The sequence below is a fragment of the Schistocerca piceifrons genome, chromosome 5 (genome assembly GCF_021461385.2).
Source record: "Schistocerca piceifrons isolate TAMUIC-IGC-003096 chromosome 5, iqSchPice1.1, whole genome shotgun sequence".
In the NCBI taxonomy this organism is placed as follows: domain Eukaryota; kingdom Metazoa; phylum Arthropoda; class Insecta; order Orthoptera; family Acrididae; genus Schistocerca; species Schistocerca piceifrons.
In genome coordinates, this window is record NC_060142.1 from 341,549,439 (window position 1) to 341,621,527 (window position 72,089).

The window sequence follows — 72,089 nt, forward strand, 5'->3', positions numbered from 1 at the left end:
AATTATTCTACACCAACGTGTCAAAACAAGGGTATTTCGTTGGCTATCTCCTGAGCACAATGCATTTACCACAGAGCTTCATGCAGTCATGAAGGCACCGGAGTAGATGAGGCGTCTTCGGAGTAAAAGCTTTCTGATCTTCATTGATTCCCTTAGCACTCTACAATCACTGCAGCGAATGTACAAAGCAGAGAAAATTATCCAGGTAACACAAGACCAAATAAGTAAACTTTAATTTATGTCTATGGTCACAAACATTTTGTTAACAGATTACCGATTTCGGTCTATAATGACCATCATCACATCTGTTTCATAAAATCAAAGTCCTAATGTACTGCAGCCATAGTGGTATCGTCAAATGGTAAATGCAAAACCAGCATCATCAAATACATATAAATAATATCATATGCACGAGTCATGTTGTCAGTAGCACTAATCCGTAAATAAAAAGTTTGTGACCAAAGACGTAAATTAAAGGAAACTTATTGTATATACGGGTCACTATTTTACTCGCGACAATGTCGCAGCTTGTGAAACAAGACCAAATGTTCCCATGCGAGGTATGTTCGCCCTCGAAAAAAATCATAAATACCTTTCTGCTCAAACTAAAATTTACTTTTACAAGAGAATTTTTAAACTATTTTTCTAGATAGAGGCCACCACTGTTCAGACATTTGCCATTGCGAGAAGGAAACGTTTCTACGCACTCTTCGTAGAAGCATGCCGCCAGGGAAGATAACTGCTGAACACCGTTTCTTGCGTGTTAATCCCTGTCAACGTGCTTTCCCCAAGTTCACGCTTCAACGCCAAGAAAAAGATGCAGCTGATGCAAGATCGGGCCTGTATGGCGGGTGGCCAAACTGCTCCCAACTGAAATTCTGATTAAGGTTTTGAGTATGGAGAATGGGGACGTATGATTTCATGAAGCAACACAATGCCTTGAATGATCATTGCACATCTTTTGTGTTGAATTGCTCGCCGAAGTTTTATCAATGTATCATAGCCTTGATGGTTCATCTCTGGGAAGGATCTCAACAAGCAGATAGCCCTGTCTGTCCCAGAAAACTATGCAGCTGATTTTTTGTGCTGAGACTGTTGCTTTTAATTTTCGTTTTTAGGGACTCGTGAGTGCTTCTCCTCCATCGGCTCTTGTTTCGATTGTAGAGTGACATGGGCTGCGCAAGTTTCATCACCGATCACAATTCTGTTTACGAAATTATCTCCCTCATCACTGAACGGGGAACAAATTTCAAAGCACTGCCAAGTCGCCTCGCTTTGTGATATCCTTAAGCACTTTCGGAACCATACGTGAATACAAATCGCGGTAATTTAAGCGGTTTCCGCCGTAATACAGTTTTTGAAATTTGTGGAAACTCATCACAAAGCATACCACTTTTTTCACGAATTTTCTCTTTCACTTTCTCAACCAAACCATCACTGACAATAGACGGCCGCCCGCTCCGTGACTCGTAGTGAACATTGGTTCTGTCGTCTGTGAGTTTTATTACCTATATTCTCACTGTTCCACCAGTCATTACATTTTCACCATAAATGAGGAATATCTGCAGGATAACATACTTTGCGTTCTAAAACAGTACTGCAGGACGCACATCACAGTGAGCGGACTCAGAGATTGTCTTAAACATTTTGAACCATCACTAAAGATGGAAAAACAACACTATCCGACTGTAATGGCGTCAGTGAAAAGACTGAATCAGAGATGCGAGTACGAATCCGCGAAACTGCGATTCTACTGCTGCGGTGGCGGTAGAACGAAATGCTACTTAACTTACAGACATGGCTCGTATCAAACAGCTGGGGAAGTGGTTGTCATTCAGTTGGGTACAATGGCACGTGGGAATCTGGGGAAACGAGCAAGCAGACATCGTAGCCATGGTGACGTGAAGCAATGTGTGATTCTCCTAAAGATTGTGATTTCGCCGTAGAGTAGGAAAGCAACGTAACTATCGGAGGAGTGGTTGGCAGTGAAGTCAACAATCCAATTTGGAACACTCCAGCTGGATGAAATGAACCTGATCGGTCACCTAAAATGTCACTCTCTCATAGGTACACTACTTCATACTCTGACGAGGTGAACCCTCACCTTCGACACTCCAAACCCCCCCCCCCCCCCCCAACCATCGTCTTTCCCTGTCTGGGATGCATGTGGCGAGAGGATGCCACATACCATACTTGAACTGAGTAATCTTCATGTCGTGATGAGATGCAGAGATAAATTTAGAATGGGATCTGTCCTCTTAGCTGATGACGAGACACCTGTGGTTAAGATTTTAAAATATTGAGGATTGTCCGGACTCCAGCCCAAGCCTTTACGCTGGAGATTTCAGTGAGTTACAGAGTGCCTGACTCGTTCTTTTTGTTCCCGTGATCAGCCACTCACAGCTATATGCGACACGAATTTAAATCTTTCCACTGTTGATCGTATAGATCTTTTAATTAAATTTTCCTCGAGACATTTAACTCTAATCTTCATCTACGATAATGGTGGAAGCTGAAGAAATTAATTAAAATTTGTGCCACGACCAGACCTCAAACCCAGACGTTCTTCAGCTTCTATCATTATCTTTCCACAGTTGTTTTCTTTGTACTCTAAGTTTTAGCTCTGACAAAGTATGTGATGTTTGCATTTCTATGTATGTGGCATGTAGTGTATCGTTTAGCTCTGACAAAGTATGTGATGTTTGCATTTCTATGTATGTGGCATGTAGTGTATCGATGTGTGTATTTCTAATTGAGGCTAAAATAATAATGTTCCGAGATATTTATCTGCTCTCTTGACATGCATATTAATACGAGGCTTAAGGACCTTGCTGCCTTGCTTCCACGCGAACACATTATCAATATTAGCCACCATAGCTCAGCCCTGAATGACAGTACATCTCGTAGGCTTTGAAATTACATTTAAGATGTACTATCGATACGACTCTGTCAACTCTTTCTCTGGCGTTATATATAACCAAAATCCAGTAAGCGATTCATCCTTAGCAGCCGGGTAGCCCTGTCATGATATAGGAGTACAGTTCATGACCTGCATTGTGCCCTCTAGATTGATGTGACAAGCACAGGTTAATAACCAACACTGCGGATGATATACGATCGGCAAATAACCTTGTTTATACTACCTCTTCCTGTAGCAAATTTATGATGTGTTTACAATAATGAACCTGATAACGATGAATGTCGTTCTAGTGATACAACAAACATATTTGTTTCCTGAGGTGAACATCATGCACCCCCTAGCACTGCTGTAGCCCGTTAGAGATGCTTGACAAAAGCCTGTGACAATGTCGAAGAGCAGAGGAGAAATGACAGGACGCTGCAATCACTATCATCGCTTTCACATCCGGTATATTATTTACGAACAGAATTGTAATCATGTGAATAATGGTGAAACCGAGAACTTCCACAAACTTAGAAATCCCCGAGAAAGAAAATATATACTCTGAGGTGTTCCCAGTTTCATTTCTAACACAAATGCAGCGCATTCCTGAAACAGAGGAAGAATAGGAAACATTTGAAGTTGCATGACTTCTAACCGGAGTCAACACAGATGTTTCGAAATGCATTTGTGTTGTACACATACTTCATTTGAATATCCATATTCAGTTTTATATATTGAACAGGAACCGACTAAACCTAAGTTTAACGTCTAAGTCTGGAGTTATCTTAAGCTATCTACCAACGAGGTTTCCATGACACATATAATTTCCTTTCTTGTCGAACACCAGTGCGACCAACATTGAAAGTTACGTGCTCCGTTCCGTAGGCTAATACTCACACGTGATCTCGTTCGCCATATTTTTTATGTACGTAAAAAGGAACATGTACAAATTTTCATTGGGAAAATTCAAATTTCTTGTTTCTCTCAAATTTCGTATTACTCTCCATATACCTCGTCTTTTCAAGCCAGTAATCATCTGAAGATGAAACTTTACTAAATTGTTTAGAATGATATTTGATAGTGGATAAATAGTCCACCCGTGAGTATCAGATGTCATTTAGTGCCACTGATGACGATCTGATCATTTATTAACGTAATATCTCAGTAGGGTATAGAAGTGGATAAATAATGTCTCATAGTCACGACACTTGGCAAAGGATGTACGTAATATGTTACCTGCAGTATTGCCTGAAACAACGTAAGCACGTGAAACTGCTATGCTCCATAATAGCCACTAATCTCACTGACAGTTGAAACCTTAGAACATTTTCTGCCTAGCAACTGCCATATGCAGCGGCATTGAGAGGTTATGACGGAGCCGTCGACATATTCCTAGTATCGCAGAAAGAGTTGTACCGACCTGGAGAATTTACTGATAAATAGCTTCCTCCACCCTGAATTCATGTGTATTTAATTGCAGGTTCTGTTAAACAGATAATGAATTAGACGTTATAAACAGAGGTGGTTCTAGCACATGTGAAACATAGGTGCTGTAACTCACAATATGATAAAAATTGGGAGTTTCATCGAAATAATGAATGAAAACAGTAATTATTATAATTTGTTGTGGACTTCAAGTAAAGCGCAAGAACACAGAGACATGAAATCGTTCGTTCGCTAAAAATTAGTACAGTCTGAAACGTAAATAATATGTCAGAGCCTTGGCAACGGTAAGATAGTGAGTTAGAAGTGAGTTTGTTAAATTCCAATTAGCATGAAACTACTGTGAGACGAAGTGACCGTTTGGATGCACTTGAATAACTTTTATTATGTCTTGACCACACTTTTTCCTTTGAGAACCACCTTACGCGTTTCGACATTCCGTCATTTTCTAAGGCAGTGTCATGTCAATATTACAATATCGTTCATTAGATACAGTGTATCACGTCAACATTCTCAATCACGAGACGAATTAATCAGAGAGGAAAGATAGAATCATGTATGCACCCATTAACTAGATAGAGCACACGTTGAGTTCGAGGTTGGCAATAAATGTACTTGAATCAGAAACGTAAAAAGCCCTACCGTCAATCTCAGATCTCTGTGTACTTCCTTTCATTTGGTTTATTAATGCTGCAGTTGCTCATTGTATTTAGCATCAATGGCATCTATGATTGGTGGGCGGCTGTGATGACTGAAAATCTGTATGCTCTCGTCCTGTTAATGGCAGTGTTCCTCCTTCATAAATGCCTGTGAAGATGCTGGCCATCTTCACTGCCCACTGGCCTCAACTCAACTTGCATTCAATGAGACACCTGACTACATTTAAACAGAGCTCCAAAAGAAGAAATTAATATGGGAACATAATAATTAGCTACAGCAGTCACTGACATCAACATTAATCATATGTGTACTTTCATTTCTAGCTTGGGGTTAATTTAGATTGGTAGGTCATTATTGGAATTTAATTAGGTTACATGGTAACGGTGGCATAACATCATTCCTCTCTAGATCTAAAAATGTGTGAATATGTAATACGGATATACTTGTCATAACGTGACCACATCAAGGAAATTTTCATTTCTGGCATTGCGTCTATGTGCTCATCAAGGCACAGATTGTTGTGTCATTCAAAGAACCACAGATTCACATTAATTCCTGGTGTAAGGGTAAACATTATTTCATGGAACATCATATTCAAAGTAATTACCAGCTCATAGACTTCCATTCCTTCTGTTATATCAGTTTACAATTACTCTGTACTTAAATGCCTCATTCACACTCATATATTTTATAAACTAGCACTGTCACAATATTATCACTCACTCACTGATGGCTTACAAACGGTACAAGACACACTTTTCATTGAATACAGAACAGCTCAACAACATTCACTCTTACTTTATACATATTAATATTCACTATCATTCACACTTTCCGACAACATATATCTGTGGCAAAACACAAAAGGCATATATATCCATCGGAACACAAATAAGTCAAATATATATGTGCAAAGCTTATGAAAACACTTTTTCATTGTTTTCCTATAAATAACAAAAACCATGTACATTTGTCTAACTGTGTCACATAAAAATGGTATAAGAATTATATTAAAGTCTGTGTATATACCAAATCATATAGTATATATGTACATCACAGATCAAACAATTCAAGTGCATCGATATGCATATAACAAGAAAATATTTTCAGTTAACAATTGCTTATGTGTATAACAAAGATCAGGTAAATGTTAGTAAATAGTGACACATGAAAGTAGAGTAAGGGTATGCTAAAGCTTCATACAAGGCTTACACCATCCTCCTAGAGTTCAGTATAATGTAACATTATTGATTCTTGTAAGATTTTACCACAAATATTTAATGATTACTACATTTATGTCTCTGACGATGTTTTTATTAATTTCCCTTGAGGCATATAGTTTTGTTAACATTTTAGTTGGCCTGAGGCTATTCATCCGTTCATGCACTACATTATTACAGCTGAAATGTCTGGTGATACTGGAGCCAACACCTCACTATTACGCATTAGTCTGCAACTAACTTTGTACCAAAGCGTCCACTGACGCCACACCACGTGCACTGTCAATATTGCCACATCAATCTTCTCGTCCACTCTTGTTTCATTTCTGATGAGTCATCTGTTGTCTCCCATTCAGTTCCCACTGTCCTTCTTATGATTTCATATATATTTTGTAATTACTTTCTCACATACTACATAAACTGATTTATTCTGAACCACTCCAGCTATGGACATCAACGGAAACAGTCCATTATTAAAAATATAATGTAAACGGATGCATAAAAAATCGGCTTACTAAGTGGCACCAGCAGAACACACATATGCAAGGTCTGCAAGCTTTCGGAGCCATTGGCGTCTCCTTCTGTCAGAGGGATTGATGAACCCCGAGGCAAGGGAGACTTACGTGACAGGACCCCCTTCCTTCGCCTTCAGTCCTTCTGCCAGAGGAAAAGAGACGCCGGTTCCGAAAGCTTGCAAAAATGGCTCTGAGCACTATGAGACTTAACTTCTGTTGTCATCAGTCCCATAGAACTTAGAACTACTTAAACATAACAAACCTAAGGACATCACATACATCCATGCCCGAGGCAGGATTCGAACCTGCGACCGTAGCGATCGCGCGGTTCAAGACTGTAGCGCCGAGAACCGCTCGTCCACCCCGGCTGGCGAAAGCTTGCAAATTTTAAATCATTTTACATGTGTGTTCCCCTGCAGGCCCTTGGTGAGTATACTTTTTATCTATTCAGTGACATTATACTTTCAAGTATGCATATAGTACTATTTATTTTTCACATTAAAGGCACCAAACAACATACTGGGTGGCGTAAAAGTCACTGGACGCTGATTTAAGCAAAAGATTTAAATTATGCTTCATTACAAATACAAACAGTACTTCCAGTTATTTTTTATGCTCATACAGTTTCCCTTCTTCATTAACACATCTTTGAAGTCTTTTCGGAACGCTGTTGCATACTCTGTGGCATAGTGTGGTGTCTTTGTCTTAATTATGAAATGCGTCGTGTGTGTCGTTTCCAGTTAAGCAATGGTCCGAGACTTTTGAGAATGAACAGACTGCTTGGCGACACCCCATTGGAAAACACGCATAGGCGTGATACCTGGTGAACGTGGACGCAAGTTAATATCTGCCCTTGGACCAATCACTCTTGTTTGTGAAGTTTCACTGAAATAATAGCGGACGGCACTGGTATCATGTGATGGTGCACCGTCGTGTTGAAAGTAAATTTTTTTAAAGTTTTCAGCACACGTCATAAGTCCCGGTGACACATGACTCTGAAGCATACTCAAAAAGCTATCTCCTGTTACTGTTCCTTCAAAAAACTGTCGTCCAAGTACGCCAAATGATGAATCTCCCCCCAACAGTCACAACAAGTTAATTTAGTTGTTGTTCTAACGAAAGATTTTCATTGTCATTATACCAGTATGTGAAGTTATATTTGTTAACTTGCCCGGTTAAGTTAAAATTAGCCTCATCACGAAACACGATTTTCGTGAATAGGTCAGGATCATGTTTCTGTTGGTCAAGCTTCAATTCATAAAATTGAAGAAGTCTGTCTGGATCATCCTCAAGTAACCCACGTCGTAAACGTGGAATGTAAACTTTAAACTTATTTTGGTGTACCATTCTTTGTAGTGACCTTTATGATAAATGCAACTCAGTTGCTAATCGTCTGATTGATTTTCACGGACTTTTGGTCACACCAATACGTGTAATTTGTTTTCCTCTGTTGTGCTGTTATCGGGTGGCCAGATCATGGTGCATCCATAACAAATCCATGTTGTTCAAATCTGTCTCGCATGTTGCACACTGCTTTGTCGAAATGGTGGTTTTGATCTAAAATGTCTTCCTCTTAATGCAGTATCACCACTTTTATAAAGCGAAAATCCTTTCTTGTTTCATTAACATTGAGACAATTCGGAAAACTACAGATGTAAACATGTCTCACAGGTCACGCTTTCAACAATTTACTAGTTTGATTACTGTGTTTGATTTGTTTGTCATTGCACTGTTCATCAACTTAACAAGGCGTCATTACCACCATTTCGTAAAACAAGTTAATAGGTTAAAACTTCCTACTGTACTACGTCTTGTTGTTACTTTTGTTTTCTTTGAACCAACTGTCCAGTGACATTTTCCCCACCCTGTAATTCTTTCATCTTTCTGATTGTTTTGTCTCACAATCTCATACTTACCTCGCTTTGGTGTTACCATTACTTCCACAACTTGGAGTTCCATTACTTCTGTTCATCAATATTGCAGCACTTTCGTTGTACCTAAGAACCAGTCTCAAGTAACATTCATGTCTGAAAGAGCTGTTGATCATCCACAGGTGTACGAAACGTTATCGAAATTAGTTCGCTGTCTGCTAATTCCTTGACGACAGCTGTATTAGGATAGATCTACTACCCAATAATGAAATTTTGTCATTCTACGTAGGGTACACATTACCAAAGTCGTTAAGGCCAACGCCCGCGATAAATGGGAAATCTAGGTTCGAGTCCTGGTCTGGCGAAAATATTCACATGCCACTGTTGGGCACTTGATCTACCCGTAATACAGCTAATATCAGGGAATGAGCAGACGGTAAATTAATTTCGAAAATACTCTGTACAGCTGTGGATCGTCAACAGAATTTGTTCTTTCTAAGATGCATGCAGGTACTACAAGCCTAGTCTGGGTCTTAACGATAACAACATTGGTCCTGATCCCTTGCCTCATTGTTCCCATTGTGGGGATCCAATTAATCTAGCGAGCATTACATGATGAATTTAGTGGAATACGGTATAAGGATGAAGACAGTGTGACATATGGAAGTTCGGGTCGGTCGGAGGGGTGTTCACAGGTTGCCGAAGAGCTGAAGGCAAAACTTTCGATAAGCCGGAAATCTAGGTTCAAGTCCCTGTCCAGCACATATTTTCATACATCACTACTGGTAATAGATCTATAACTAATACAGTTGACGTAAAGGAATACATAGTCAGTGAATGACTTTCGATAAATCTCCTTTTATTTTATTTTGGTATGCGTCTCCCTCAGTAGCTCAGACGTCCATCCTGTTACCAGTATAGTAAAACCGGACTGACGTATATTCATATAAAACAGCGTATCTTCTTAATACCCCTGGCATAGTGCTACCTCGTCTCTGGCTAACTCGAAAATAATCAATCGTTTATTGCTACCGCATAATGGATCAGTAAATCTTCAGTTCTTCCAACACAACACCAACTCGAAACTGGTTTACCCAAAACATCATCATGGCTAAAATATGCAAGTTATTATTGTTTCAAGTTCATCCAATATTTTATCCGATACTTCTTCTCTGACAATGCTCTCTCGTACATGGTGCAAATAGTTAATATTCGCCGAATACGGCGTATCCATCTAACGTGCCATTGACATGTAAACACCATTCGACGGTTTCACAATATAACACTAATAGGAACGGTAAGACAAGTATCGTGGAATCAGGCACATATGAATGATCTTTTCCTTCGAAGAACAAGTCGATATGCTGCTCATTTACGGAGAATGCCAACGAAATTCAGTGAGAGGTAGATACTTATTAGTTGAAAGATATCCTCAACCTATTCACTCTACACGTCGTACATTTAGATATGTGTTTGATAAATTGCGAGCAACTGGTTCTTTAACGCTTGAGAAACGTATCCAGCAAAGGGAACTTACTAACGAGGAAACGGTAATTGGTGCTCTTACCAATGTGGTTGGAGATTATTGCGTTAGTTAGTGTCAAATCGCAAGGCAATTTACCAAGTTACAGAAACAACCTCACCTACAACACAACTGTTCTAGATGACACACCAATACCTTGAAAGTTCGCAAACATATCATAATAGTCTTGAAATATGTCACTTTTCTACCTTGAACTTACGTTAATCACATTACCCCACGGATTGTATTCCCTGTCACCGTCTAATACTTTCTCGTTAGGTTTTTCTTTCCTTAGGGCTTTCGTTAGCGAACCAGCTGAACTTCGCTTTGTTTCAGTCTGCTCTTCTCCTTGGCCCCTCGTCGTACATTAATTTTTAATCGTCTCTTCCTTTTCTTCGCATGCATTCAAAATAAACAATGTGAAACGCAGGACCGCCCTCTCCTAATATATTGCATCCCACATGTTCCGTCTCTTCGTTCTCATATTTGCTGGTCCGCAAGTCTTCCCATTCTTCGTCATCTAAGCATTCCTCTTCACTATCTCACTTATCTCCGTGGTTGAATTAGGAACTACATCAGTCGCAGTATAATGTGTTCGCAAAGTTCCACAATTCTCCTCCTCATCGTGACTGACCCTCTCACCATTCACGTCTCTCATCTATTGCATTTCACTTGCTAATGATATTGCTTCCTGCTCATCATCTGTGACAACAAGACCTAATTCACCAAATCTTCCTTCACCCGCCTCTCCGAACTTTAATTCTTCTTCATCGTTTCGACGCACCACAGTAAATCCTTGATTCAAGTGCATAACGACTCGGTAATATTTTAAAACGACAAATCCTACTGTCACTTTTACTGTCTGGTTAAGTATCACTCCAAAGTTCGCTGAGGACATGTGGTTGGCTGTCAAAGACGACTGTTACTTGTTCTTTAAGGTCCGCCCACCAGCTGTTTATCAATCCATGTATTTTCATTCCGAACATTTTGAATTTTTAGCATTTGTTCTCTCTTCCATGCACGTCTTTATCTATCACCAACATCTGGCACTCTGAGTTCGGCACTCATGTTGCTTTCTTGCCATCCATATTTATATCTACAATGGGGTACGCAATTTGCTCCGTCCTGTTGTTAAATTTCTGTTGTCCTTGTGAAAACCTCCGGATAAACTGATACTTTCTAATTGTGAAGCCGAAGCCCTAGCTACTAGTCAAATTCTGTGATCTCCCCTAGCTTTTTCCAGGGTTCGGTCTGTGTATCTCAGCTGTAACGGCTCCCTGTCCATACTGGTCGCTTCTCCACCCATTATGCCTACGTTAATGTGGCCTATATTGCAGTTCACATCGTCGATGATGACTCTGACAGTTCTGCTTCCTTTTAATCATTCGAGTTTGAGGCCCCGCTCGTCAATTTTAAGTGTCTTGTTCAAGTCTTTTCTATTGGAAGTGGATCTTTACAAGGGGTACCGGTTTCTTCGCTCCTGCACCGCGATCGTACCCAAGCTCCTGAAGTAAGCGGTAGAATGTTTTCACGTCTTGCATATCCCTGCTTGCTATAGTTATCTCTCTTTGTAGGCGATAGGGCTACTTCGTCAGACAAATCCTGCCAACTTTGTCGATTTATGTGGTGTGTCTAGATACTGGTTGCGGCTAACAGTGTGTTTAGAAGAATGAATTGGATCTGATCATCTGGAATCTATGTATGCCTCCAAGACCGGAATTTCTTACTGCACTTAACCCTCTTAAGCCTTCAGCTAATGCTTGTTCAAAAATGTGTACTTAAAATATTCATATGATTTACACTCTCCCACGATCACTCGTATTAGTGTGGCTATTTATTCACGAAAATGCACACAAACAAAATTTAGATTTCATGCCTGTGACCACATCATCGACAGTGCCTCATGAAACAGCTCTGTCCATATTTTTAATCTAAACTATTTGGAGGATGAGGAAATAATGAGTATTTTTGTAATGAAATGAAGTGTTTTAGAATTTCATCTTCGTCAGAATCTTGATATTTTGAGAGTACTGTTGCAGCGAAATTTACTATTAAAGATGAATGTGTTGGCCCATCTCTAAAACTTGAAAGCTTGGCTCTTATGTCTCACAATTCTTCTTCTTCTTCTTCTTCTTCTTCTTCTTCTTCCCTTTACGCTGCTTTGCTCACGTTGATATTACTTTCTTTCCAGTTGCTTTTTCCAGCTGCTGTTCCTATCATTTTCCGTCTTAAGTGCAACCAATGCTTCTGTTTTCCACCAATTGACGAGGGCCTGTGTTTCCTTAAATTGTAAGAAATCGGTGATAACGCAAATTTATCAGAACGATACTAACAGATGAAGAACCATTACATATAGACAACTGTTCTATGACTGTGATCAAAAATTCGACTTGCCCATGTATTACCTTTATTGCATCTTTCTGCCACTTGATTTATTAACAACTTTTACCTGCTCCGTGACTTCACGTTCCTCTGTACTAATTGCTTCAGTACTCATCATGAGGTTTTCAACATGTTGCCGGCCGGGGTCGCCGAGCGGTTCTAGGCGCTACAGTCTGGAACCGCGCGACCGCTACGGTCGCAGGTTCGAAACCTGCCTCGGGGATGGGAGAGTGTGATGTCCGTAGGTTAGTTAGGTTCAAATGATTCAAATGGCTCTGAGCATTATGGGACTTAACTTCTGAGGTCATCAGTCCCCTGGAACTTAGAACTACTTAAACCTAACGAACCTAATGATATCACACACATCCATGCCCGAGGCAGGATTCGAATCTGCGACCGTAGCGCTCGCGCCGTTCCGGACTGTAGCGCCTAGAACCGTTCGGGCTAGTAAGGTTTAAGTAGTTCTCAGTTCTAGGGGACTCATGACCTCAGCAGTTAAGCCCCATAGTGCTCAGAGCCATTTGAACCATTATCAACATGTTTTCTTGAATCTTCGGTAATTTCTTCAGTGTTGTGCGCCAGTGTCTCTAACTTACCATCAAAACCAAGTGCCTGTTAGTTGACTAACTGATCCTGAAATGTTTCACTTCATCTTTAAGTTTCTTGTCAAATTTCTTTAATTACTTAATGTTCTCCCTGCCCTATTTCTCGAACTGATCATCACGCTTTTTTGCCTGCTCGTCATTTTTTCTTATTTCACTCATCGTTCCTGTTTGATATTTCTTTGAACTATTCATCACTCTTCACTTAATGCTGTACTGTACGTGTTTATAGATTTAACGCTGCTGGAGTGTAAGTAGTCAGTTCACGATTTACAACACTCTTTTCCCTGTTTCAAGACTGGTGGTTTGGATGGTTCCATCGTCTGTGAAATTGTTTGTAGGATGTCCCTGCTATTCTGTATGTTAAGCTGTTCCTCTTCTACATTTACTAGACAGTGTGAGTTATTGCCGTTCTGTTAAAATTAAGCTAATGACTGGTGTACTGTTGAATCTCCAACCCACTATCTACTGTTTCTAAATTACCAGACTTTTTCTCCGAATTTCACTCACCCTTGTTAACTCTTCCCCGCCCCGCCTTTTGCTCACGTTACTTTTGGCATACACTTACTAAGTAATCTTGAATATTCCCAGCACTTCAAACAACCTATGAGATATTAACAAAAATCTACATAAGAAAAACAATAAAAAACCGAAAAAATACCAAATATAGACAAATAAACGGCTCCAAAATTTAGCTGACGATCTTCAAATTGGACAAAAACTGACTGATAAAAATATTCTTGATGAAAGAGAGTACATGGGTTCTTTACGTGCCAGCAGTGAATGATATTTTTAATTCTTTCATTCAGTAATTATTAACGCTGCAATGGTAATTCTTTATATACCATGCTGACTGCTAAGGATAAGCCAAACCCTTAAGAGAAACAAAAGATACTATCTGCTAGATCGGGAGGTCGAAAGCAACGAAATCCTGGTCGGACGTCGGCAGCTCTCTGTGTAAGGTTCTAGTCATCGACATTCTCATGTGGATGTCAGAAAGAGATGTACTTGTGACCTCGCCAAGAACCAGTTCGCTCACCATAGAAACACATGATTTAATTACAGGCGTTGGCCGACAGATAACTTAATGAATTTGATTTAAGAGACAGAGCATCTGTTGTCTAGAGATAGCGTTTTTCATTACTAATAAACACGACGTCCGTTTGGGGTTCGAAATCCGCCACAGCTTAAATTTTGATTAATAAACAGCATTGGCGGCCGAAGGTTTCCGGCGTAAGAAATCACCCTCATACCGCCAATGGCCTTTCAAAAGCAGGTGGAATAGCGGACAGAAGTTCAGGCAACTCTCTTGTTCTTGGGGTGGGAAACCGACTCTAATGGCAGCAGAGCTAGCAATGATCAACGGCATGAGGATGCAGAAGGCAATGGAAATCACTGAATTAAAGACACACAACGTATATCCACAGGAGGTGCGATCTGTAATTGAAAACGTGTCATGATGATCGCTCCAGTGGCAAAAGATACCGGATTAGTCACCCATTCGGATCTCCACGAGGGGCTGTCAAGGGAGGTGACCGTGAGAAAAACAGTGAATAGCCAAGAAAATGATATTGTTCTACCAGTCGAGGCTTGGAATGTCAGAAGTTTGAACGTGGTTGAGAATCTAGAAAATCTTAAAAGAGAAATGCAAAGGAAATTTTTTGGAAATTTTTGGTAGGTTTCTATGGGAACAATGTGCTGAAGCCATCGGTAGCTAGGCTTACACACTATTTAATCTAACTTAAATTAACTTACGCTAAAGACAACACACACACCCATGCCAAACGGAGGACTCGAACCTCCCATGGGAGGAGCCGCGCGAACCGTTCAAGGCGGCTCAGACCGCACGGCTACCCCACGCGGCGGATGCAAAGGCTCTTTCTAGACATAGTAGCGGTCAGTTAGGTGAAATGGAAAGAAGACATGGATTCCTGGTCAGACGAGTATAGTATAATACGAGGGTGGTTTTTTAAGTAAGGGCCGTTCGCGCGTATAGTCCCGTAGTTCGCGCGGACGCCGCAACAAGCCTCTGCGCCACTTGCCGGCATCCTTCCCGTTCACACTGATGCAAGTTGCAGCTCTGTAGCTGACGTGTACGCATCGCTGTGCTACTTTATAGTGTTTACGATTATTGAATCGCCCGCCGCTTGTGAGATACGGTCAGTGATACGTTTTTTGACCGCGAGAAGCCTATCAGCTGCAGAAATTCATCGTCAGTTAACAGAAGTTTATGGTTTGAATGCCATGAGTGAAGGTAAAGTACGTCAATGGGTTAGAGAGTTTAAAAATGGCCGTCAAAACGTCCATGACGAAGAACGCTCAGGCCGGCCCTCTGTGATCGCCGATGATTTGGTGGCTGCAGTCGAAACAAAGATTCGTGAGGACAGAAGATTCACAATTTCCACAAGTTTCAAGATCGGTTTTGTACAAATTTGTGTCTGAAAAGCTAAACTTTAAGAAACTGGGTTCTCGGTGGGTACCCAGACTCCTCACAGAGGACCACAAAGGGAAGAGATTTGCCACTTCATTGGACTTTTTGATTCGTTATGAGGAAGAAGGGGATGACATGTTGAGTCAAATTGTCACTGGAGATGAAACATGGGTATCCTATATCACTCCCGAAAGCAAGCGACAATCGATGGAATGGCGACACACAACCTCACCCGTCAAGGTCAATGCCAAACAGACGCTGTCAAAGCGCAAGATTATGGCAACCGTGTTCTGGCACCGGCGTGGTGTTTTGCTGGTGGACTTTATGCCACGAGGAACGACAATCAACTCAGATGCCTAGTGTGCAACACTAAAGGAGCTCCGCAGAGCAATTCAAAACAAAAGGCGCGGCATGCTGACAAAAGGAGTTTTGCTCCTGCATGATAACGCTAGGCCTCACACCTCTCAAAAGATTCGGGATTTGATTGATTCTTTTGGCTGGGAAATTTTGGACCATGCACCATACAGCCCCGACCTTGCTCCTAGCGATTTTCACCTTTTCCGGTACCTGAAACACCATCTTGGCGGGCAGCGCTTCAATGACGACGATGAAGTGAAAGCGGCCGTGAACTCTTGGCTGTCGGAGCAGGCGGCCGAATTCTTTGAAGAGGGAATTAAAAACTTAGTTGTACGGTATGACAAGTGCTTAAATAAACAAGGCAACTATGTAGAAAAATAGGTAAAAGTGTATAGAAGGAGAAAATAAAAGTTTCTTTACAAAAGTATTTGTATCTTTTTTAAAAAAAAAAACGGCCCTTACTTAAAAAACAACCCTCGTATCAACAGCAGCAGCAAATGGTATAACTGGAGTAGGATTCGCTACGAATAGGAAGGTTGGGAGAGGGCGTGTTACTGTGAACAGTTCAGTGATAGGATTGTTCTTATCAGAATCGACAACAAACCAGCATCGACAACGATAGTTGAGGTACACATGCCCGCGTCGCAAGCTGAAGATGAAGAGATAGGGAAAGTATATGAGGATATAGAACGAGTAATTCAGTATGTAAAGGGAGATGAGAATATGATAGTAATGGGGAATTGGAATGCAGTTGTAAGGGAAGATAAGCAGAACTTACTATAGGAGAATATGGACTTGGGACAAGGAATGAGAAAGTTCAGCTAGCAATAGCGAATACTCTGTTCAAGAATCACAAAACCAGGAGGTATAATTGGAAAAGACCGGTTTATACGGAAAGATTTCAGTTAGATTACAGCATGGTCAGACAGAGATTCCGAAATCAATTACGGGATTGTAGGGTGTACCCAGGAGCAGATATAGACTCAAATCACAGTGCAGTAGTGATAAAGAGTGGGCTGAAGTTTAAAGAGATTAGTCAGGAAGAATCAATATGCAAAGAAGTGGGATACGGAAGTACTAAGGAATGACGAGATACGCTTTAAGTTCTCCAAGGCTGTTGTTACAGCAATCAAGAATATCCCATTAGGCAGTAGAGTTGAAGCACAATGGACATCCCTAAGAAGGACAATCACAGAAGCTGGAAAGAAAAACTTACCTACAAAGAAGGTAGCAGCGAACAAGCCATGGGTAACTGAAGAAATACTTAAATTGATGGATGAAAGAATGTTCCGAGAAAATCAGGAATACAGAAATACAAGTTTCTGAGGAATGAAATAAGTGAGAAGTGAAGGGAAGCTAAGACGAAGTGGTTACATGAACAATGTGAAGAAATCGAAAACGAAATAAGTGTTCGAGGGTCTGACTCAGCATACAGGAAAGTTAAAACAACCTTCGGTGAAATTAAATACAAGGATGGAAAATTAAGAGTACAACGGGAATTCCACTGTTAAGGAGAGAGCGGATAGGTGGAAAGAGTACATTGAAGGCCCTTATGGGGGGAAAGATGTGTCTGATGTGATAGAAGAAGAAATGGGAGTCGGTTTAGAGAAGACAGAGAATCGAAAATTACAATCAAAATTTAAGAATGCTTTGGAGCACTTTGGAGGAGCAGCTGTTGAGTTCAAGATTTCTAATAGATGCAATTGAATTAGAAACTTAAAACCCCTACTGCCAGTCAGAAAACTCCGCGTAGATTCTATTATTTTTTTTGTGAACGCTGCAGTTGCTCAAAATATTTAGCTTTACTGGTGCTTGAGAGTGGCGGCTATGGTGGCTGAACATTCTATATAGTTAGGTCTACACAGGAGGTTGCTGTCCCTCATAACCCAGAATCGAGGTCTCTCAGCCGACGGGAGCCCTGGCGAATCTCGGATGGAAGTATGTTTCACAGAGTGCTCAAGCTAGAGGCACAATTATAGCTTCCCTTGTGTGAGCCTTATTCAAGATTTTAAGCGCCAAAGAAAGGACGCTTCTAAGTGTCGACCTATAAGATCCATTCTAATAATCCAACAAACTCAGTTTAATTGTAATGAACGAGTCGTGTGGGATTTTACTGCTGGAGTTCAGAAACAAACGCTCCTGAGCCTGTTTTGCGTCTTAGCAAACCAGGCCTTCCCCACGTACACAGAGCGGCAAAGTGTCTACTACTCTAGCCTTCATTATCCATCATTATTTGCTTTCACAGTCTTTTAGCGAAGTCTGCGTCAAGATCATTACCCTCGTGCCGGCCTGACGACTCTAGGTCCCGTGTTCTTAAACACAAATGAGTTGGATGGCTTTCCGTTTCGCTCCACTTCAGTGATCATATCATTGTTCAGCTTCGGATCTAGCGTTTCTCGGAATACTGGCTTCCAGCAGAGGGCTAGGCTTCACAGAAATGCAATCCCTCATTGTATGCTCACGGCGCATCCTTAGGCGCCAGAGAACTGCCCATGTTAGGAACATTATACTATGGCCTTCCGTCATTTAAGACACAACAAAGATATCGCCCCTCTGGCAGAGTTTATTGCGCAAGCAGCATATTGCTCCGAATTTTTCACCTGCTCTTGTCCGTCTCACGACAGTGTTTGTCCTTTGAATGGGCTTGTGGCCCATTCCAATGGTAGCACGCTGGCAGTCTCCACTGCGAGGCTTGCCTCGGCTCAAGTTTCACTTAACACGACTCCCAACTACATTTGAACAGAGCCCCTGAAGAAGAAGGTAATATGGAGTTATAGCAACTGGATATGTCAGTCACTGATATGAACTTTAATAATACTTTCATTTCTAGCTTGGGATTAATTTACGTTGGCTGGAATTATTAACTTACTGGTGTTCGATTGTGGTATGTGTCGCGTAATTATGGTGGGTTGAAGAAAAATTCGCATACCACCATCTCGGGGTCAATTATGCGGTACAGGCATCATCTTACCATGAAAGGACGTGGATCAGTAATCTGTAACTGTTATGACTGGATACGTACGACCTGCATTTGTGCCTAGGGTTGGATATTCGTATTTCTCTGTCCGGGTTTTATTCGTCATGAGATTAGCATTTGAACACATCCCTTAAATTGTAACACAGTTCAAACGTTTTGATTTGATGAGAAGTTGAAACGTTCTCTAGTTCGTCATATATTCATGAACGTCATGGTTTGCCACAAGAATATGTTATTAAGCCACGGTGCTCCTGTGGGTGTACTAATATAGCATCGTTAACTCTAAGGTATAATCCAGATGTCGGTGCAATGATTTCATTCTGCTACCCAACAACAATTGATGAGGCATGCTTGGTTTTACAGATGAATATCATCAACATTCTACGCATTAAGCTTTTTCCCTGTAGGAGCATTCCGTTTTAATTTATTTATTGCTTAATCTTCTTAGTTTATTTATTGCTTATTGCTGTCATTCACATTGTCATCTAGAGTCCAAGTTATGGAACACGGGGCCAGACTGGACCAATTTCGTTCTTGATTTTTCCCAGTTTGTATTTCACGAGTTTTCACTGCTATTTTTAATTGGATACATTGGTACATTGTTTGAGCACCTTTACAGCCTTTACAGCCAAAGAGTTAAGGCTTCTCACTATTTGTCTACTCATAAAAATTATATTTAATAAAGTAATATCGCCAGGACCAACTTACCCCAACTATGGTGCAGCTTGGTCAGAAATTGGGGCAAGTTCATTTACCTACTAAGCGTTTAATTGTAAATATATCGACTTTAATACTCACAATTTAATTTAGTATACATTCTTACAGTTTTCTCACATATACTGTAGTCATAAACTGTGGTATATTTCTTATGATGATGTGTTGATAGAAAAGTACGTCTTAAATTTTTATCAGCTACGTTGAATAACTGAAAGAATCTTCACGGTTCAAACATTCATAAAAATGTGTTCACGTCATTTTTAGCACATGCAAGATGTGCTCGCCACTTAGAATTTGTGCGTAGAAAACGTTCATAATCTGCATTCCTATGAGAAAATGATTTAAGACATCTCCGTCTTTCAAAACCTTCTTATGAAATAGTAACTTCTTCATTCTCTTTATTTGAGAAACCTAATCATGTGATTTAGATTGACTACGTACACTATTTTTAAAATTAGCTCTCTACACGGAACATCGTTACGTCATCTAAAGATTTAATTTTCTATCTGTGAATATTTGTTAATACGTAGCAACGCATCATTCACCGGAGTGTCTGTCAGTATTCCTGAAACCCTTTGTAGTTTGTATGCCGTCTTTTCAACTTGTTACAATTCCTCAAGTACCTTGACTTCTTCAGGTACTGGGATGAACAGTTGGTCAGCTGATGTGACGTTTACCTTAACAAACTATAATCGTGTGCTTAAGCAGTTGAAGAGTTAGTTTCAATAGCTTAACTTCAACCAACGACATTAGCATGTAGACTATCCGTTATGTACGAAGACGAAATTCACTACTGGCAAAATTGTCACTTTTTAGTGGAGAAACGCTTATCGCTTTGATTTTAACCAATATATACGTGGGCATAGCTAAGTTTGGCAGAATGCCTGGGAGGTCACACATCGTTATTGATCATTCATTTATTGTCACTCATGCAATGCTCGCTGTGTATATAAACTTCTTTAAGGGGGTGTAAACACATCTGTACAAGGACAGTGCTTTATGGCTACAGTGAGCGGGAAAAATTGAAATCATGACAAAATTTTTCTTACAAAAACCAAAAATTCAGTGGAGATATGGGATTTACGGTTGTCAATTAGTATCTAGCAAGGATGGCCCTTGGAACATCCCACATGTGATACAAAATGTTGCAACAGGCTAGTTTTTGTGAGCAAACCTGTGAATGTTCACTACCTTTCCTCCGAAAAGAACCGTCACTGATAAAATTAGGCTTGAATATAACCGTAGGAAATACGAAAAATGTCGTGACAATATTCCCAGTGTCACTAACAGTTAAACCCATAGACTGTCGTATATGATCGAATCCCATCCGAGCGGCCGTTCTACCACGTCTTTGGACTGTGACGATTTAATTTTAATCTACACTCCGCACATCATCATAGGTCAGTTTCTATCTTGTCTGAGGGGTTCTAAGGTGAGTGTCGGGCATCTTTTTAGAAATCCTAAAACTAATCATATCCTGCCATTCAAAAGTCTGTCAAAGATAGGGGTGTTTTACGTTGACAGGCAGCTGCTTACGCTTAAGGAAACAGCTACCTCCTTTTGGTGAAAGGACTAAGCATACCTCATTACTTTTAGTAAGGTACACTTCAAGCATGTTCCCCTGTTCAGCTTCGGATACTTGAAAAAATTAATCCGTTTAGATGTGTATTCAAATAATTTGCGTATTTATTTAAACAATCCTTAAATAAGTAAGGCTTTTACAAAATTATTAGTGAACTTAATTTTTTTCTGTATTATTTGCATTATATTTGTTTATTAAAATACCAATAATGCTAAGTACAACACTACAAATCAAAGAAATATGTTACCTGAAATATTTTCGCGAAGTCAAATCTATCGCAGGATATTGTTGCTCTTTCAGAAGTTTTGAAATCCTTCAATCTGTTGCTGTACATATCTAAAGTTTTTCTAGCAATCTTGAACTCTTTGCTCATTTTCCTGTCTTCCTTGATGATTTACTTCTATCGCTTCTAATCTCGTAGTTGCTTGAGAAACATAACTTCTTTCAGTTTCTTTATAGTTTCTAGCCATACCAAAAACAAAACCGCCGAACGATCATGAGTAAAGTTTACTACAGCCTATGCGTAGATCTGACACTCGAAAATCTATGTTATAAAATGCCTCATAACTAATGCCATAACAGACTTATGTTACAATTGTTTTTCTTCAATATGTGGACACAAGTTATGGGTTTTGGAAGGAAAACAGGAAAAACTCTCACATAGCATATACAGGGTGGTTAGAAAATGTCTGAAACGCTTGTAAGGATGTTGTAGGGCAGGTTACACTGAGACACAAATGTTAAGAAAAATTATGCAAAAATTGCATTGATTATGATCTAGACTTTGACTACGTTGAATCTATTAAATTTAATAGGAAAACATACTTACAAACAGACAGCAGGGCAGACTAGCCATCTGGGTCAATGTGCCCCTACTCAAATAATTCATGGTGTCCCACCTCTGTACTAGAAATATTTTTGTTCGTTTACGGAAATGTGCCAAACTAGATTATCGACACACACAGCCTCAAAATGATCCTGAATGTATGGACTTTGACCGTTGAAATTATTTGTTTAGTGAGAGTGCTGTCTTAGGAGACACAAGAAAAAACTTTTAGAAAGCAAAATTTGCTTTCACTAACAAGAAAAGGTTTAATGACTGCCCTTCCTCGCCTGACGATCTTACCGAACCGACGTGTTTGTGGGAAGTCGGTCGCAACGCTAGCAGCACGAGCTTCCTTGGTCGGTGGCGTATACTGACAACAGTATAACGAAATAATACCATCAGCCATCGTGCCCTTGTAGCCAATGTGTCCTGGTCCTCCCTTTCCTTTCTTCAAGAATTTCGACGACGATACCGAACTTGATAAAAATGCATTACCGTAACGTTACACGGGAGTAAACCATTTCTGGCGATTGGGAGTAGCGAATGAACAACACTTGTATGAAATCTACTGCGAAAACTGCCACGAAAGGGATCTCGAAAAGTCCTAAATAAAGAAAAATATAATATTGGTAATCGAGAAGAATATCTTAAAAAACGATCAATAAAAACTGAGTTTTTTGATATGACTATGGTTCTGCAAAAAAATATATAAGTTAATTCTTTCAAAAATGTTAAATCAGAACTATCTACTGCAGTGATTCCCACCCTTTCTCAGAACACTACCCCTCAGTGTAACATGATATTACCCAGTACATCCTTCTCGCCACCTTCCCCCCCCCCCCTCTCCCCCCCCACTCCCGGAATCACGATCCACACCATCATAATTAATCTTTAAAATGAAACACTTTTGTTTTTGATAGATACAGGATATTTAGTATTTGTAAATATCTTACTAAACACTGAATTAATAACTCAACGAGGTATTTGCTGTTTTTTTTCTGACAAACCGTTGTGTTTTAAAGGATTAATGACTGAATTCAAAGTGCATCATGAGTGTTACATACAAATACTTCTCAAGAAAGAAAGTTGTCATCACTGAGGGTAGACGCTTGAAACAAAGTATCACTTCTCTTCCTACAGACATTTGTTTCATTCACAACCCACACCTGAAATCATAATGTGTGCGCAATAATTGAGCCTGCTGTTTGTAAATTACTTTATCGATGTACTTCTCACATCTGAAGTGGCAGAAATCGGAAACATTGGCTGCCAATATTTCATGTCTAATCACTTGTATACCAATAATTATAAAAATAACAGTAATAATACTGTATAGGGCCTAATCAGTTTAGTACTTATTACGGAGTTATGGTTGTGTTGTGATGCCAATTACTTCGTTTACTATTGCGAAACGGATAATGGGGCAGTATTTTATCAACTATGGCAACTACGTACTACTTTGAGAAGGCATTTTCATTAGATATCTAAGTATGTATAGTGTACATACCTCAATTATATTGTTATAGATGGATGATAAAATGTACAAAGTATGTCTGTAGGGGGTGTAGAATATAAAGAAGATGATATTCATAAATTTTTTACACAAAACACAGCTCCTACCACACTGTGTCACGTGCTCATGCTAGTATTGAAGGAAAATGTCACTGTTCGCAAATTTTGTAGTCGGCATCAGAGGTTTATGAAACAGTGACTATAGTAGCTGTATATTCAACACAGTTTAGTTACATGACTGAAATGAAGTTGAACCAATTTGTTTTTGCCACACAGTAAAGTAGATTTTATCGGGCATGGCGTAATGCCCGCAGGTTGTGCATCACAGATCAACTGTTAATACAAATATTAATATTTGTTAAGAATACATGCCACCGTTAGTGGTTTTCAAGTACACTTTTAAATTAAACTGTTATCAACTGTCTGATGTTGAACCCGTCGGTTCGAAAAAGGAAACGGTGCTATTTGCTGTTAACAAATCGCATTATTAAGAACGGCCACATGCTCTTTTTCCTTGCATTTTCTGTGAACTAATCTGTAACTATACAGTACATAAAAGATCTTCGTAGTATTCGAAGCACTTCCAAAAGAAGTTACAGTGCTACCGAAGTAATAACAAAACGTAATGTTGAGTTCGCTGCTCATAATGACAAGTCTCGTTTGCTTAGTTTCGCTCGAGCATTAGTCCTTTTTGTACGAATACCTATACTTGCTTCAGGTAAGACAGGTCAGATTTGCTGAAAACATTTATAACTAGCCCTACTTTAAAGCGTGACAAATATGAATATCGTTTTATAGTACGTTCTGTGTAAGTTTATCTATGGAGGCATACAGGGAATTGGAACATCTGTCTGTGAGTGAAAATGGCTTTTTCAGCCAATTATTAAGCAATTTTTGAAAATGGTGATTTATCTGATATTTTCAAATCTATGAAGTGTTGAAATCCGAATATTTTAATTTTTATTTAATTTCCATCGGTATCAAAAACATTTTAACAGTCTAGCAGTTTATCTACACATAAGTAACGAAAAAGTCACTTCGGTAGTCCTGAGATAAACCGACGAGGGAATCTGGAATACGTAATAACTTTGGAGGGTCACACTCCCTGATTATCGTATCTGGCACCCCATCATCAGAATTGAGAGTGCTCACATTTCTAGTTGGGTGCTGATCGACTTTAGCAGTAATATTTGATTTCTCTTCTTGCGTAATATTCTGATTCAGTTCGTTGTCGGATACTTCTGAACCTGTGTCATGTTCTACCGTTGACAGATCATTGTCGTCAGGAACGTATGAATCACCAGAATGAACTTCTAAGTCAAAATCTTCAGAAATCAAACTACGTCATCCGCACAGTTCATCTGTTCCTATCAGACATATTTTCCGGTATTCTTCAGTGACTGCACTATAAGAAAACAACTTGAGTTAAGAACCAATATGTACCAGGACTTCCCTGCTGAATATATTAAATGAAAAGTGTTGTAAAAAGGTAGCTATCTATGCCCACATACCAGCAAAATGTAAGTAAATAATGGTAAAATGAATGAGTCATAACAAATCAAATAAAAACTGATACTATGTAGAGCCCACATCTAAGTATGTAGAGCTCATATTTATGTACATAAAACATTTCGCACGAATGAGATTGTAGGCGGAGGAGAGAACAGAGTTTCTGTGCTCTCTCTTGCCCTTGGGGTCCGAAACTGTCACATTAAATCGGAAGAATCAGCAATGATAAACGGCATGAGGATGCACAGGGCACTCCACTGGCAAAAGATTCTCGAGCAGTCCCCCATTTGGATATCCGGGAAGGGACTTCCACGGGGGAGGTGTCCATGGGAAAAAGGATGAACAGCCAACCAAAGGGTAAGGTTCTACGAGTCGGGGCGTGGAATGTCAGAAGTTTGAACGTGGTAATGAAGCTATAAAATCTGAAATGGGAAATAATAAGGGCAAATCTAGATATAGTATGGTTCAGTGAAGTGAAATGGAAAGGAGATGGACACTTATGGTGAATGTCGTTTGCCGACGAACTTTATGTTGGTATCAACATGTATTTCATGACTGTTGTATTCAGACGTTAAACATAGAAAAACTGCATGCGAATTAATACTATTTACTTTGCTTTTCACTAAAGCGTAATTTCCTGATAACTGCTCATCGAAGGTAAATTTTCAAACTGAAGTTTGTCAGTGAGCTTCTGTTGCCAGATTTCGTTCTTTTCATTGCAGGGAAAAGCTCCTCCGATAAATACCAGTATGCAGGTTGTAGCATCGACATAATCTTAGCTGAAAACGTGTGAAATTTTGAAACTTTATGTTGAAGAAAAATTTTATACGAGTATACAAAACTTGTTCTGCTATGAAATCTATCACTCAACTTCCCGCCGCACTGAATGTATGTAACTTCTAACCGTAACTAGGCACCCAGCGCTACCCTCGATTTTTGTGTTCCTAACGCGGTCACAGTGCTTCTTTCAATCGATTTTAAGAGAGCTACAGTCCGCTTACTGCGCCAGCAAGTACAAGTAGGCTGCATACTCTTGCGTTTAAAACTTAACACACTGTCATTTTTCTGGCGACAGCGCACAGCTTTTACTTCCCCTGCGCTACGTGATGACGTGTGACAGGCACATTTTACCGCGAGCGCTCACTACTCTTGCGACCGCCTCCTGAACAGGCCTGTGTTAAGAAACAGTGAGCAACCTCTTTGCTACTTGAAGGATCTGTCGACTCCAAGAACTGTAGGGAAAACAGAGATTTGAACATATACATCAAACAACTGAGTTTGTATGCAGCATCTCTGCTCTGAGAAGAAGAGACTGGTACAGGAGAAGAATTTGTGGCGGGCCGCATCAAGCCAATAAGAAGGCTGATCATTCAAAAACTAAAACAGAATAAAATGGTTCAAATGGTTCAAATGGCTCTGAGCACTATGGGACTCAACTGCTGAGGTCATTAGTCTCCTAGAACTTAGAACTAGTTAAACCTAACTAACCTAAGGACATCACAAACATCCATGCCCGAGGCAGGATTCGAACCTGCGACCGTAGCGGTCTTGCGGTTCCAGACTGCAGCGCCTTTAACCGCACGGCCACTTCGGCCAGCAGAATAAAATGATTTAAAATAAAATACAGTAAATGAAATAAACTAAAACCTGTACTTCCAAAGAAAGACTACCACACTAATACCAACTGAAACCTTTCTTAAAATTAAGTATTTTGATACTTGTGATTTTATGACCAAAGGTATTCACCGCAAATTCCTCCAAGAAAACTCACTTAAACAAAAATTAAGTCACGTAAAAGACCTTAAAGATTAGTGCGAGATCAAGAACATCAGTACATGTGGCTGTTGGATACTTGTTCTTGCCTGTGGCGCGGTGTGGCTCTGGAATGGATGAAGGGTTTGTGGCCCAAATCGGCAAGATGCGAATATACAGGTCGAGAGAGACCCGTGGCAAAAACAAAGACAGCGCAGCTGATTAGCCAGTCACGTCCGATTTCACCCACGTCCGCTGTCTCTCTCTATACAGGGTGGTCCATTGATAGTGAGGGGCCAAACATCTCACGAAATAAGCGTCAAACGAAGAAACTACAAAGAACGAAACTTGTCCAGCTTGAAGGGGGAAACCAGATAGCGCTATGTTTGGCCCGCTAGATGGCGCTGCCATAGGTCAAACGAATATCAACTGCGTTTTTTGTTAAATAGTAACCCCCATTTTTTACTTTTTATTCGTGTAGTACGTAAAGAAATATTGATGTTTTCGTTCGACCACTTTTTTCGCTTCTTGATAGATGGCGCTGTAATAGTCACAAACGCTTAAGTACCTGGTATCACGTAACATTCCGCCAGTGCGGACGGTATCTGCTTTGTGATACATTACCCGTGTTATAATGGAGCGTTTACCTATTGCGGAAAAGGTCGATATCATGTTAATGTACAGCTATTATGAACAAAATGCCCAACGGGCGTGTGCTATGTATGCTGCTCGGTATCCTGAACGACATCACCCAAGTTTCCGGACCGTTCACCGGATAGTTACGTTATTTAAGGAAACAGGAAGTGTTCAGCCACATGTGAAACATCAACCACGACCCGCAACAAATGACGATGCCGAAGTAGGTATTTTAGCTGCTGTCGCGGCTATCCGCACGTCAGTAGCAGACAAATTGCGCGAGAATCGGGAATCTCAAAATCGTCGGTGTTGAAAATGCTACATCAACATCGATTGCACCAGTACCATATTTCTATGCACCAGGAATTGCATGGCGACGACTTTCAACGTCGTGCACAGTTCTGCCACTGGGCACAAGAGAAATTACGGAACGATGACAGATTTTTTGCACGCGTTCTATTTAGCGACTAAGCGTCATTCAACAACAGCAGTAACGTAACCCGGCATAATATGCACTATTGGGCAACGGAAAATCCACGATGGCTGCTACAAGTGGAACATCAGCGACCTTGGCGGGTTAATGTATGGTGTGGCATTATGGGAGGAAGGATAATTGACCCCCATTTTATCGATGGAAATCTAAATGGTGCAATGTATGCTGATTTCCTACGTAATGTTCTACCGATGTTACTACATCGATGTACTTCCAACATGATGGATGTCCGGCACATTGCTCGCGTGCTGTTGAAGCGCTATTGAATTCCACATTTAATGACAGGTGTATTGGTCGTCGAAGCACCATACCATGGCCCGCACGTTCACCGGATCTGACGTCCCCGGATTTATTTCCGTGGGTCCGTGGGGAAAGTTGAAGGATATTTGCTATCGTGATCCACCGACAACGCCCGACAACATGCGTCAGCGCATTGTCAATGCATATGTGAACATTACGGAAGGCGAACTACTCGCTGTTGAGACCAATAACGTTACACGTATTTCCAAATGCATTGATGCTGACGGACATCATTTTGAGCATTTATTGCATTAATGTGGAATTTACAGGTAATCACACTGTAACAGCATGCGTTCTCAGAAATGAAAAGTTCACAAGGGTACATGTATCACATTGGAACAACCGAAATAAAATGTTCAAACGTACCTACGTTCTGTATTTTAATTTTAAAAAAATCTACATGTTACCAACTGTTCCTCTAAAATTGTGAGGCATATGTTTGTGACTATTACAGCGCCATCTACCACAAAGTGAAAAAAGTGGTCCAAATAAAACATTCATATTTCTTTGCGTCCTACACGAATATGTGATAAAAAGGGGGGTTCCTATTTTTAAAAAATCGCAGTTGATATCCGTTTGACCTATCACAGCGCCATCTTGCGGGCCAACCATAGCGCCATCTGGTTTCCCCCTTCAAGCTAGACAAGTTTCGTTCTTTGTAGTTTTTTCGTTTGACACTTATTCCGTGAGATATTTGCCCGGTCATGATCAATGGACCACCCTGTATACAGGCTCACCACTGTAGGGCGAATTTTAGCTGCTCTAACCGAACGAACTTAAGCCGTATCCGCCTGTCAAACGGATGTTGCCCCCTAACTGTTAAAGGCGGTGTGCCGGCAGAATTTCAACATGATTTTTTGTCTAAAACTGACATGGTGAGACCGGGACTGTGTACAATTAATGTAGGTTAATTCTTACAGAGAAGAAAACAGCAACCAGTCACTATTAACACTTACATTTATTTAGGTAGATAGCGCCGTTACCGGTTTCGAACTGGCAAGTTCATCATCAGACGGCTATTCACATGATTTTCAAGACACACTTTACAGTATCGTCCGTTTTCGATTTTTATTATTCCGCTGTGGCGAAGTATTTTTGGTGTGTTGTTGGCATCGAAAATTCAGCGCGATTTTGTTACGAAGTTGCAGGATTGTATTTTTCGCATATTCCTAAATATATCCAGCACTTTTGTAACTTGTACATCACCATATTGTGCAAATCACCACAGACACACACACACACACACACACACACACACACACACACACACACAGCAAAAAGAATTTGCCACATGAGTAGTTGTCACAGAGATTAGATATTTACATTGTAAATATTACAGTGCCATGTCTTGAAGGCGATGACATCTCGGTCGGCAAATGATTGTAATCCATGTAGCGATGCGTTCTCACAACGGACAATAGCAAGTGTAAACCACCCACTGCCAGCTGCTCCACTTGCAACATCTAGTGAAAAATTAACTCGGCATCCACGAAAAAACAATAGGTTCATTCAATAAGACACTTTGTGTAGTTCCCTTTGTGCCAAGTTTATTCTCCAGACTCATTATGTGTTTGTAGACTGGCATGCGGTGGCGGCGATGACGATAAACACGTCGACGAGGCATAGTGCTTCAATGCTGTTGCAGACAGAGCTCACATCTTGACTGAGATGCCATCGCCTACAAGACATGGCACTGTGGAATCGACCCGAAGACGCAAAGTAGACCTAGTTTTGTTTATAGTAACGGCGCTATTTACCTAAATAAATAGCAGTACTAATAGTGGATGGTTGCTGTTTCCTTCTCTGTAAGAATTAACTAACAAAAATTTAAACACTTTTTTCTCAGCCACCGTCCCGTCTCCTGAAGCCTGAGCCTAGAAGGGTTTGTGGTATTGTCGTGACTTCGTGCTTCGTTAGAGCGTCTGTGATGAGATCGGGGATAATGGAGGCGGCGGGGAGAGAGGTTTGATATCTTTGACCCGACAGACAGAAACCGCGATGTCTTTGGAAGCGGCGAGCCGGGCCCCCTGGGGGACCGAGTGGCGCTGAGCTGCTCCGCCGCGCTCCGCCTCTGTATTGTGCTGCGCCGATAACCCCCGGCTGAGGTGGGGTGGGCCGGGTCGGGTCAGACCGATCAGAAAGAGGAGGTGGCGCGCAGTATCGGCGGCGGCGGCGGCGGCGCCTCGCCGCGGTCCACGTCTGCTTATCGGCCGCCGCGGGCCCCGTATTTCCAGGCTGTCACCCCGCGGTTTACGAGCCCGCCAGGTGCCCCGGGCCCGGGCAGCGCTCCCAGAGCGCCGAAGGACCGCCCGTGGCGGCCGCCAAGTCCCGCGTCATTTCTCTTCCACACTACCCACGTACACGCCTGTCTCTCAGTTCTCCATCGATTACTTCTATCTCCAGAGTTGTCTGTAGGAGCGAGGTGCGATGCTGTGCAACACACTTTGCCGACGAGCCTCTCGTTTGTAATGCACTTTATATTACCTGCTTAAAGATCGATGTGTCGTAATCACAATATAGAGCGATTATTAATAAAATAACCGCCGACTGGCTATTAATAATAAACAGATTAATATATTGAAATTTTTCCTTATAAATCAACTTAACTCTAATATTGATAGATGTACTACCTAAACTGACGTATGAAAATTTACCCTGGACCAGGGCTCGAACCTGGATATCCCATCTATCACGAGCAGTTGCCTTACCACTTAGGCTACCTGAGCACGCTCCTTGGATGACCCAGATGTGTGTATCTCACTCATATCAGTTTCTTCTCGTACTCACTCCGTCTCCAGGCCGCGAGTGGCCTACCGGGACCATCCGACCGCCGTGTCATCTTCTGTGGAGGATGCGGATTGGAGCGGCGTGGGGTCAGCACGCCGCTCTTCCGGTCGTTATGATGGTATTCTTGACAGAAGCCGCTACTATTCGGTCGAGTATCTCCTCAATTGGCATCACGAAGCTGAGTGCACCCCGAAAAATGGCAACAGCGCATGGCGTCCCGGATGGTCACCCATGCAGCTCGTGGTCGTGCGGTAGAGTTCTCGCTTCCCGCGCCCGGGTTCCCGGGTTCGATTCCCGGCGGGGTCAGGGATATTATCTGCCTCGTGATGACTGGGTGCTGTGTGATGTCCTTAGGTTAGTTAGATTTAAGTAATTCTAAGTTTTAGGGGACTGATAACCATAGGTATTAATTCCCATAGTGTTCAGAGCCATTTGAACCAATTTTTCTTTTTTATGGTCACCCATCCAAGTGCCGACCACGCCCGACAGCGCTTAGTTTCTTCTCGTAGATTATTAATACATTTACTAACACTTCACATGTCTACCTAAATAAATTATTGATCTATGAGAAGGAATCGTTAGGTGTATGAAATATGGATGGTGGATCAGTCCGGAAAGCGCTCTAGGATACCCTAAGTGGTAAGTTCACCGTTCGTGCAAAAAGGAGATCCAGATTCGGGTCTCGATCTGGCATAAATTCCCGTAAGTCACTGTTGGTAGTGCATCTTTGTCTTTTACAGCAAAGCAGAATATCAGCAATAAATTTTAATATTTAAAACCGTAGCTCATCGAATACAAATACAAATTCTTGTAGCTTGTAATGTAACCTTCGAGCTTCATTACTTAAATAACCTTTCCGATGGTAAATAATGATCGCGAGCACATCAGACTCGCAACGCCTTGTTACTATGAAAACTTTATAATCATACATGAATTCTTACATTCGTGTTCACAACTTTCAGATAGAAACTGGAGGAAAGAGTAATTTTCTTCGTACGACAACTTGAACGTGGATCCTTATACGCTCAATGATTTAGTATTCTGTAGCAGTGTGTTTAAGCCTGCCGGAGAAGCCGAGCGGCTCTAGGCACTACAGTCTGAAACCGCACGGCTGCTACGGTCGCAGGTTCGAATCCTGCCTCGGGCATGGATGTATGTGATGTCCTTCGGTTAGTTAGGTTTAAGTAGTTCTAAGTTCTAGGGGCCTGATGACATCAGATGTTAAGTCCCACAGTGCTCAGAGCCATTTGAACCATTCTGAGCAGTGTGTTTGGGTGACAACACAATTATGAACCAATACAAAGGAATTCACACATGTGTCTATACGAAGTGTGTTATTAATCTATACCAAGACTATAAACGCGGAAGTTGATCTATCGCTTAAGTTTACACTGCTAAATGGTTCAAGGAATAGAAAAGCAACTGGAATCACTCAATAGAGGAAAGTCCACTGGACCTGACGGGATACCAATTCGATTCTACACAGAGTACGCGAAAGAACTTGCCCCCCTTCTAACAGCCGTGTACCGCAAGTCTCTAGAGGAACGGAGGGTTCCAAATGATTGGAAAAGAGCACAGATAGTCCCAGTCTTCAAGAAGGGTCGTCGAGCAGATGCGCAAAACTATAGACCTATATCTCTTACGTCGATCTCTTGTAGAATTTTAGAACATGTTTTTTGCTCGCGTATCATGTCATTTCTGGAAACCCAGAATCTACTATGTAGGAATCAACATGGATTCCGGAAACAGCGATCGTGTGAGACCCAACTCGCCTTATTTGTTCATGAGACCCAGAAAATATTAGATACAGGCTCCCAGGTAGATGCTATTTTTCTTGACTTCCGGAAGGCGTTCGATACAGTTCCGCACTGTCGCCTGATAAGCAAAGTAAGAGCCTACGGAATATCAGACCAGCTGTGTGGCTGGATTGAGGAGTTTTTGGCAAACAGAACACAGCATGTTGTTATCAATGGAGAGACGTCTACAGACGTTAAAGTAACCTCTGGCGTGCCACAGGGGAGTGTTATGGGACCATTGCTTTTCACAATATATATAAATGACTTAGTAGATAGTGTCGGAAGTTCCATGCGGCTTTTCGCGGATGATGCTGTAGTATACAGAGAAGTTGCTGCATTAGAAAATTGTAGCGAAATACAGGAAGATCTGCAGCAGATAGGCACTTGGTGCAGGGAGTGGCAACTGACGCTTGACATAGACAAATGTAATGTATTGCGAATACATAGAAAGAAGGATCCTTTATTGTATGATTATATGATAGCGGAACAAACACTGGTAGCAGTTACTTCTGTAAAATATCTAGGAGTATGCGTACGGAACGATTTGAAGTGGAATGATCATATAAAACTAATTGTTGGTAAGGCGGGTACCAGGTTGAGATTCATTGGGAGAGTGCTTAGAAAATGTAGTCCATCAACAAAGGAGGTGGCTTACAAAACACTCGTTCGACCTATACTTGAGTATTGCTCATCAGTGTGGGATCCGTACCAGGTCGGGTTGACGGAGGAGATAGAGAAGATCCAAAGAAGAGCGGCGCGTTTCGTCACTGGGTTATTTGGTAACCGTGATAGCGTTACGGAGATGTTTAATAAACTCAAGTGGCAGACTCTGCAAGAGAGGCGCTCTGCATCGCGGTGTAGCTTGCTCGCCAGGTTTCGAGAGGGTGCGTTTCTGGATGAGGTATCGAATATATTGCTTCCCCCTACTTATACTTCCCGAGGAGATCACGAATGTAAAATTAGAGAGATTAGAGCGCGCACGGAGGCTTTCAGACAGTCGTTCTTCCCGCGAACCATACGCGACTGGAACAGGAAAGGGAGGTAATGACAGTGGCACGTAAAGTGCCCTCCGCCACACACCGTTGGGTGGCTTGCGGAGTATCGATGTAGATGTAGATGTAGATGTGAAGCAGTTTCGATGACATTTGGTACTGAGATCGCTGAGAGGGAAAACAGGATATTTTATTAAATATGTGGTACAACATATCCATTGATGTGAAGAATACTGAAGGATTTAGCAAAAGATGTTGTCTGTTTGTAGAAGCTGTTTACTCTTTGGCGTTTGAACTTCATAATATTTGAGAAAATGTTATACTGGTAACACAGCCTGTTACCTCCCCCTCTCTTATCGACCTTAATGACAGTGAAAAATTAAACAGCGTGTTCCTAATGAAAATTTGGGAAAAGCAATCGTCACCGAAGTCAATTTGTCGGTAAAGAGGGAGGATAGGGTTACATCTAAATGAAAGGAAAAATGCAAATGAAACTGGTGGAAATTAATTTCGAAAAGGGGTAAAGTTAATAAAGAAAGTAAAAGTGCGGCCGTTACGTTAACAATTAACTAGCGGTAATTAGATATTTGAGATTTGGGGGAAATTACGGTCGCCAGTCCTAAGGACAAATACTATAGTAACTGAAAAAGAAAGGTTATTACACATATAATTAGCACTAGAAGCGTGGTAACTGAAGGTTGACACGTGTAGTGTGAAAACTGAAAGTTTGTCAGAAGTAATAAATTTCGCTACACTCTGATTTAATTTAGCAAAAGAATTAATAAAACCGGAAAATTAAAAGTTAATTAAGTGACTGAAGTTAATAGTGAGCTTTCTTTCTGAAGCACATCGAAATTCAGTAAATTACGGTTAGTCTTGGACTACCTCAACAATCATTTCAAAAGCTACTTGAATCTACGCTATTTAGAAATAAGAGATTTAACTTTGAACTTGACTTAAATGATTCTGAACAATTAACAATAGTAAAGTTTAGTACGCACCAAGCTGAGCTGCAGTCACAGGTAAGCTAAAATACGGTAACAAAACTCGCACTCTTAATTTGTCCTTGTGTAATCTAAATATTGTAGCCAGCTATGAATACCTTAACTGAACTTTGAAATTAAAGCAATGAAATCGAATGATGCTGGCGTTTGAATTTCAACGACACTCGGGTTCATTCCGGAAAAGGAAGGGACCCTGCTTGGTAATGCAATTGGGAATGAGCAAGAAAGGTTCATGCTAAGTTGCTGTAATTTTGTGATGCAACAATTTTAAAAGTTTGAAAAGCTGAGGTCTGCCATACAGTTCTAAAACTTTACGTGCTTCCAGTCTTCCTTGTTGGCTGATTGATGGTTTGAAGCAGTCGATTGATGAGGTGGCGACAGTCACTCATTGTCGGCCGTCGCTGTTGTAGAAGCTGGATGTTGGCGCGCCTTCTTCTCGACACGGTCACCAGGTGAAACGGGTTCTTGATGTGCGCCAGCTAATGCTTCCCGCCCGCGACACCGTGTCAGAAACTATCATAGCAAGTCGAACGCAATTACATGCTGCCCAACCGCGAAAGCGCGGCAACTCGCAGGAGCGTCACACAACACACCTGCTCCACTGCACCACCCCAGCCAGACTCTCCCTCTGCCCGCGCTCCACGCGACAGAGTTAACACTTCCAAAGATCCTAAACACTTTGGTTCTCCCCACGACCTATCCATATATTCGTTCGATACCATAGTTTTCCCTAGGCCAGACTCAGCGTATAAATACAAAAAATATTCACAAAACAAACCAACATAAATGCATAAATATATATATACAATAAGTAAAACAATTACAGTATGTAAAGAGACAGAAATGTGATATCTTCAGGGGACAAAATAAGGAAATATCTATAGTACAATAGATGGAAATAGAAGGATATGCATTTCCGGCGTTACACGTGCCCCATATTGTCTGAGGATGTTCGTGTAACGTAAACAGACTCAGAAAACGTCCCAAAAAGGAAAAAAAAAACCGCGGAAATGCATATGCTCAAAACATCAAGATAATTTAGCATTAGGCTAATGAACCATAAGCCAATTTTTAGACCATAATAATTGAGTGGAGACTGCTAACCTTATTCCACTCTGTCATCTTACACAAAAGAAAACAGGTTGACAATATATTAAAATTCATAGAAAACACTGAAAGTGGTTTAGCTATTCAAAAAATCAAAATTCTTAACAGTATCAAGAAATGTACTACTATTTACAAAATTAATCAGAGTACATGGTCATAAAAAACAGGTATATCAAAATACGCAAATTAATAATTAATTACATAGAATACGTATTTTATATAACCTTTTCACAATTAATATTGTCGTCATGAGAGTCCACTTAACGCTAAACAGGAAAATAATATGCAGCAGATCGACAAAAACATAAATATTGACAACAGAATTCTTTTACATCAGCTGTCCGGGAAGACAAACAACTCCGCCTTCCGTACCCGCAAGTGCAAAGAATGCCGACAGCGGCACAAGAGCCGACAGCGGCTCCGCCTCGCCAGTATTGTTGCGCCCGCCTGTTCGGCATGCTTGATCTCACTCGCCTGTGTAACGGCATTTCCAGAACGTCCGTTTCACCGAATTCTTTCGGAAAAACTCACTCCCCAGTAATCTCAAGGAGTCCATTAACACTATCACAGTGGATAACTCAACACTGTCCATCATCACACGCATGTACTAGCCTGAAACTTAAAACAGCGTCTAAGTACATCGGCAATGACTAGTAAACCACATATTTATAAAATCTTACAGCTGGTTACAAAATCATATTTATATTCCTTAATCTACTGTGACTCAGCTGAAAACTTAAACTAGCAGCTTGGATTTTTCAATTGATTAATTACTCTTAAATCATTTAGTCAAGATTATTTACTTATCAATTACAACTTCTTTAATGTCCTCTTGGTCAGGCAATAGCATGGCAATCTAGCAAACATTAAATCTTACACTCTATATTTACATACTGTACAAATTACCCATTCTGTGGTATTAATCAACCCTAGGTTGGTACAATTTCAAGTCTAAAATGTTCCGTATACCTAATAGTTTTCCAGAGCTTGGATACTCTAAGCAATAAGCATTTGTGTGAGGTAAACCAATGACTTTATATGGTCCATTATAAACAAACTTAAATTTCGAGATTTCATTGTCTATCTCGCTCGATTTCTCATGAGCTTTTACAAGTACTAAATCTCCGATTGCAAACTTAGCAAAACGTGCTTTAGCGTCATGACGACGTATGCGAGCATCGGCTATTAGCTTCATTATTTCTCGCAAACGATCTTTTTTCACACCAATACTAATGTCAATCCGTGGAGGGAATTTGATTTTCTCTTTCAATTCACCTTCAATGCCGAGATTCCTCACGTTACAGCGGTTCTAATTCATACCTACGTCAGTGGCATCCGGCCAGTTAACACTGTGTATAGGCTGGTATTGCCTATGCACACCATCTCCTGCCTCGTCTAAACGAACTACTATTGTTTTATCTTGTGACGTACATGTCAAAGTTTTGCTTTCGCAACTAACCACTGCACGTTACTTTAATAGCCAATCTAACCCGATAATTAATTCCGTAGTCAAGTCTGGCACGACGACAAACTCTTGTTCAAATCGTGCCCCACATATCTCGAAGTTGACAAAAATCTGTTTTGTGACCGGTTTACTGGCCTTCCCAGTAGCACCGATAATTTTCACTCCTGTTACTGGCATAACTACGATGCCAGGTCTGTCTTTCAGTAACTCAAATATTTTCGCAGATACAGCACTCAATTCTGCACCGGTGTCAATCAACACGTTTAGTTGTAGGTCGTGCATATTACCATACTATCTGTCTACACTTGTCCTCGACTGTTTCTTTATTTTCCCACACTAAATCCTCGTCTATATCCAGGTCAATCGAGAAAAAACCATCCGGCTTTGATCCCAAAACCGGCTTATCTGGCGGCTTTTTCAGCCTCTGTTCACATATAGTTTTAATTTCAACACGTTTGTCCTGAGGATTAGTCTGTAGCTTCGCCTCCAACACCAAAACCTTTTCCTGTAACTCGTCAACTAGTGAGTGTTGCTTTGCTATCAATTCACTAGTTGTCACCTTCGTTGATTCCTCTTTGGTCAGATTGATCTCATCTGCCAATGTACCTGTAGGAATGTGCCCAGTAGTATCTGCAATTACTTCCTCTGGATCTGCGCAACCCACACTACTACCGTCTGACCGTATAACGTCAGCTCTAACCTCATACACGCTGTAATCTACGTGCTTTTCTACCAATCGTGTCCGGCTATCACTAAAATTTTCGTAATCTTTCTCCTTAATACTCTCGCAATGTTTAAACTGGAGGTTTGCGCCGGATGGGTCGGCTACTTCTACCACTGCAACTTTCGGTAAGGTCTGCCGGTTAGGGCCAGAACTTTCAGTTATTATTTCAACATCTAAGTCCTGCGGGACGAAACACGACAAATCTTGCTCGTGCTCCCCATTAACATCAACTGTTTCTGGTAAAGTCTGCCGATTAGGGCCAGAACTTACTATCATTCCACAAACACTATCTTCCTGCGGGACGAGACGCGGAAAATCCTGCACGCGCTCCCCATAAACACTTCTCCCATACAGGCCCCTATAATCTCTTAGTTCGTCGTATAAGCGACCGAACTGCCTTAACCAGACCTCATCCCTATCTGCATCCCCTCGCTCAATGACGAACGTGTTATCCGACATCTGATCTTCTTTCAACAATTGCGAATTATTCTTAAACTCAATCTTCATTTCCGCTGTGGGTGTTACAGCTGCCACTTTATTATCGTTTTCCGGAACACTACTTAAATTGTTCTCACTGACAGTGAATGTATTTTCTACCCCGTGTCTACAGCTGATCAACTACTTGTGGGCGCACTCCTTTCTCCTAACACTGGCACACTCTCCCGCCGTTGAATATTCCATACGGAATTTTCATAACGACGACACCTAGGTTTTCTCCTGTTATTGGGCCTCCAAAATTTCTCCACGCCCGGTGGGCCCCTCACCGGCGCGGCTAATGGTTTCCCTGTCTCGTCCCAGCAGACCTGCTCCCCGGATGCTGCTGAGGCGGCTTATCGCACCCTCTGGCGTTATTACTATCCTGTGAAGCCTGTATCACGTTAATATGATACTTGTTTCCATCATTCCTGTTATTATTTGCATTGTACCGATTGTTATTACGGTCTGAACCATTATTGTTATTGCTGCCATGGTTGCGGTATGCATTATTCCCATGGTTACGTTTTTGTGGTTGCTGTGGTTCCCGTTATTGTTACCACGGCCTCTACCACTATCGCGATTATTGCGCCAATTGTCCTCGTCCTCAACTCTTTCCAGGAAATCATTGATTGTCCTGTAATTGCTTCCTATGTAGCGTTTTGTATCATCTCGAAGCTTCTTGTAGAGTTCCCAGACTATTTCGGATTCCGTGCGGCGATCACGCAAATATTCCAACTTGCGGATCCAGCCCTCACAAAACTCCTTCATCGAGCCGCGCGAATTCGGGTCGAAAGGCCTTGATACGACAAATTCGCGCCAGACACTTTGCTCTTTTTGCTCTGACCAGTATTCAGCCAGAAACAAATTTTTAAACTCGTCAAAAGTCAGGTTGGTAATGTTGAGGTTTAAGCCCCAACGCTTGGCATCACCTGCCAACACATCAATAACGGCATTAATTTTTCTCTCATTAGTCTATGATCTGGGTAAAACTCTTTCACAATTTTTAATGAAATCCGTCGGGTGTATACCGCCTTTTTTCAAGGGGTCGAACCGCTCCTCTTTCGTCAACAATTCCGAACTGTGTGCACAGATTGGCACATAGCTCTGTTTTTCGTCAAGTTTCTTTTCTAATTCCGACACTCTGGTAATTACTTGGCAAGTGGTTGTCGCAAGCGTTTCTACTTCCTTTTTTTTTTCTTCGCGGGTATTAGCCTGCTTCGTCACTTTGGTATCTACTTCGGATACTAAAGCCTTTAAAGTTTCCACCTTCTTTTGATCCTCTTTTTTCACTAATTGAATTTATTCCGTCACCTTATTCTCGATGATCGGAGCAACTGCTTCTCCTACACTTTTCTAAATTCTGCTAATTTCGGAATAGAAACGAGTATTTATGCTTGCAACTTCCGCCTGAACGCCTATCATCTCCTGTATAATATTACCGATTTCGGTATTAATCACAACTATATCTTCTTTGATTTTTTCAACTTTCGTGTTAACAACTCCAACATTGTAGTTAACAACATTAATAGCTTTGTTCTGATTGTCTAGCTTCAGTTCAATTTTTTCAGACTGACTCGTGATCTAGTTAATCAAAACATTCAACAAATCAGTTAAATTCCCGGAAACTACCGGTTTTACTTCCGTAGCGGCCGCCTCTTTAATTGTCCCCCCGTATTCGTCATCAAGGGATTCACATTTGATTTTCACTTCCGATTCCGAAACATTTTCTAAAGTTTGGAATTACATTTCTGCTCTTTGTTGCGTTTCGGCGGTCGCGTCTTTCATGCTAGCCGCCTGCCCCTGAACAATGGGTTCCGCGGTGCGCGTTTTCCACTGTTCGACCGATTGTTCCGTATCCAAATCTACCAAATTTTGGTAATTGTTGCCATCACTCATTTTAATAATTTTCAATATAAATGCCAAATGTCAAATCTAATTAGGATTCCTCACACTAATATTCACGCTGACGTATCGACCATTTCGTAACCAGTACTTTGTTACGAGATTTGGACAATGCAAAATTCTGTCCAGAACAACCTCAAATGCAAAGATTGTCCTGTCACCAGGTCGCCACGTTTAACCTCCCTCTCACTTATCGACCTTAATGACAGTCAAAATTTAAACCGTGTGTACCTAATGGAAATTTGGGAAAAGCAATCGTCACCGAAGTCAATTTGTCGGTAAAGAGGGAGGATAGGGTTACATCTAAATGAAAGGAAAAATGCAAATGAAACTGGTGGAAATTAATTTCGAAAAGGGGTAAAGTTAATAAAGAAAGTAAAAGTGCGGCCGTTACGTTAACAATTAACTAGCGGTAATTAGATATTTGAGATTTGGGGGAAATTACGGTCGCCAGTCCTAAGGACAAATACTATAGTAACTGAAAAAGAAAGGTTATTACACATATAATTAGCACTAGAAGCGTGGCAACTGAAGGTTGACACGTGTAGTGTGAAAACTGAAAGTTTGTCAGAAGTAATAAATTTCGCTACACTCTGATTTAATTTAGCAAAAGAATTAATAAAAGCGGAAAATCGAAAGTTAATTTAGTGACTGAAGTTAATAGTGAGCTTTCTTTCTGAAGCACATCGAAATTCAGTAAAATACGGTAAGTCTTGGACTACCTCAACAATCATTTCAAAAGCTACTTGAATCTACGCAATTTACAAATAAGAGATTTAACTTTGAACTTGAATTAAATGATTCTGAACAATTAACAATAGTAAAGTTTAGTACGTACCAAGCTGAGCTGCAGTCACAGGTAAGCTAAAATACGGTAACAAAACTCGCACTCTTAATTTGTGCTTGTGTAATCTAAATATTGTAGCCAGCTATGAATACCTTAACTGAACTTTGAAATTAAAGCAATGAAATCGAATGATGCTGGCGTTTGAATTTCAACGACACTCGGGTTCATTCCGGAAAAGGAAGGGACCCTGCTTGGTAATGCAATTGGGACAATGAGCAACAATGTTTCATGCTAAGTTGCTGTAATTTTGTGATGCAACAATTTTAAAAGTTTGAAAAGCTGAGGTCTGCCATACAGTTCTAAAACTTTACGTGCTTCCAGTCTTCCTTGTTGGCTGATTGATGGTTTGAAGCAGTCGATTGATGAGGTGGCGACAGTCACTCATTGTCGGCCGTCGCTGTTGTAGAAGCTGGATGTTGGCGCGCCTTCTTCTCGACACGGTCACCAGGTGAAACGGGTTCTTGATGTGCGCCAGCTAATGCTTCCCGCCCGCGACACCGTGTCAGAAACTATCATAGCAAGTCGAACGCAATTACATGCTGCCCAACCGCGAAAGCGCGGCAACTCGCGGGAGCTTCACACAACACACCTGCTCCACTGCACCACCCCCGCCAGACTCTCCCTCTGCCCGCGCTCCACGCGACAGAGTTAACACTTCCAAAGATCCTAAACACTTTGGTTCTCCCCACGACCTATCGATGTATTCGTTCAATAGCATAATGTTCCCTAGGCCAGACCCAGCGTATAAATACAAATAATATTCACAAAACAAACCAACATAAATGCATAAATATATATATATACAAACAGTAAAACAATTACAATATATAAAGAGACAGAAATGTCATATCTTCAAGGGACAAAATAAGGAAAAATCTATTGTACAATAGATAGAAATAGAAGGATATGCATTTCCGACGTTACAAGCCTTGGAAAAAATCGACTAATAAGTGGTTGAGTCTGGAAGTGGGATATGTATATTTACGTCAGTGAACATAAACCACGTTAAAAAATTAAAATTATTAAATTCGTTCCATACTGTCCACGTTGTATAACGTAGAGCTACTACAGGGACACGATGCGTTGATGTGGTTCCGCCCATTCCCCTCCACACACGTTGTTCAGGAGTGATAATGCATATAAGGCCGCACCATGCAGTGGATCAGTACCAGTGGTGCTGAGGGGTGGGGGCAGCACATCACGAGCTGCACTTACACGAACAGGCAGACACGTTATGGCACCTGACGTTACTGCACGGACAATAGCTTACTTACTCACCGTCACTCATCAAAACCAAACTTCTGATATGCGAGTGCAGCAATGGGTACCTTCCATATAAAAATTACATTGTAATTAATCTCAAATATACTGTGCAGCCACTGTTATTCAGTAACTTGAACATAATGGTTTGCATATTAAATAGTGAACGAAAACCTTCGTGAACTTGAGTATCAAGTAGTAATAATGAAGCAAGCCTGTTTTTACGTTTATATAGAAAAACTAATAGCTAATTGTTTTTCTGTGATGGGTAAAAGAATGCATTTCAAAGAAGGGAAAGTTTGCAGAATTTACTTTAATTACTGACAGTCGAAAAGTCCAAATAGAAATTCTAGCAAACCACACTTCACAAACTCTATTGCTCGACTTATGTAGGATCTAGGTCAGTGTATATCTGAATGTGATGAGGTTAATGGCACACTGTTATCTCCCTCTCTGTCTCTGTCTCTCTGTCTGTCTCTCTCTCTCTCTCTCTCTCTCTCTCTCCCTCTCCCTGTTTTTCACACACACACACACACACACACACACACACATATATATATACACAAACACACATCCACGTCTTACCCTGTCATCTGAAATCATCGTCACCACACACGCGTCAAGCCACATCGTTTCTCCGAACACAACAAGCGTACACCGCTACATCCAAGGCGTAATTACTCATCGTCAGCAACATACTGCAACTCCTCTATTCTCTTAACACCAAATGACGTCTTTGCTCTGTTCAGTGGACTTCTCTTTGAAACGTTAACAAATATGTATATACATATATGTTTACGCTACAGACGCTGGCGTTAAATTTTTCTCTATATGACTCTACGGCTTGCGCATCCTTAAAGCCTTATTAAATGTTTCACAAAATAACAAGAAATGGAGATACAACATTGCGCAGGTAAAATAAAAGCACTTACATAAATACACTGTGAAACGGTATTCAAGAATCACTCTTTCAGAACCTGGTAATTCCGACCCCCTCGTGACTTAAGATTGAAATTACACTCAAAGGTGCGTATAATCTTCCTCTGAATGGTGGGCAAAAGCATGTAATCCTACGACGTCGCCCTCAGACTCGACGACGCTTCAAATGGTGACGTGCGGACACTTGCGAAAAAAAGGACACGGCTCAAATGTTCAAGTGATGGGTAAGGTGGGTTAACGACGTCTCATTGGTAGCAAATTTCACCAAAATTCTGCTTAATGCCATCGTGGACTTGCCACACGATCAGAAGGCCGTCACACCCCGTATTACTCACTTTTCAACCATTCTTTTGAAGCTTCTGCAGTGGAATCAGAACTGTGATGCCCAGCCTTGAAATCACTGGGTTGTCGTTATTGATAATTCTTCCGGATTATATGGCCCTGGTCCATGGAAGTCTTCTATTCCCAACGTTTCGTCCAATACTACGTTGGACATCCTCAGAAGTATGGCTGGTCCTGCTGAGTCCTGCCGACAGTCGGGACAGAGCACAGAGAGGCAGTAGTGGGTCTATAGGGAAACAAATTCCTTTCAACGTTAATGTATATGTGAAGATTTAAATGTTAGCATTCTCTATTGTTTTTTAGGATCTGTCGGCAGGACTCAGCAGGACCAGCCATTCTTCTGAGGATGTCCAACGTAGTATTGGACGAAACGTTAGGAATAGAAGAATTCCATGGACCACGGCCATATAACCCGGAAGAATTATCAACAACAGTACCATCCGGTCGTAAAAGCCTTCATTGTATAATTACTGGGTTTTCCATTAAGTAGGCGAGGGAAACGTCCAGACACACCACCACTCAAAATCGGCACGACAAGGTCGCAGGGTTGGCGTCAATGAATCCACCCTTATCCCTTGGGAGTTGATTATCATAACCATCGAATGTGATCGCACATGGAACATGATGGCACCCGCTTGGTGCGCAGCGTGACCGCAGGACAGTTCATAACGATTCGACGAAATCTTAACGTTTTCCAAAGCAGCTATGGGTGATTATTCTTTATCAGAGGTCCTATTTTGTATCTTCTTATGGCGTGATCGTCCGGGGATGTGACATAGACACATGCGTGATTAAAACGGCAAAGATCTCCTACTTCGGCGAAGTCCTTGACGTCACCCGCCCACCTCCATTGCGAATTTTAAAAATAAGCCCGTACAGACAGAACCTGTTACGACGTCGTAGGCGCTTGCAGCCCGGCAGACCCTTTGACGCTCTCCAGCTCCGGATTGGCTACCATCCGGTGCAAAAGCAACATTTTAGCGGCGAAAGAGCAGCAGCGTTGCCTGCCTTCAGGCGCCAGGCACTCTTGCCACCGCTTCTGTCTGTACCGGTGCATTTTTAAAATTCTCAATATATGTGCGAGGGAAAGAGGCAGAGAGGGAGCGTGACAGTGCACAGAGAGGCAGTAGGCGGTCTATAGGGAAACAAATTCCTTTCAACGTTAATGTACATGTGAAGATTTAAATGTTAGCATACTCTATTGTTTTTTTGGATCTGTATCCCGAAAACTAGAGATTACATTGACGACGTGGTTCCTTATACACTGAATTGTTTGAGGAACTGCTTCTCCCACTGCATATGAGGCTATCTTGCATGGGTACAGCTGATCTTTACTTTATATATACGATCTGTGATAAATAGAATGTGCCGTCGAAAACACATCTCTCTCAACAACACATTGTATCTGAAACTATTTGGTGATAACAAGAAGCCGCGTTACCGCTGTGTTACTGTTTGGTGAAATATTCATCGGTGTTCCCTTGTGTTTCAGTCGCTTGAATCACAAAGATCCAGTCTTTCACATATGTTGCGCAAGGTCTAATGAGTAATACATCTTTCACATCTTCAGAGTAGGCTTCCTTGTTGCTGGTAGTGATTTGTTTGTGTGAAACGACAGAGATGTAGTAGGAATGTTTCTGTGACGGAGGGAAAGGCAGAGGGTGGAAAACGAGGCGAAAACAATGTCTCCTTGCGAGTAGCAACCCGTCTATTACTAATAAAGCCCTAACTTTGTGAGACTGTAAATGACACTTAGGCTATCTGATATTACAATCCACCATATACTTTGAAGTGAAAATAATGTGGAGGAAAACTATTTTTCACCAATAAATCCTTTTTTATAAATACCAACTCAATAACATGTTTTAGCGTATTTGATGTGTTGCTGCATCATATGAAATATGTGTACTGTTGCAGGTAGACTTTATCAGCAGACGAGACGTTGGTAATTTTATCACACTTGACGCAAACACACCCTCACAAGGATGTAATCGAAACAGACTCTGACTATGAAAGACTACACTCTTATATATTTAACATTTCTCTCACAATGGCATAACACGTCGCAGAGCTATAATGATGTGACATTTTCTTTCATCAGGGTTTTCCACTCTTATATATTTAACATTTCTCTCACAATGGCATAACACGTCGCAGAGCTGTAATGATGTGACATTTTCTTTCATCAGGGTTTTCCAGTTGGGTTGTTGATAAGAAGAGACTTCGGAGTAAATAGAATCAGATTACTTTTCCTTTTCTTTCTCTTGCGTTGAGGTCTTCTATGGATCAGATCTCAATTTCAGTTCTTAATCCGTAGTGGTTCTTTCTGTTTCTTTCAGTATTTCTTCACTGTAACGCTAGGTTTCTTTTTTTCTGCCTTCGGACTACTTTGTACCATTTTTCTCCTCGGAATGGTTTCAGTTTTAGTACCTTCTCTAAAATCTCTCTTTCCAGTATTTCTTCTTCTCTTACACTATTCCTTCCCAAGTGTTTCGTAGTCTTTTGGATTTAGAATTTCATCGTTTCGTCATAGTTTCCAGAATGCTGCATCTCTTTGAGCATTTAAAATTTTTCCCTTTATTTTTGCTTCTGATGTTTCTAATTTGTCAAGCTTTTAGCACTTGAGAATTGCTAGCACAGAGACATTCTTGTTACAGTACTGTGTTGATGTGTTTAATTTTAAGTTTACATAAGTAGTTTTTACTGTAGGTAACTTTAACTTTCCAATCTTGTGTATCCCTTCCTCTGAAACAGATATTTTTAAACCATTTTCTTGAACATTATCCTCTAAAATTTTTAATATCATTAGCGTTCCTGTTTGCAAAGTATCTATTCTTAAATATTTGGGAGCAATTTATATAATTGCTCTCAGTTCTGTTTCCTCCGCGGAGATTCTTCTTCCAGAAGGTTGGCATGCACTGCTGCATCTGTCAGTTTATCAGCAAGTACGGCAAAATAATCCACATATGCTAAGCAGCTTATTGCATCATCATAGTACGAGTGGCAATATTTGGATACTTTCGGTTTTTCTTTCCCAGTTCTTACAGTTTTCCTCATGACGGAGCTGAAAGGAAGTGGAGATACCTTGCCCATAAATTTTCATTTTAAGATTGTGTCTGTTCAAGATTGGTCAATCAGATTTAACTCCAAATTCCTGGATTACTTTCTCTCGGGTTTCTCCAAAAAGTGAGTCTAAAGCTTGTTTGAAAACCAGTAAATGCTACAAGTTGAAATCTGTGTGTGTGTGTGTGTGTTTCGAAAAGAAAAGAAGCCTCGACTATAATCATACAAAATGAGAAATAGGCCCTCATATTTTGAATATATCTATAAAAAGAAAATAAGTAATGGCCAGAGAATAAAGTGAGCAGTACGATATGACTCGAAAAGGTATACAAAATAATCGAACAGGACTCACTTTCGTAAATTAACGGCGATGGAAAAATTGACGCCTGCAACTCAAGATATGGCAGATAGTACATGAATGAATTACCTGTGAAAATGTGTTAGCCTTCTGCTTGTACAGTCGTTCTGTGCAAGTGGTCTGTCTCTCCAGCTCCGTATAGATACATACGGCATGCAGAAAATTTTTCACCAATAGAATGATCTTTCAACAAAATAGTATCATGCATGTTATTATAAAGCAGCAAGGCAGTACAATCACAATTCTCATAAGAGTACGCAGCAACAATCACACGTAGGCAACCTTATCGATTTCATGTGATCTAACTGGTATTCTTAGCGGTACCTAATTCAATTCTCGTGACCTAACTAGATAGTTTGGAATCTATAATTATTATTGTTGGCCTCATCCGTGGCTCAGTAGCAGTCAATTTAATCATCGGAATAACTGACTTCAGCAGCTACCTTACATGATTCAAAACACTAAGATGGTAGCCGGGCAGCATTGTATAGACAGGAAGAAGATGCTGTGATATGCAAATGATTAGCTTTTCAGAGCTTTCACACAAGGCTGGCGCCGGTGGGGAAACCTACAACATGCTGACATGAAGAAAGTTTAAAACCCATTTTTCATACACAAACAGCAGTTAACCGGCGTTGCCTGGTGAAACGTTGTTGTGTTCCCTGAGAGGCCCCATTATGAACCTGACATTGGATCTTCCAACTACAAGTAAAACCACCACTGTTTGTTAAGGCATAGATCTTGCAGGCCGAGAGGCTTCCTCTGGAACAGCGCCAGTAAATGAAGTCTTTGTCAGTCAGTGACATCACCTAAAACATGTTCGTCAGACGAACCACGGAGGCCCTTCGATCAGTGCCCAGGAAGTCTTTCACTGCCTGTCATATCTTGAAACAACCTCCGACTGGCGCGCGAATGAAGGGTCATCCTTAATGTGGGTATCACCTGAGGTGGGCACAGTAATTGGTTGGGAGACACTTGGAACGTGCTGTCCGTACCTTGCTGCATCCTCACGCCCCATGTCCAGCCCTCACCGCTATTACTTTGGCAACTGGCTCAAGCTACTTAACTGAAGCGAGCACCACATGGAGCTGCGAGCGAAGGGTCACCAATGCAGCTCGCATCTGAACACAGAAGTCACAGCTCCTATCCACACTAAAGTTGAAGGAACTGTTTAATAAACTGTGATTAAAACCCACAATTTCACAAATTCAAAAGCGAAATGCCGTGCTCTGAACTTCTACTTTCTGGAAGGGAGCTGCTGACCAATTAACGTGTTTTGCCGTTGTAAATGGCTCCTCACGCGAAAACAAAGGCCAGGTGCAAAACAAACGGCGAAAATATACGTTACAGAGTAATTAAAATGCGAAACTCCAGCTACTAGAAATACAAATACGCAAGAAATTTAAGATTTTAAACTGAAATACATATAGTAAATAAAACTATATGTCACTTCTTATTAGTAGCGGTTGAAACTCATGAACGGAATGTATAAATCTGAACTGCTGCTGCTTGGACGAGAGCTGCTAACCAACTAACTCTACTTTCTATGCGGCGGGTCCACTGCTACTGACCACTGATGTCGTAGTTTAAGTACAAAATAATTTTACAGCTGGCTGCAGCAAAGGTTGTAAGTTATCCACTGCTGACAGCAGAATGGTTGCGTGTGCGGGAAATTGTGGGATGCAGTCTCCTGTACCGCGGCAAGCTCAAAGTCAACAACGCTTACTCAACAATGATATTCTTTACATTACTGTTCTACACTTCTGTGCAGTACGCCGACTGCTGCGACTCAGATACTGACCGTAGGCTACGGCAGCGGAGGCAGTCTCCTTGCTGATTCACGTCTGGTGCGCTCCATGGCATACCGAGGCCGGGCGGCCGTCTAGCGTGCACCGTACGCGGCCTTAGGTGGCTGGAAGTAACGTACAGCCACCCCGAGTTGAATCGAGGGCCATCGGAGACTGGCTGGAGAGTCAGGCAACGGTACAGAGGGGGCGGCTTCACCTCAGCCTGGAACCATCAGGCACAGCTGACTGCTCGCAGATCAGCGGCCTCACGTAATCGATGATTCTGCTCGAGGAGGCTACACATTCGACAGATGACTGGCGTGGAGACTGCGCCGTTAGAACGGTCTGCGCCGAAGGACTTCTGCTATCAGCTCAGCTGCGTGCATTTCTACTGCCTCCTGCCAAGTGTCGTATGACTTGAACTAGCATCCCACATACGTAATTCGCTGTAGAAATGCCGTCTGTCACTACAGCATGTAGCAGTCTGGTTCACCTCTGTCAGTAGAACACCAACTTGCAAAGTGGTAAATCAGCGCTACTGCTGTGCCCAGCTGCAGAAGCACATCTGTGGCAGACCCACATATTTCTTAGCTGCTTGTAAATGCCTGCATAAACCTGAAACAACAATATCACCGTTTTTATAACTAAAAAAGTAGTCAGTTTTGAGTTGAGTGCTCCGTATGTTTCATCAACATATCAAATGTGAAGGAGTAATTTTCTTTTTTTGGAGGTTATTCTTACAATTTACCCACAGCTATGAAAGAACCTTGCTCTGAAAATACTTCATTTCAAAAACCCCCCGGTGCACTATGTTTACCATGGAGATTGCAAAGGACAAGTTACAATAGTCTGGTAATACCACAGAGTACAACGGTTTAGTTTCTAATAATGCGTTGCACAGAACCTCTGTTTCTACCTGATCTGGAAACACACACGAGAGTGGCTTGTTACACGCAAGTAAATACAGCACATGAGGTAAACAGATCCATAGAAGATCTTTCCAGCAGACAGAGAGTCAGGTGCATGGTCATAGTGATTAGTGGTCCTCTTGCGGACAGACTTCGTTCAAGTTCTGTTTCAGATATCGGTTGCTACTTGAAACTTACGCTAAACGTATTCAGATGACAATGCGCTGTTAGAATGTTCGGTTGTGGACTTTAGACACTTCTGGCTGTTAAACATCTAACGAATCACTATTTCAAATGTTGGTTATCGCTTCAGACTCCTGCTAAACGTATTCAGATGACAGTGTTCTGTTGTTCTATCGTGGTCTTTAGACACTTCCGGCCGTTAAACATCTGACCAGTCACTGCCGCTCAGAACCTGGATAGTAAACCCTGCTACTCCTACCATCGTCGATGTTCGATATATGATGAATGAATGCTCCAAAAGTATATCTCCTGAACGTAAAGGAAATTTCGTTCACTCGCAGTGCCGTTTAAATAATTATGAATGGCTTTCCGGTACAAGGTATAGTATTGGAGCATGCCAAGCTTAATCGTTTGACTTGGGGTTCCCCCTTTCTTTTGGTAACTGAAGAGAAAGTAAAGCATTTTTCAGCTCTGTCGTAAAACATTTAATGTACACAATAGAACGCAGTTACGGTGTCCCCCACGCACTATTCAGTCTGAACAGCTGGCCTCCGTAAGGTAATTTTTATATTTAACTAATGTTACCGCACTCCAGTCCACATTTCACTGTCTTACTTCAGAGCTAATGACTTTGAAAGTTGTCGCAGAGACTGATTAATTACTTGCTCTACACCACAGTCTTGTTCTTTGTAAGACGGAGAATGTAATTTTTATATGTCCAGACTGATAGTACTGAGTTTTTATTACAAATCTGCTCGCCATGATTTCTGCAAAATACCTCAGTAAAATACATGAAAAGAAAGATATACATTGAATTGTGGCTGATTCTCAGCACTTCCGTTTTGTCACAGTATAACTTAATACTTAATCTTTCTTGAATCGCAAAACACATCTCATTATGAGGTATGAGGCCTCGCACTAACGAGTTCGACTATCGGCACTATTTAGCAATCTCTTTCTTTGGTCACTGTGTCACTATGAAGTCTCTGACGACTTGCTTTTCTCACGTTCAAATTAAATCACTGAGCGCTTTCCAAGCCAGATGAATCCTCGTTAGATGAAAAGCAGACATTACTACCACACAGCTCCAGTACTTCTTCCATACTGATCCGGTCGACTGCCTGTTCTGACGTGCAGAACGCGGCTGGTGTCAAAACGCAATTTCCGAGAAACATTGCTCTGCAGAAGAGTCGGCTTATCCGTACGTACTCGACAGTTTGCGAGATAAGGACGGTAAAAATTTTCTAGGTATTGTATGTGCCCCTTATCGAGTAAATAGTTCAGCTGAAGCGGTGACACAGTCGGTGGCTTCGCGGTTTCACGTTCTCGCGTCCAGTTTTCAAAACCTATTCTTTCTTCCATCTTCATCTGCCTACCTATGGTCGTAGAATGTTACTACAAGCATGTTTTCCGGTTGTGCACTGATATAATTTTGTCCTTGTTTGTCTACTAACTGCAAGTCTATTGAATAAAGTAAAACAATAAATTAATAAATGAGGAAAGTATTTGAAATTATTTTAGGAGATATTCTTGTAGTGTATCTTGATTTACAAACAACTCTAATTTGTAATTTTTGGAAAAGTGATCCATTATGCGTGGTTTGCTGCGAAATTATTGCCAATGCGTGAAGTCATTAGCAATGGTAATGATGTTTCATTCCCGAATGATATCATGCAAAGTATTGTCACTATGGCTCGTGGTGTCCGTAATTTCTGTTTCTCTGATGTTCCTACAAACGGTGTCATCCAAAGGAATGCAAAAATTCATCCTGAAGAATAAACAAAACACAGAAAAAAGAGAAATACGAATATATATTAGAATTGAAGAAATAATGAAACACAAGAATATGAGAATCTAAAAATTTGGAACCCATAACACACATTACACACATAGACTACATACTAAATGTACTACACTTACTGGGAGACGCAGTTATAATTTTACACTTAAGATAAAGACCTGGTATCCTCTAACTTGATACGACAAACGTGTAGTAACTTTCTACAGACGTACGTAGATAAATAAAAAAGTAAATAAAAACAATAATCGGGCTTCGATTACTAGCCGCAAAAGCGAGATGCCACAACATTAGCAACTGTGTCACATTGCCTGCTGAGACTGTTGCGCGTTAAAAGGCACCTAAATTAGGTCGAAGACTTTGACCGTCCATAGTAGGACAAGTATGAGATAACGACGGTCAAAGTGTCTACTGATAAGTGGGGACACGTTTTTGCTTGTTTCGACCTCTCTTCCATTGAGCGAAGTTTCTGGGAAATCGTGTTGTGTCGCTTGTAGTGTTCTACTCGTGAGTTGGCGAGGTAAAATCGCGGCAGCACTGGGTTCAGTTACCTTTGTTTGATGGAGATCCACGCTGTAGGGTAGACATTACAACGTACAGTGATTCAAGTAAGGTGAATACAATTTATTTCCTATGACGGAGTTTAGATTTGCGAATGAGATTAGCATGGTTATGTTTACGGGTAACAATCCGCGTGTATGACCGATTACATGATACAGCACTGTGAAGCAGGAGCAGATAGGTTGCGATTACAAAACGCTTTGGAAGCTAGTTAGTGCATTACATACAGCATATTTCGATCTGTGTTACGATTTTTTCAAGGCGTTACCTCCCCCGAAGTGTAAACACAAATTTTCTCAGAGATTTGCCTCAACTGTGTCTTTCATGAATGATATTACGTCTGCTTGTGAACGTATTACTTGGAATCGTAGATTGAAAATGAAGTATCTGTATGCTTTTGACAATATGGTGTTGCTTACACTCATTTCGTAGGGTTTCATTTCAACAAAAGACCCTTCATTCCTTATACACACCACTAGCCATTAAAATTGCTACACCAAGAAGAAATGCAAATGATAAACGAGTATTCATTGGGCAAATATATTATACTGACAGGTGTTTACATTTCCACGCAATTTGGGTGGATAGATCCTGAGGAATCAGTACCCAGAACAACCACCTCTGGCCGTAATAACGGCCTTGATACGCCTGGGCGTTGATTCAAACAGAGCTTGGATGGCGTGTACAGGTACAGCTGCACATGCAGCTTCAACATGATACCATAGTTCATCAAGAGCAGTGACTGGCGTATTGTGACGAGCCAGTCGCTTGGCCGCCATTGACCAGAGGTTTTCAGTTGGTGAGAGCTCTGGAGGATGTGCTGGCCAGGACAGCAGTCGAACATTTTCTGTACCCAGAAAGGCCAGTAAAGGACTTGCAATACACGGTCGTGCATTATCCTGCTGAAATGTAGGGTTTCGCAGGGATCGAATGAAGGAGAGAGCCACGGGTCGTAAAACATCTGGAATGTAACGTTCACTGTTCAAAGTGCCGTCAATACGAACAAGAGGACCGAGACGTGTAACAAATGGCACCCCATACCATCACGCCGGGTGATACGCCAGTATGGCGATGACGAATACACGCTTCCAATGTGCGTTCACCGCGATGTCGCCAAACCCGGATACGACCATCATGATGCTGTAAACAGAACCTGGATTCATCCCAAAAAATTACGTTTTGCTCTTCGTGCACCCAGGTTCGTCGTTGAGTACACCATCGCAGGCGCTCCTGGTCATGGTCATGGTCTCCGAGCTGATAGTCCATGCTGCTGCAAACGTCTTCGAACTGTTCGTGCAGATGGTTGTTGTCTTGCAAACGTCCCCATCTGTTGACTCAGGGATCGAGACGTGGCTGCAGGATCCGTTACAGCCGTGCGGATAAGATGCCTGTCATCTCGACTGCTAGTAATACGAGGCCGTTGGGATCCAGCACGGCGTTCCGTGTTACCCTCCTGAACCCACCGATTCCATATTCTGTTAACAGTCATTGGATCTCGTCCAAAGCGAGTAGCAATGTCGCGATACGATATACCGCAATCGATCATAGACTACTGGCCATTAAAATTGCTACACCCCGAAGATGACGTGCTACAGCTGTCAGTATGCATACCAGAAGCAGTCGTTCCAGATGTGGAACAAGTGCTACTGGATACCATGAACAGTACAGGGTGCAGCCAAATGTAGTTGGTGGCTTATATCGGTGCTAACTATATCCATTGCAGTGGAACAGAAGGCATTCTCTCTGTTTCAAGAGGCTAGCTGAAGTGGTAAATAGTACCAGTCTTACATGTGAGATAAAGGCAAAACTCACCATCCGCAGCATCGTCCATAGAACCAGCTGTGGACTTCTGGTACAGAGCCGATTGGAGGATCTAAATCAGACGCTTAGATTGTTCTGCGACGATGTAGGTTCCAGATTTCTCGACTTGCACCATAGGGTGATGGTTTTTGGATTTCGCTTAATAGGTCATATGTCCACCACTCGCACGAGCTGGCTACAAGGTCAATGGGGGCTCTTTGTAAAGGAATTTGGGGCTTTTTAGGTTAGAGCTTCCACAAAAGTGCAGAAAGGATCTCAGTTTCAAAGGGTGATGGATGAACGTGGGAAGAGTTGACATAGCAACATCAGTATTATTGTTGTAAACTGTCGTTGCGGTGTTTGGACAGAACCAGAGCTCCAAGTGCTAACAGAAAGCACAGAGACTCAAATCGTTGTAGGCACCGAAAGCTGGCTAAATATGTTGATAAGTACAGCCACAATTTCTACAATGGACCTAACAATGTTTCGAAAGAATAGATTAAATACAGTTGGTGGAGGCGTCTTTGTTGCTGTTAGAAGCAGTGTATCTTGTAATGAAATTATAGTAAACAGTTCCTGTGATTTACTGTGCGTTGAGGCTGTACTTGCCAAACGGCATAAATTAATAATTAGTCCCCTTTACTGACCGCCTGACTCAGATGATGCAGTTGCTGGACAGTTCAAAGACAAAGTGAGTCTCATCGCAAATATATACACCACTGATACAATTATAAGTGGAACTGATTAACAATACTTTCGATTAGGTGGCGAAAATACCTATTCTAAGCCTGTGGTAGCTAGAAAACATTGTCAGAAATTGTACTAAATGTTTTCTCAGAAAACAATGTTGACCAGTTGCTTCAAGAGCCAAGTCGAAGTGTAAATAGTTACGAAAACATACGTGACATCTCAGTACATAGTAATAGTTAAGGGATAGGGAGCATCATAACGGATGAATGAATTACTGTCCAAAAGATCGTTGTAGCGAGACTAACCACCCCAACATTCAAACCGACCAAAATTCATCCAAAATGTATCTATTTCAAGAATCAGATAAAAATTCGCTTTCCGCTTTCCTAAGGGACAACTCTGTCCCACGTAACAACGTTAGTGTAGACGAGATGTGGCTTGAATTCAAAGAAACAATATCTGAAGTAACTGAGAGATTTTTACCGAATAAATTAATAAAAGTAGGTTTGGATTCCGCATGACGCACAAATTAGGTCGGAACACTGATGCAAAGGCAACGAAAAAAGCGTGCCAAATTTAAAAGAACATATAACACCCCAGATTGACGATGTTCTATTGAAGAAATGTTTTTAATAGTTTCCACGGTGAAACTCTGTCTTGAAACCTGACAGCCCTCAAGATACAGCACAGGAAAAAGAAGCAGAAAAGTAGGCCCAATTTCACACACATCTAGTCCTCAACCTTAAACTCCAGGTGCACTCCAGATGTGGCAGGGATAGCACCTACGTTTCCAGTGCCTCCAGCATTGGATCACATAACTGGCGCCAGAGGACGTGGTATCGTCACCAACACTGGTGAGTCAGTGACTTATGTGGCAGCACTCACGATGACGCTGTCCGTCTGGGCACAACAGACAAACATTTCTGTACCAGAACGAGTCTCTGTGGAGTGACATAGAGCCGATCAGTCATCTTGGCTAGTGGCAAAACATCGTTCAACGACATAGATACCGCCAAACACTGCAGGCACCACCTATAGTTATCGATTCTCTTACCACACCAGCCGAGGCCCTTGTGCTAGAGACGAGAGACTCAATGTTATCTTTCGACATGAAGTGCCACACAAGAAAACAGCATTCACCAACACGCTGAAAGCGACACCGTAGAACCGTCGCAATATGGAATCTATCACTCGCAGGTGGAAGATGAACTGATACTGCAGGACGCCGACAAAGAGGCTGACACCATTGCCACCGACTTCACCCAAGGAGAATGGACGGTGGGACAGACGGCGTCCACTGCCAGCCCTCTGCAACAAACAGCGATCAGCAGGAAGGTTCCGGTGAATGCTGTGGAGCTGCTCAGTCTCTTCATGTCAATAACTGTAATCTTATGAAATAAAAACAGTCTTCAACGCCCACATTCTGGGTTGAGGACTTCGAAATCAGGCGGGACCCCAATAGAGGTACTGCTGAAGTTCCACTAGAAGCATCCATTCTGAAGAAGACAGGAAGGGCCACTGTCGGCAGGGTGTGACTTTCTCGCTATGTCTGCTCCTCCACCATCACTGTGGATGACCACTGCACAGACAGGCTTATCATTGGGGCTTGATGAATAACAACATGGTTAGCTCTCCGGCCTAGGTCCAGTTCTGGGGACAAACATCGTGAACCATAGGAGTCGATTTCGTATTCGGACAAAAGTATGAATCAATGCACTATCGGACATTTATGGTTACACAACGTATGTAAATCCTGGTCCCACAGACACCAGAATGGCGATTTTATTGTATGACAGGACTGAAGCCATATACATCATGTATCTTTCCTCCACTCGAGGAATGGTCGTCATGATATTCGACACCCGACTCATTAGTGTTTATTAAGTATCAGGCACCACTAAATACACCAAAGGGCCAAACATACTGGTATAGGTATGCATATTAAACTGCAGAGATGTCAAGATTTAATGAATTTGAATGTGCTGTTGAAGTAGGCGCACTTGCGATGGGACACAGCATCTCCGAGGTAGCAATGAATCGCGGATTTTCCCATACGAACATTTCACGAGTGTACCGTGAATACCCGAAATCCGGTAAAACATCAAATATCCGACAACGCTGCGGCGGAAAAAGATCCTGCACGAAATTGACCAACGACGACTGAAGAGAATCGTTCAGTGTTCCAGAAGTGCAGCCTTTCCACAAATTTCTGCAGATTTCTATGCTGGGCCATCAACAAGTGTCAGCGTGCAAACCATTCAACGAAACATCTTCGATATGGGTTTTCGGAGCCGAAGGCCCACTCGTGTACCCTTCATGACTGCACGACATGAAGCTTCATACTTCGCCTGGGCACATCAACACCAACATTGGACTGTTGATGAATGGAAACATGTTGCCTGATCGGACGAGTCTCGATTCATATTGCATCGAGACGAAGGATATGTACGGGTATGGAGACAACCTCATGAATCCATGAAACCTGAGCGTCAGTAGGGGACTCTTCAAGCTGGTAGAGACCTCTGAATGGTGTGGGACGTGAGCAGTTGGAGTGATATGGGGCCCCTGAGACGTCTGGATTCTACTGTGACAGGTGACACGTACGAAAACATTTTGTCTGATTACCTGCATCCATTAATATTCATTGTGAATTCCGACAGACTTGGGCAATTCCAGAATTGCTACAGATTGGCTCCAGGAACACTCTTCTGAGTTTAAACTCTTCCGCTGACCACCAAATCCCCCAGACTTCAACATTGTTGAATACATCTGAGACGTCTTGCAACGTGGTGTCCATAAGAGATCTCCACTGCTCCTACTCTTACTGATATATAGACAGCTCTACGGGATTCATGGTGTCAGCTCCCTCCCGTACTTCTTCAGATATTAGTCGAGTCCATGTCACATCGCGTTGCGACACTTTGCGTGCTTGAGGGGGCTGTACACTATATTACGCAGGCGTTCCAGTTTCTTTGGCTCCTCAATGTATCATGACTGTGTGAGGTTCTACTCTGCGAATATTGTCCCACTTTCCCCTGGAAGGTATGATCACAACGTCATTGTTGGTGATTTTAAGTGTGTCCTTCATCCCAATTACCAATCTTACACTACACGCCTTGTGCAGAGGTAAGGTGACTCACGATCTTCACTTGCACGTCGAATGTGAAGAGTACACAGTAACAACTCTGGACCCACATCTTACCAGTAATTTGGCGAACCGACTGCCGGCTCTCACAAGGTCTTACACTAGAAGTGGTGGCATCTGTATGATCCATTTCAACCCAACAAGTCTTGCGTAGTAAAGGCGTTTGGAAGATGAAGGTAACTTACCTCCAGGCCCTGGGCTGGTGTCAGCAAGTCACTACAACGTGGCCCAACTGTGATCGACGTCACTGTCGATAACCCTCGACTTTGGGGTATTGGTTCCTCAACACCAAATCAGCAATCCGCAAGACACGTATGCAGTTTGGTGAGGACATAGGTGCGTGGCACCAGAGGAGCCTAGACTTTTACTATGTACTGCTCAAGGATCTCGATGTTCTACCACCAACAGACAACGAGAGCGACACCGAATTTGGACTAACATATTATCATTCTACATCTACATCCATACTCCGCAAGCCACATGACGGTGTGTGGCAGAGGGTAGCTTGAGTACCTCTATCGGTTCTCCCTTCTATTCCAGACTCGTATTGTTCGTGGAAAGAAGGATTGTCGGTATGCTTCTCTGTGGGCTCTAATCTCTTATTTTATCCTCATGGTCTCTTCGCGAGATATACGTAGGAGGGAGCAATATACTGCTTGACCAACAGACAACGAGAGCGACACCGAATTTGGACTAACATATTATCATTCTACATCTACATCCATACTCCGCAAGCCACCTGACGGTGTGTGGCGGAGGGTAGCTTGAGTATCTCTATCGGTTCACCCTTCTATTCCAGACTCGTATTGTTCGTGGAAAGAAGGATTGTTGGTATGCTTCTCTGTGGGCTCTAATCTCTCTTATTTTATCCTCATGGTCTCTTCGCGAGATATGCGTAGGAGGGAGCAATATACTGCTTGACTGAGCGTCTCTCCTGCAGAGTCTTCCACTGCAGTTTATCTATCACCTCCGTAACGCTTTCGCGATTACTAAATGATCCTGTAACGAATCGCGCTGCTCTCCGTTGGATCTTCTCTATCTCTTCTATCAACCCTATCTGGTACGGATCCCATACTGCCGAGCAGTATTCAAGCAGTGGGCGAACAAGCGTACTGTAACCTACTTGCTTTGTTTTCGGATTGCATTTCCTTAGGATTCTTCCAATGAATCTCAGTCTGGCATCTGCTTTACCAACGATCAACTTTATATGATCATTCCATTTTAAATCACTCATAATCCGTACTCCCAGATAATTTATGGAATTAATTTTTTGCAGTTGCTGACCTGCTATATTGTAGCTAAATGGTAAAGGATCTTTCTTTCTATGTATTCTCAGCACATTACACTTGTCTACATTGAGATTCAATTGCCGTTCCTTGCACCATGCGTCAATTCGCTGCAGATCCTCCTGCATTTCAGTACAATTTTCCATTGTTACAACCTCTCGATACACCACAGAATCATCTGCAAAACGCCTCAGTGAATTTCCGATGTCATCCACAAGGTCATTTATGTATATTGTGAATAGCAACGGTCCTACGACACTCCCCTGCGGCACACCTGAAATCACTCTTACTTCGGAAGACTTCTCTCCATTGAGAATGACATACTGCGTTCTGTTATCTAGGAACTCTTCAATCCAATCACGCAATTGGTCTGATAGTCAATATGCTCTTACTTTGTTCATTAAACGACTGTGGGGAACTGTATCGAACGCCTTGTGGAAGTCAAGAAACACGGCATCTACCTGGGAACCCGTGTTTATGGCCCTCTGAGTCTCGTGGAGGAATAGCGCTAACTGGGTTTGACACGATCGTCTTTTTCGAAACCCATGCTGATTCCTACAGAGTAGATTTCTAGTCTCCAGAAAAGTCATTAAACTCTAACATAATACGTGTTCTAAAATTCAACAACTGATCGACGTTAGAGATATAGGTTTATAGTTCTGCACATCTGTTCGACGTCCTTTCTTGAAAACGGGGATGACCTGTGCCCTTTTCCAACCCTTTGGAACGCTATGCTCTTCTAGAGACCTACGGTACACTGCTGAAAGAAGGGGGCCAAGTTCCTTGGCGTACTCTGTGTAAAATATGACTGGTATCCCATCAGGTCCAGCGGCCTTTCCTCTTTTGAGCGATGTTAATTGTTTCTCTATCCCTGTGTCATCTATTTCGATATCTACCATTTTGTCATCTGTGCAACATTCACCAGGCTCCTATTAAAAGGCGCTTTAGTCTTCTCAGAAGGTCGCTACCGAACAGCTGTAGTGGCACCCACCGTGCAACACATCGTGACGGTCATGCGCTGATAAAGCTGACGGTTATTCACGTGCCTTATGACTTGAGACAGTTTCTCCAATATGATCCAAACAAAAATTAGTGAATGCATTTAGGTTCATTCTCGCCGTTTTCACCAGGAGAGATCCATAGACGACGAGGTCACTGTGGAAGCGTTACAGCAGGTACTACATGGCAACAGCGTTGGTATCAGTGGAAGAAGTCTCTTCTGAATGGGTCTGGGATGCCTTGGCGAAGGGTGTGGTCTGTAAGTCTCCACTGCCCAATGGATTACCAGTCGAGTTTTACCGAGTCTTCGGTGTCCCCTTGTGGGGATATAATGTTCCATAAACACATGTCCACAGATTGATTGACTGCACTGTAAAGCCTACTTTAGTAAAATGATTTCTTACACCTCTACAGAAGCCATAGGAGAGCAATAGATCAAATGCTATAAGCCATTTACAGTGCTGAACATCGATTGTAAGACCTTCGCCTGTTTCTTTTCCGGTCACATTAAGACGACGTTGCCAATGATCCTCGCCCCAGAACAGGCGTCGCAGGAATAAATACCAACATACAAATGACCTTTGGCGACTGTAGAAACTTAATATCAACCGTCTTGGAGTGCCGCCTGAGAGTGGCGATCGTCTCCATCGACTGTTATCGGCTTTCGCTAGAGTGCGCCGTAACCGGTTATGGACAACCTGGGATTTTCCTCGAGGTTCATCGGCACCTAGAATCGCCTTTTGGCGGAAGCCAGCTTGAGGTCAACGGAGGACGATGGGCCCAATATCGTAAGAGAGCTTGCTATGACAAAGTGGCCTCTTCTCTACCTACCTATCTCCTGTCGCTCTCGAGCCACTTCTGGGGAGTCTCAATTGCAGTCTATCTGTCATCACGCAACAGGTCACCCCCTGCCACTACAGGATGCACGCTGACGTCCTGCTACTGCTGGTTCATTCCACCAATGAAGTTTGCAGCATACTAAAATGAATCGAGCGATACGAATACGCTGCAGGCTGTCTTTTGAACATTGGGCATAGTCTCTGGCTGGATGCTGTCGCACACATCTACTCACTACTTACAATTCAGGACTTCCTCGTCTTCAGTGTGAAGCTGTATGGTACGTCAAACTGTGGCTGGCCTGCCGGAGTGGCCGCGCGGTTCTAGGCGCTACAGTCTGGAACTGAGCGGCCGCTACGGTCGCAGGTTCGAATCCTGCCTCGGGCATGGATGTGTGCGATGTCCTTAGGTTAGTTAGGTTTAATTAGTTCTAAGTTCTAGGATACAGTTGACCTCAGAAGTTAAGTCACATAGTGCTCAGAGCCATATGAACCATTTAGCCAAACTGAGGCTGGCACTCACCAACTATAAAGAGGTTTAATAGCATATTCTCCTGTTCAGATTTAGACACTTGGAAAAAAGAATCTGTCTTAGTTGCACAATTTCTTGAAGCAAGATGCTTTCAGCTGAAGTAGCACAGGTAATATAAATGATATTTTTGTGTATCCTTTGTATTATGTTTTATAGGACTTTAAATTGTACACACTTAGTAATTATAATCATATAAAATAAAAAAGTTAAGAAATCGTAAAGTGCTCCGCTGGCAACCATGACGTCGCGAGATCGAATCCCGGTCAAATCTTTGGTTTTAAAGTCTGTGTTTTAACTCAGGCATCACCTCTAACGATGTTATTTATTTATTTTATTTATTTATGCATTTATTTTACCTGGCAAGATTAGGGCCTTCAGGCCCTCCCTTACACCTAACCAGGCATAGTCAGATTCAACAAATTTCAGTTTCTACAGAACATTAAGGACATATAACATGTTATACAGTAGTCGCCACTTTAAAATTTGGGTCCCATTTTCCCGGTTGGATAACGGAAGTAGGTTAGCGACTTGCAAATCGGCAAAGTGGCGTCCGATTGAAAGACTAGCACTAGGCCAGCAAGCAACACGAAATTATTATTATTATTATTATTATTATAACATGATCAAAACTAATTGAAAAGTGACGTAGACATGATATTTTAATTATCCGAATCAGGAAAATTGTGATGCCATCTACCTGAGTACAAAAAGAAGTCCGTTAAATTTCGTTCACGCGAAGAACTTCACAAATTTATATATCTAGGAATTAATATTACGAACAACTTAAGTTAGAATGATCATGAATGCAATATTATGAGGAGGAGAAACCAAAGCCTACGCTATGCTTTTTTCGTCGTCTCCTATAGTATTGATTTACTGTATGGGAGCCTTACCAGACAAGATACACGTTGAGCATCGGAAAAGTTCAGAGCAGCTTGTTATTACTACGAAATATGGGAGCGAGCGTGACGGATATGATAAGTGTGTTCGCATGGCAACCTTTAAAACAACGGCCATTTTTAGTTGAAGCGAGACCTTTTCATGAAATTTCGATCACCCACTTTCTCCTCTGAATGCGAAGTTATTTTGTTGTTGACAACCTACTTATGGAGAAATGATGTTTAAAATAGGAGAAATTAGATCTCGTAGAGAAAGATTTTAAGTGTTCATTTTTCCCCATGCGCTGTTCGTGAATGAAATGGTAGGGAAATAGTTCGAAAGTGGTTCAAGGACCCCCCTGCGAAGCACTTCAGTGTGAATTGCGGGGTATTCATGTAGATGTAGATGTATCCGGATGTCTAGGATACAACACTTGCTAAATGTGCCATTCAGTTCGTGAGCTGAAGCGGATGGAACTTCAGTATCAGGTATATAGAGCACATTCAGATTTTTCAATGCTAAGGAGCGGACAGAGTGGCAAAAAGCACAGAGATAAAAGTACAGGTTGTAAGTTTAAGAGCATAAAGATATAAAGGTAAACATAAACAGTTTTAATAAACCAACTAAACATCGTAAGAGGGGCATACATAAAGAATATGAAGTTTTCACACATAGATTGGACATTTGGGAAGATAATAAAATGAGAAAACTGTTTCAATATCCGTCTACATTTATTGACATTCATAGGTGCCGAAAAGGAATATCAGGGATCTGCAAAAAGAGTTTGTGTGTGCCATTTGTTTTTGTGTTTTTATCAGAAGTAATAACTACAGGTATATTTCAGCGACAAGTACACCAATATATTAGAAAATAACAATATTCCAAAACATATTTTCGTCGAATGTCATTACCTTGAAACATCACTTTTTCATAATCTTACAACTACGCTAAAATATTTCATATTGAACAAAGACTCACGTATCATGCATGAACTTTCAAATTTCCACATGTATAAGTAACGTACTTGAATTTCAAGAGTTGGAAAGACTGTTGTTTTCCGTACTGTCGTCACTAACAAGTCTAGATTGTGACTGCGGCATGCAGCGAATATTTCTCTTCATTGGACAGAAAATATCGTTTGAATACCTATGGTGAATGTATAAAATAATGTTTATCATTTACAATAATTTACAATGTAACTAATTATAATATAAGGTAATGCGTATAAATAGGCGAAAGGATTCATCATACTTAACGTTAATGACAATGAATTACTGGAAACCTTAAAGAAGGATATAAAGTGGCATGGTCACAATTCTCAGGAAATCAGATGGTAGAGGAAGACTCATTGGAATATTTTAACTGGATTTTTTGATCAATTCTTGAGTACTGTTCACCAATCTTGGATCTCTACACGCTAGTGTTAATGGGAAATAAAGTGCGTTTCAACGAAGAGCGGTGGGTTTTGTTTAGATTACGTAGATTCTGAGAAATTCCTGAGGCAGTTGGCAGACGAGAGGAGTTTTGCATTTCGTAACATTTCGACATTTTGTCCATTACAAGAAAATCAGACATTAGAGTCCATACGGTGCTGGAGTAAGGCTGCTACCGTCTGAGCTAGACTATTTAGACTCGCTCTGGCAAGGTGTGTTATGAGAGGAAGCAGCCTCCAGTTATGTAGTCGGATGTGGAAATGCTGCTTTGTGTTAGGGAATGTAGCAATCTGGTCCACCACTGCAGAACTATAATATCAGACATTTCTGAGTTAAGTGATCCGTATGTTTCTTCTATATATTAAATGAAAGGAAGCAATTCCTTTCTTCTCCAATTCACGACACTCACTACATGCTAAAGTCGTCTTTCAGAGCGCGGTGAACACCTTGTAATGCCTAGATAATTCATCATATAAAGATTAACAGTACAGTTTCGAAGTGTATCGTCTCACTCGTGTTTATAATGCTTTTTAAAAGAAATGACTGTTTGGACCTAGTTGGGAAAGACCAACGGGAGTGGCTACGATTGTCACAGGCATTTAAATGCAGGTCTAGAGGTAAACAAATCCGTAGGACATCATTCCAGCTGGTGCAAAACCAGTTAAAACGTGATGCAAATAAACCCATTTACGCACAGACTTCGTTCAAGTTCCATTTCAGATATCAATTACTACTTCATACATCTGCTAAACATACCCCGATGAGAATATGCCGTTAGGATTTTCTGTTGTGGTCTTCAGATACTTCCAGCCATTACACACCTGAACACTCACTGCTACACAGCAAACGTACACTTATAAACCCAAACATTATGACCACTGCCCATCGCGACATTGGATGTCGCGTCGGGGCATTGTGGGCTCGTGACGCGGTAGCAAAGAGTGTAAGCAGAACAGACACTGACGGGGGATCACTTTAGCTAACATACGTGCTGCAAATAGGGGAATCATGTGGGATAAACAAGTTTGACAAGGGGCAGATTACAATTACGCAGAGGTTCTGCACGAGTTTCTCGAAGACGGCGAAGCTGGTCTAATGTTCACGTGCTACTGTCGTGAGCATCTACAGAAAGAGGTACAAAGGCAGTGAAGCTACGACTAGGCGCTAAATGTATAAACGTCCACGACTCTTCCCAGAACGTGGCGTTTGGAGGCTTGGCTGCTGTGTAAAGTAGGACAGAGGGTGATCCGTGGCATCTGTGCCGAAAGAGCACATCGCATATTGTTGAACATGGAGCTCTGCGGCAAACGTCGCCTATTTGCTCACGTATTGACGCAACGACATTGTCAATTACGACTGCAATGGGCTCTGGAGCATCGGAATTCGACCGTCAATCAATGGAAACGAGTCGGTTCTTCGGGTACATCACATTTTTGCTACAATGGGTCACTGGCCGTCTCCACAAACGCCGTTATCGAGGCGAACGTTGGCCCTATATGTGCCGCGCACTACGGATTCAGGCTGGTGGAAGCAGTATTATGCTATCAGAGGCATGCTCCTGCGCTTGCATGGGATCTGCGGCATTAATCGAAAATACGTTGACAGATCCGAACCATTGCATCGCTTCATGCTTTACTTCTTCCCCATGGCGATGTCATCTTTCAGCAGCGTAACTGTCCGTGTCTCGGCGCCATAGCCGCGCTGCAGTGGTTTGAGGACCACTGTAACGATCTCACGATGATGCCTCGGCGACGAAATTCGCCTGATGTGAATTCTATGGAACCCATCTGCGTCGCTGTCTCCCACTTAGCAGAAGTTCTTTCTCATCTTCAATATCTTCACTAGTACATAGCAACTGTGTGTCACATTAACGGCTCCGATAGTGCATGCAGATAGTGTTTGTTAGTCCCATAGCTGCAGTTCTCCAAATAAATTATTCCTTTGTCCAGCCGATCACATCTCCTCAATTCATGGCCGGAAGCACCTCTGCATTTTCCATACTAACCTGAATGTTACCAAAGTGCCTGCCTTTCCAACCATCTGTGATTCTTCTATTATCAACATTTTCAATGCAATCTGGTCCTTTGCCCAGTATCTCCTCTTTCCGATTCTATATCTCTCATGTCATGTGTCATATCGACCAAAGCAAAAATTTTTACTCCGATGAGCTCTCAGATCATAATAAACAGATTACAATTTGTAGCATCACCGTGTTCTTCACTACGGTCACATTTCAGTTCTTGTAAATGCTGTAAATCCAGTTCTTGCATAATCATTTTAGGAAATCTCAGAAACAAGCAGCAAGAATAATTGAAATTAAACCTGATCCAAGCGTAATGCAACAATTTCGAATAAACGCACCAGTACAGTGAGAAGTGTACACAAATTAATTATACAACAATATGTCTTCAAACAAATGTGCAGGAGTACTAAAACCACAGCGCCTAAAAATTTGTGTCACTAGAATATCATGTTTAGCTCTGTACTGTGCTACTTGAGAACAGTAAGCAGGCAAATGAATACATGCAAATGTGGAGCAGGTTCACGATGAAAGTCACTGCACAAAAATTCAATATTAAGACCAGCAGACCTAGTTGGCGGTAGTGATGAAACGAATTTCTCCAACCAAGTATGAGTATGTACACTATTTCATGTTTTTTTATAGATGTGAAGTTTTTGACTGCAATCATAAACAGATTTGCCTCCACCAAGTACAGTCACCTGATGTAAATGTCTGTGACTGCAATAAATTCTCCTCCTGTCATAACGGGACGCAGAATGTGGCTGATCTTCTTGAAATGAATCCATGATTGTCATCGGGTACATGCCCTCTTCTGTAACAACGCTTTTCAGCAAAGCCTTCACCTCACTGTTCCTCAATATTTGATAATCAATTTCAATTCCTGCTTTATATCCTTATTTCTCCTGCTAATCTCCAGTTTACCTTCCTTGAGCCTTATTAAAGATCTCTGTCTTATGATTCATAAGTGCAGTACTACTGAATTCCATTGAAAATCTACAACCAATTGTGAAAACAAAAGACCCCAGATAATCAATCCTCTGAGCAGTGTGTATAGTATCCTCCCTACTCTCTGGCACTCTCTTTGGTATGCATTAGATTAGTATGTGCCAAGCAAGATCGTAAGATATGGAAAAGAGCCATCGTGGTACAACAACCGAGTTAGAAAACTGCTGCGGAAGCAAAGGGAACTTGACAGCAAACATAAACATAGCCAAAGCCTTTCAGACAAACAAAAATTACACAAAGCAAAATGTAATGTGAGGAGGGCTATGCAAGAGGCGTTCAATGAATTCGAAAGTAAAGTTCTATATACTCACTTGGCATAAAATCCTAAGAAATTTTGGTCTTATGTCAAAGCGGTAGGTGGATCAAAACAAAATGTCGAGACACGCTGTGACCTAAATGGTACTGAAACAGAGGATGAAAGAGTAAAAGCCGAAATACTAAATGTCTTTTTCCAAAGCTGCTTTACAGAGGAAGACTGCACTGTAGTTCCTTCTCTAGATTGTCGCACAGATGACAAAATGGTAGATATCGAAATAGATGACACAGGGATAGAAAAACAATTAAAATCGCTAAAATGAGGAAAGGCCGCCAGACCTGATGGGATACCAATTGGACCTTACACAGAGTACGCGAAGGAACTTGTCCGCCTTCTTCTAGCGGTGTACCGTAGGTCTCTAGAAGAGTGTAGCGTTCCAAAGAATTGGAAAAGGACACCGGCCATCCCCGTTTTCAAGAAGGGACGTCGAACAGATGTGCAGTATTATAGAGCTATATCTCTAACGTCAATCGGATGTAGAATTTTGGAACACGTATTATGTTAGAGTATAATGACTTTTCTGGAGACTAAATATCTACTCTGTAGGAATCAGCATGGGTTTCGAAAAAGACGATCGTGTCAAACCCAGTTAGCGCTATTCCTCCACGAGACTCAGAGGGCCATAAACACGGGTTCCCAGGTAGATGCCGTGTTTCTTGACTTCCACAAGTCGTTTGATACAGTTCCCCACAGCCGTTTAATTAATAAAGGAAGAGAATATGGACTATCAGAACAATTGTGTGACTGGTTTGAAGAGTTCCTAGATAGCAGACAGCAGCATGACTTTCACAATGAAGAGAAGTCTTCTGAAGTAAGAGTGATTTCAGGTGTGCCACAGGGGAGTGTCGTACGACCGTTGCTATTCAGAATATACATAAATGACCTTGTGGATAACATCGGAAGTTCACTAAGGCTTTTTTCGGATGATGCTGTGGTATATCGTGATGTTGTAACAATGGAAAATTGTACTGAAATGCAGGAGGATCTGCAACGAATTGACGCATGGTGCAAGGAACGGCAATTGAATCTCAATGTATACAAGTGTAATGTGCTGAGAATACATAGAAAGAAAGATCCTTTATCATTTAGCTACAATATAGCAGGTCAGCAACCGCAAACAATTAATTCCATAAATTATCTGGGATTAGGCATTAGGAGTGATTTAAAATGGAATGACCATATAAAATTAATCGTCAGTAAAGCAGATACCAGACTGAGATTCGTTGGTAGAATCCGAAAACAAAGGAAGTAGATTACAGTACACTTGTTCGCCCACTGCTTGAATACTGCTCACCGGTGTGGGATCCACACCGGATAGGGTTGATAGAAGAGATTGAGACGATCCAACGGAGAGCAGCGCGCTACGTTACAGGATCATTTAGTTCTCGCGACAGCGTTACGGAGGTGATAGATAGATTCCAGTGGAAGACTCTGCAAGAGAGACGCTCAGTAGCTCGGTAAGGGCTTTTGTTAAAGTTTCGAGAACTTTCCTTCACCGAAGAGTCAAGCAGTATATTGCACCCTCCTGCGTATATCTCGCGAGGAGACCATGAGGATAAAATCCGAGCGATTAGAGCCCACACAGAGGCATACCGAAAATCTTTCTTTCCACGAACAATACGAGACTGGAATAGAAGGGAGAACCGTAGGGGTACTCAGGGTACCCTCAGCCACACACCATCATGTTGCTTGTGCAGTATGGATGTAGATGTATTTTCTTCTCATGGCTAACTTTCAACTCCTTCGAAGTCTTCTTTATGCTGTGTAGTAATGTAGTATGACTTGAAATTTGTTCTCCATTTTGCGTCATTACTTCTTGACTCTCTGCTCACTGGCATTTCCTTCTCACAGTTATCTTTTGACTCCTTCATATTCTTCTTTAAGTCGTGTAGTAATGTAGCATAGCTTGTAATTTGTTCTTCATTCTTAGTCATTACTTGTTGACTAGGTACCATCTTAAACCTCGCTCACAAATTTGTTCCATTTTTTCACATTCCTCCTGATTTTTTGAAACTCATTTTTGGTTTCCTAACAACCACCTGAAATTGACTCTTACCTCCTTTATCAGTGGTAAGTTTGGAATATCATAAAAAAATTATAAATCCACCTTCAAAAACTCGCCACAATGCTAGTAATAATCAAAACAATGGAGATGACAGCTCAAAACTTCCTCTCAGCTTTAAAAATTACCATGTAAACCACGTACATAGTATAAAAATGCATGTAAAAAATAATATTCATAAATGGACATATATCAATGAGGAAATGAAACAGCTAAAATTATTCTGCAAAGTATTGATTACAAGCACTATCTTTCTATCAGCAACAACGTGTGTACTCTCAACTATCTGTCACTGTAATCAAATTACTTCAGACCCTGACACATTTGAAGATTTTTGCTAAGTTGCAGATACAGTCTTTCTCAAAAATATTAAATGAGTCAAATAATGACATAAATTATAATGTGCCTGTTGTGTTTGCAATTTATCTTTCATCATAGTACGAGATATCTAATCTCTCAGAGGTTGTCATGAAGGAGCTTAGGAAACCATGTTGGCTGCATTACCAACAATATCATAAACGTTGGGATTCATATCTACATTTGTATGAGGACGATTATCAATGAGTAGCTAATGATTCATGATGTTTGCCACCTATGTTAACATTGTGTAGTGAGCTTCCATCAGATAAGATTCGAGAAGATATATTGTTCCTCGCATCCACTCAATTGCAGCATGGCAGTGCATTAATATGGACACTGACAAACATTAGCAAGGCTGTGTAGAGGCGATAAAGGTACAGACAAGCGAAATATTTCATGGTCACACAAAAGATACAAGTGAAATTGCACAAACTAAGAGATTCACTGCCAACTAAATTATGTTGATATCTTCAGGATACAACTTGTGGCACTCCTGAACGCAGAAGTGGAAAATTTGCAGACCAAAATGTTGAAAGGAGTGCATCCAGTTTATTGTAGTGGTTATGTTGGCATATAAAATAAACTATCCAGTATTTCAGAGAATGATAGTATGCATCAATATAAGACAAAAATGTTTTATGTCCATGTGTTGCACAAAGCATAAATTGTGACATATTACGTAGGGCACATGTCCATAGAAGATGCTGTTGTGATGCCATCCATGGCAATGGATTACTTTTCCTAATACAGACGACTACCCAATAAATAAAGTTAATTACAATCCACGTCATGGAATACTGCAGTCTAGGAAGGCATCACAAACATGTTGTAGCAGACATAAGCACTTTTGTCCCATTGGCTGGGATACTGCCATGCCATATCAATGTAAACATCAGTTGGTTCAGTGGTCAGCTATGAGTTGTTCTGCTCATGTTGTGTGATTTTACTATAGGCTTTTAAGATCTATTTATGTTGCTATATATTTTTCCTAACTCTGGGTGCATACCACGATGTTTAGTCAACTTACAGGTCATGTTTATAAAGTACTTGTTATTGTGTTGTGTATCGTGTGGTACAACATGCTTTCTTTCTTGCAGATACTGTGATACAACATAGCAATGGAGGCCTTTTATTCCAGATGGGTGATGGAAGACATAATTTACTGCTATGGTTTAGTAGATAAACATGAGAGCCCATAACCGGTAAACAAAACGATTTACAGCATTCAGGGTACCATCTGATAAGATGTTAAGCTGTTTGTTCCAGGGTCTTGGGAAAACTGGTCCTGTATCACCTGACAAAGTAGACAGGGGAAGGCCTCATTCAGGTCACATGCCTGAAATGGAGGAGTGTGTTCTAGGTACAATGGATGACAATCCTGGAACCAGAGTGTGTCCAGTTAGTCATCGTCTGGTCTGCATGATACTTCAGGAGCAATTGTTGTGTCAGCACCACGTTCTGCACATCCAGACCCCTAGGACACAAGACCGTCGTGCCAGAATGCAGTTCCATCTAGGGTCTTGTGGCAGTGTGTTGGAGATCCACAGTTTGTCTCCAAGATTTTATTCACTTATGAGGCAGGGTTTACAGGATATGGCAATATTAATTTTCATAACCAGTATAAGTGGGCTGATGAAAATCTCCATGCAGTTCAAGAAACAAGACATTAGCATCGATTCTCAGTCAATGTATGGGAAGGTGTTCTTGGTGATAGGTTACTAGGGCCATCCATGCTACCACAACATTTTGGAGAGCACACTACCTACTTTGCTGGAAGATGTGCCATGTCAGAGCAGACTACACATGTGGTTCATACATGATGGCACACTAGCACATTTCCTCTGAATTGTAAATTGTCACTTGATGAGAACATTTGAAAACCTGTGGATTGGCCTGGGGTGGTCCCATATCTTGGCTAACTTGTTCCCCAGACCCAAATCCACCAGACTTCCAGTTATGGAGTCACACTAAGCAATGGGTCTATGCAACTCGAATAAACGATGTACACACATTACACAATCATGTGTTCTGTGAATCTCAGCACATTCACAATCAACCAGGGTGATTTCAAAGAGTGCATGGGTCCTTAACCTGAAGGGTAGGGGCGTGCATTGAGATGAACAGACGTCATGTTGAGTACCTCCTCTGAAAAAGTGAGCATACATCAGAATGTATACTTTGTAGGACCCATTATTATGTGACTTTTCTCTTGTT